This window comes from Triticum urartu, chromosome 4A, assembly GCF_056163025.1.
Source record: "Triticum urartu cultivar PI428250 chromosome 4A, HENAU_Tu73, whole genome shotgun sequence".
Lineage (NCBI taxonomy): Eukaryota > Viridiplantae > Streptophyta > Magnoliopsida > Poales > Poaceae > Triticum > Triticum urartu.
In genome coordinates this window covers 604,469,489-604,530,998 of record NC_141876.1, presented here as the reverse complement: position 1 = coordinate 604,530,998, position 61,510 = coordinate 604,469,489, and the positions used below count along the sequence as shown (strand labels likewise).

Sequence of the window (61,510 nt, the reverse complement as noted above, 5' to 3'; positions counted from 1 at the left end):
TTGAAAATAATTTATTTTTTCACTCCCATCAAGCTGCACCAAAACTGGGAATCTCCATGTTTTTTCTCTATGCCAGATAGACATTTATTTTTGACATATTTGTTAAGCAAAATGTTTACCTAGGTCCCAATTTCAGTTTCCATTTTCCACAGCCATTTTGCTAGTAGAGCTTTATTCATAATGTCTAGATTAAGAATTCCCAGGCCCCCTTGTTCTTTTGGTTGGCAACAGGTTTTCCAATTAACTAGATGGTATTTCTTCTTGTCCTCATTTTCTTGCTATACTAGTCTAGCTCTAAAGAAATCAGCCTTCTTCCTTATCCCAAGAGGCAGTGGGTAAAAGGACATTATGAAGAGGGGAATGTTAGCCAGACAGGCCTCTACAAGGGTCACCCTCCTTGCCATGTTTAAGAGTCTGCCTTGCCAACATGCACACCTTCTCTCAGTTTTCTCAGTGACCACTTTCCAAAACTTATTTCCCAATCTTATATCAGATACTGGAAGTCCTAGATATTTAAGAGGGATTTTTCCAACCTCACAGGTAAAGATTTCCTAATAAATATTAGTTTTGTTAATAGCACCCCCAAACAAGAAAATCTCACTCTTATGAAAATTCATAGTCAACCCAGACATTTGCTCAAATGCAGTTTGAATGAATTTTAATTTTTTGGCACTTTCTTCATCATCCTGTAAAAGGAAGATAGTATCATCAACATATTGGAGCATGTTGACCTCACAATTGTTAAACTCAGATAACACCCCTTTAACAAATCCCTCTTGTTTAGCTTTGTCCAATATAATAGCCAGGGCATCGGGAGCTATGTCAAATAGCAAGGGAGACAGAGAATCTCCTTGTGTGAGGCCTTTGAAGGTTTTAAAGTAGGGGCCAATGATGTCATTGACCTTGACTCCCACATTTTTTCGAAAAGGGACGCTTTATTACTTAAAAGATTTAACCATTACACCCGACCTCTGCATAACTAAGATGCACACAGCCAAATAAGATCCTCTCACACAAAATAAAAATAAAAAGGCGAATTACTACGAAACATGTAGAGTCCGTATAACGCCTAAAGCGGAGGGGGGCCAATCCTTAGATCATGCTGCCACCCATGTTGGGTAAAAGTATCCCTCGCCGTAGCCTCCAATCGTGTACACACCTCCGTAAACAGGCCCCGATTCTCCACCCGTTGTAGAGAGGACCATAAACGAAGAGTCCCGGTACATCTATAGATAACCTGCAACAGAGAAGTACTTTTATCGTTAAAAACCTTAACATTTCTACATAGCCAAAGCGACCAAATGATGGCAAGCGCTCCCACCCACCTTGACCCCCACATGGCCCCCAGCCATAGTATGCATCACTAAATCACACAATTGGTCAGGAAAATTCTTTAATTTCATCGTTTTATACACAAAAGACCACTTGATCTTGTCATATGCTTTTTCAAAATCTACTTTGAACAATAAAGCACTCTGTATCTTATTATGTAATGTGCTTTTTCAAAATCAGCACATATGACACCATACAACAGCAAGTACGACCGGTCGAGTGGAAATCTGAGTACACATTGATCGAGGACTTGTGAAAGACCGACGCACGTACGCTCGGCCTTTTATTTTGGTCAGGAATTAAGTTTCGCTCGTCGTGTCACGTAACAACGCGCGTACGATGGATGAGGCTAGGCGGCGGTGACGGCGATCTTCATGCCGGACTGGCAGTGGCTGGGGATGCTGCATATGAAGTAGTTTGTGCCGCGTGCGAGGGTGACGCGGTCGGCGCCGGACTTGTAGACCTTGGCGCCCTTGGCCGGCTTGGTGCAGGCCTTGTACCCCGCCGCGCTCACCGCCACCACGTCGTGCGCCGTCGCGTCGTACTTGAACACTGCAACCAGCCAGATTCACATGCATCAAAACTTCTTATCCGTTTGCATGCAGAACACTATCGATCCATCATCCATGCATGCACATGCACGTATATAGGGTACGTACCTAGGACGTCGCCGGCCTTGAAGCGCTTGCCGGTGGGCCAGGAGTTGGTGTTGAAGGACCAACCGCCGCGGTCGCCGACGTTGAACACCGCCGCCTCTGCCACCGCCGCGCTCAGGAGCACGCAGACGAGTAGCACGCCCACGACCACGGCTGCACTGTCTCTTCCCTGGGCCGCCATTGCTAGCTCGCTTAGGAGCACCAATCAAACAATCACTCGAGAGCTAGCAGGTAGGAGGAGAAGCAGAGGAGATATGTGGGAGTGAGGTGCGGTGGTGGTTGGCAATGGACTAGCCGCCCGGTGCGGTTATATATAGGCCCGCCGGAGTGGAGGCGTGAGGGCAAGTAGGCCCCGTCGCATGGCCGAAAGGAGTGTGGAAATACTGGTAGTTTTCTCCGGAGTTCTCTGTTGCCGTATTCTTCTTCCGAGAAGGCGTGGAGTAGAGTGGAATGGGGTTGGCCAACGACCCACAACAATGGAGACGCCTTTAAATTGCTTAACTTCGGACCCGTCGACCAATGTTCATGCATCGCTTTGATGCAGAGATCGGGATGATCCTTTTTTTTCTTTTAGTTGTGCTCGACGGGAACAAGTCCTACATGAGTTGAATTACAAGTGAACGTTTGACAAAAGGATGTGAGACGTGACCACGCCAACCCGGCCACTACTTAGCGTGGAAACATGTGAAGTAGGCAAAGGTGTGGAAAACAACACACCACGCGCGCAAAGGTGGCGTCCAAGTACAATTGGACCGCGCACCACACGTATAATCAAAGATCAAATCTCCCAAGTCCCTCTCAACACCTTCAGATTAATCTTAACAACAACTTTGCATTGGAGAACTGTGTGTATACATATTCAGTTGGCGTGTGAAACTCGACGTGTATATGATACTCGATCCGTACGCAGTAGTGACTAGCGCTCTAATTAGGCTGGTCGTCATGGTAGTATCATAGCTAGTACCATGCATGCCAACTAGGCAATTTTGATGATGTGTCATAACATTAAATGAAAAAAAAAGGGTGTAGTATCATATCATAATACCGTATCATATTAAATGCTATACTACTTTGTGTCATGCATTGCAATAAATAGAGTACTACATTATACTAATATATGATATTATGCATTAGGGAGGTAATATCATACACTAGTATCATATGCATGATACTAGTATATGATACTCCTCATTACAACCAGCCTTAATGACCCTGTCTGGCCGCTGGCGTGGCATCAAAGCTGGGTAGCGACTAGCGAGTGGGGCTTGCCGATGGATGGACCGGAAGAGGAAGGCGACCGGCGGAAGGTCGGATCGCAGGTGAGGTCGTCGTCGACTAGAAACACATGCAAGTACATAGGTTTCTGGTGCATCTGCACTTCCGTCCAACGTGTTGTACGGGAGCCGGTAGCTGTGGGGTCACCACTCGCCAACCAACAGCAAGCACCATAAACCTAAAGTGGCGAGGAAGTCGCGAGGAAGGGGCCCTTAATACATCTAAAAACTTGAAATTAAAGTGAAGAAAGCGAATTTTCACCACTTCCTCGCCGGCCCTTTCCACTTCCGATCGACGGCGTAGCTGTAGGCGTCGGTGGGTGGTGGAGGATCGTTCGAGTCGTCGAACGAGGCGCCATGGTCGTCGCCGCCGTCGTCGGAGGAGGAGTCGATGATGAGCCATTTGAGACGTTGGATGACTCTGTCCTGCTACCGCTTGAACTTCGCCAGCCGAGCCGCATTCGCCGCGTCACGCTCAGATTGTTCAATGGCAAGCCGGAGCACCTTGGCGTTCTTCCGACGGAGCCGCTGAACGTTCGTCCCCGCCGATGTAAGCGACCGACGGTAGACCCAAGCGAGGAGCCGCTCGTCCTCGTCGGGCTCCGTTGGGAACCCGCGGTGGTGGCGCACAAATTTCTCCACTGCGTCCCTCTCCCTTGCCCATTGCATCTCGCGCGGGCGGCATGCGCCTCCGATTCCGGCATGCGCTCCGGGCCGACGGGGCGGGCACAAGCACCCACTGCTGCCCACGTGGGGGGTAGCAGCTAGTGGGGGCAAGGGACGGCGTGAGGAAGGCGTGGACTGCGCAGCCCTCGCGGAGCTACGTGCTGGCCGGGAGGGGCCAGCACCGGCGGAGGGAAAGGCGAGATGGCTGATCCGGAACTGCCGCCCATGTCCACCTTGGACCTCTCGAGGGTAATGCCGAGGGCCAGCTCCTCGTCGGCATCCAGGTCGGAGTCAGAGCAGCTGTGGGAGCTCGACATGGTTGCTAGAGAAATATAGGAAGAAGAGACGGAGCGAGAGCGGAGTTAACTGAGTAGGGTTTCTGCATTTGGGATTATTTGTGGAGGCGAAGTGGGGTCGGGGTGGGCCGGGCTGACGTGGCAGACGCGCCCATGGCTTGAATCCCCGCCACACTCCATTTTCTCTATGCGCGGTTTTTTTTAACCTTACGCGTGTGTGAATGGGCCGGCCCGATTAGCGTAATCCCTTAAGCGAGTGATCCTTCCCATCTTTGCTTAAAGTGAGAAATAGTCGCTGCAGTGTGTACGGTCATCGCTCGTTTCTTTAGTGGGCTTGGCCGAGGAAAAATGGTCGCATGCGTCATCAGTATGGGCCCCAAAATGTTAATGCCAGGCTAGTCCTATACTGGGCCTCCACGGGGACATGGGCCAATGTAAGCGCTAGTGTACGTGCACTTGTCGAAAATATAATGGTATTCCCTCTGATGTATGTTAATAATAGCTGATTTAGTACAACTGTTTTGAGAAACACCCGTATTAGTGTCATCTAAAAATATATGGCATGGCAAAGACACCTTGTATCAATGTTTTTTTTTGCGGGAATCAATGTTTTCAAAGCATTTAAAATCTTTTAGTTTTGGGCTTTGCCAAGAGAAACTCTGATATGACTAACATGCAAAAAGCGAACCACTATACCCACTGAAACAATGCTAATAGTGTCGACCAGCTCGTTGTAGCCGCTATACCTCATATGAAGTGAAGTAACACGGCCGAGTGATCCGCTGCCTCCTCTTTATGACGTGTGTCCTTTGCGTGTCTTTTTCCAAAAAAAATTCTGTAACAGCACGTGCGTTGCAAAAATTGCTTTTCGTGACAACACTCATGTTGCAATAAAAAGAAGAGAAAAACTGCAAATATTTTTTTGCAACATCATCTATGTTGCGAATTTTCTTTCACAACAAAACCCATGTTGCAAAAAATATTTAATATTTCCTTTTGCAACTTCACCTATCTTGTAAAAGGTTTCTGCAACATAAGCTTTGTTGCAAAGGATTCTACAACACTATTCTTTGTAATGACGAGGACTGCGTTGGACGATAAATAGCTCTAAATCTAACGGTTGCCAAGGCGACAGAGATCTGCCGTCCGAGTTCCGACGCGTAGCTTGGCACAAAAAGAAAAGAGACCAGGGCAAAGGAAATGACGGCCAACATACTCCAACAACACACTTGTCGACGCGGGTGGATGACCGCTGCTTTACTCTCAAGCGAACGACCTCCCCATAGCTCCTCCCGAAATAAAATGACATCAATACCCTTCGAGCTATCCAGAAATGAATGCAGTGGCTAGCACTCGTTCAGATTTGACACTACCTGTTCAGACTTCAGATTACCGGCGAGCGGTGGCCGGAGCTCTCGACAAAAAAGATGCCGCCTTTCCCTCTCCCCCTCCTCGCCGTCCTCCTCCTCCTCTGCCACGGGGCCCCGCGCGCCGCCGCCTCCGCCGGCAACCCGCCGGAAGCGCCCCCGACCCCGACCCCGACCCCGTGGCCGCACCAGTTCCACGCGAAGCTGCTGATGGACTACAAGGGCAACCTGTCGCTGGCGGACCTGTGGTACGACTGGCCGGGGGGCCGCAACCTGCACGTCATCCGCTACCAGCTGGCCGCCGACGCGCCCTACTACGACGCCGAGTGGAACAACGGCACCTCCTTCTTCTACACGCCGGCGCGCCGCGCCTGCCGCTCCGCCGCCGTCGGTGTCGGCATCCTGCGCCCCGACTGGCTCGCCCCCGGCGCCGCATACCTCGGCCGCGCCCCCGCCGACGGCTTCGACTGCCACGTCTGGGCCAAGGCCGACTTCATCACCTACTACGAGGATGTGCAGACCAGGCGCCCCGTCAAATGGATCTTCTACACAGGTAATTAGTTAAATCGATTGATTAACCCTCCCCTAGCCCCCTTTGAAGGCCATGAATGGCAATATGAGTTAGTGATTGTGATTTCGCTGATGATATAGGGCATCCTGCAATATTGGGGGTACACATGGTCTTTTGTTAATCCCCTGTGGCTGTGTGGTTAGGGTCTTTAAAAATTCAGTAATTCACCCATTGCCCATTGAACATGGTGATGTTACAGAGACACCACACTGGATACAAGCCAAACAGAAAGGATTACAATAATATAGTACTAAGAAAGGAGAATTAATTTGGGTGGAACCACACAACAATCTGACAGACTGTGGTGAAGGGGAGAACTAAAATGCAGTCAAATCTCACTCTCACCAAAGCACACAGATACACCATTGCCCTGCTGCAACTTGTCTTGTCCAGAATCCGACTTGTGCGGGTTAAATTTATCTTTCAAAAGCAGGCAAGGGGAGGTTCGGAATTTGCTAAACTGACTCATCTTGCACAGAGCAGTCTGATGTTGTAAATCTAGCATTGGGTTTTCTGTTTCAGAACCATGGGGGTTATTTTTCTTACACTAACCACTCGATTTGCTCCAAAGCTACTCCCAATTAAGAAATATTATGTTTGCAAATAACGCTTACACAAATTCTCCACTAAATCCCCCTCCTGACCCATTGTATGTCTGTTTACTGTCAGCCCGTGAAGACAGACACTAAGATCGAACCATGACTTGTTCCTCCATTTATATCAGTTAACGGCTGATGGAATGAACCCTGGCACTCCGGCACTAGGTCGGGGAAGAAGATGGGTGGTGAGGTCGGGGAAGAAAGCCCCACATCTGGGGGCGCAAGGTTGCCTTGCTCTCCTCTGTTTATATCACCCCGCTCTCCTTTATCTAACCGTAGGTGTCCGAGCGCTTTTTTTCAATGCTTACCCCAGAAACGAAGCAGTAGGCCTCTGCTCAGCACTTAAGCGCGCCTAGGCACATGCTCAATTTTTCACTGCTCTTATGGCACAATTGATGCCATCTGTTGTGTCCAGAATCATGCATTTCCTTTCCTGACTGGTGACTAGTGAAGAGGAGACAAAACTATAGCGAAGTCTCACTCTCTACTGAGACAAATAATGTACAAATAATTTTCTACAGCAACCAGATTTATTTTCTCCAGTGACACTGCCCATCCATTAAATGTCAGTTTGGTGCCAGCCCGTAAAGACAACCACTAAAATCAGACTGCATTCATCCGTGTGAGTCCTGCCAGTAGGCAACCTGTTTCCTCTATCATAGTTTCAGCGTTGGGATACATGATTGTGGGTGTGAGAATGCGACAGCCTCTCTGTAGCACACCCATCTGCCATAACTTTAGCCGTCAGTCTTTAATCTGCAGCTATGAGCCTATTAACACAAACGGGCAAAGCCAAGTGTCTAGCTGGAAGATGTTTCCGTTGCAGCCAAACATGCAACTGGCGGCTATATCTAATGGTCTATTAGGCTTTCTGTTTTGCTATATTCAACCTATGGGCTTTATTGCCTAGCTTGTATTGAAACCTTCCAAGTTTATTGTACCGAGCCCTCCATCATTTTTATACTTCTGTATACATCCTTGCATGAAAGTATGGAAACAGGGCATTGTCATACATCTACATTTGTCGCACCTGTCAACGATAAAGAAATTCCGTAGGGCTCATTGGATATAGACGGAGAACTATCAGTATGGGATGCACCTCCCTTTGTTAGAGCATTGGATATATATATGTATGTGTCAGATCCCTAGTGACCATTTATGAACCTGTAGGTTTAAGCCTATGAACAGATTGAGACAAGGCCAAATATGTGAGTCATGTGACTACAAAATGTTTCAGTTTGCAGCCAAATATGTGATTCATGCGACTACAAAATGTTCCACTTTGCAGCCAAATATGTGGCTCTTACCTATTGCCTGCTCAAGATCTATTATAGGCAGTGTGCTGGATTTATGGATGTTAGCTACCGATATTGTCTAGGTGTCTTTTTATGTATTGCTTAAAGCCGCCATATGCAACATAATTGGTACAAGTCAAACATAGCCAGCTTGTGCAATTCACGATGAGGCTAAGGCTTGCTGCAGTGCTGGTGCCCTCTAGTGCCATCTGTTCTGTCCAGAACCATACATTTCCTTTCCAGACTGGCGACCAGTGAAGGGGAGACAAAAACTGTAGTGAATTCCTACTCTCTACTTCAGCAGCAGGAAAAGGAAGATTTCAAATCAAAACATACACTAGTTTAGCATCCATGCTTTAGGGAGCTGGGGATTAATTTTCTACAGCCACCAGTTTTATTTGCTCCAGTGATACCGTCCATCGATTAAATGCCAGTTTGGTGCCAACCCGTAAAGACAAACGCTAAGATCATATACCCAATTCATCCAAACAAGTCCTGCCAATATGCAACCTGTTCCCCCTATCATAGTTTCAGCGTTGGGATACAGCATTGTAGGTGTGAGACTGCGACAGCCTATCTTTAGCACACCCATCTGCCATAATTTTAGCGATCAGTCTTGAATCTGCAGCTATGAGCGTATTAACAGAAACAGGCAAAGTCAAATGTTTGGCTGGAAGATGTTCCTATTGCCTGCTAAAAGATGGCTCCCACTTGTTTTATCAAGATTTAATTTAGGTGCCGGGCTGGATGAGTGGGTGTTAGTTTCCGGTTCCCTTGAACTAGAGTAACGTGTATCTATCTAGAAAGAGAAATGCCTTCAATCTGCAGAAGAAGTGCATCTGCTCTGCTCGGTGTATCAGCGGATGCAATGTAGTGTGATGACCAGAGTAATACACAGTAGTGTTAGTTTTCAAGACTGGTCGTTTGTTTGACGATCGATCATAGGCAAACAACCAGATATCGACCGTTGCAGGTCAGATTAGCAACCACAGATTTCTTGGTTGTTCAGCCATAGTAGCACTGATGATGCATACCAGGTACAACCTGAACTTTGAGTACGCTGACGTTTCCTGATGCGCATGCAGGGCGGACGGCTCACGTGATGAGCTTCGAGCCGGGGGCTGTGCTGGAGGATGTTGCGGAATGGCAGGCGCCTGACTACTGCTTCACCGCTGAGAACGACCTCGCCTCCGAACCTGCTGATCGGCGCGACGACGACGGCTTCATCCCCAGAATCAGAATGCCGTTGGAAGGCTAGTCTATCTCGCGGAACCGTTCGACCGTCGCTCGCGATTGATCGCTGTGTACTACTGTATGTAACAAGGCCGTGCTCTGCTGTTGCCTGCTGATCGAGTGCGTGTGCGCCGGCAGCAGCGTTTCGCCCGGACATTGATTCGCTTAATCACATTTTGCTGGCAAACCGACCGGGCAGTTCGCTGCGCAAGACGTTTGCTGCAAATAAATCTGTCTGTCCGTAGCTCTATACTGTATGTGGTGATGGATGGTGGTTGCACAACCGGTGGAGCTGCTGCAGCTGCACGAGGGAAACGGGGAGCGACCCAACCGTCGCGGTCTCGCGGCTGCTGGCTCATACCTCGCTCGTCAGACACCAAGCAATACACCACCTCAACCGTCAACTCTCCAGCAGTTTACTTAACACTCTGTCGAGTCGTCTCCATCGGATGCCAAGTTCCTCTCTCTCTCTCTCGTGCCATTACCGTTCACTGTTAACTTCGCAAGTTGCTGGGCAGTGTCCATCAAAGATACATCCATTTTTGTGACAAGTAATTCTAAACGGAGGGAGTAGCTGCTTGACCTGACGAATTAAAACACGTGCCCATGAATTTACTCCGTACCAATAGAGCTCTGAAGCTGCAACATGGAGCTGTAACTACTATTGCAGCAATTCTTTTACCGCCAATCTTTCTTTGAGGTTGCAGACGGGGGGTCCTAACTAAGAGCCCGTTCGGTTCCTCTCGCTCCCTCGATTGCGCTCCCGGAGCGGATCACGCTGCTGCAGCCAATTTTCACGGAGCGACTAAAACTGAGCTCCACAACTCCGCGGAGTCTTATATTGGAGTGAAGTGGAGAGATTCCGAACAGGGTCTAAGCCTTTGGGGGTGGGCTCTGAAGATACACATGGGACGGACGGACACATGCGTCCACTTCAGTTCCTGCCGGCAGACCGCGACGGAGCACCTCAGTCACTCACACTCACACGACATCACAGTCACAGCGTTAATAATAACTTGCACCGGCAGCCCAGCGTACCCCACACCCTTCTCCAGTTATAAAAACCAACACCCCTGGCCGCTCCCTTCCCAACTGACACAGAGCAGATCGAGCGCCACCGTTGCAGCACAGTTGGTACCAGTGAAACATAGACGTGTTTTCCAGAACTTATTATCCCTTTCTTGTAGTGAAATGATGTGCAGATATTTTGTTTGTTTTGGCAAATTTTGATATTATTAGTTAATGAGAATCAATTTGTACCGGTTCATAAATATATCCAGCAGTTTGTGGTAAAGGCGAGAAATGAAGGTGGTCAATTTGTCTCACTCTCTCTTATGGCACACAATTGGTGCCATCTGTTGTGTCCAGAATCATACATTTCCTTTCCTGACTGGTGACTAGTGAAGGGGACACAATGTTGTAGCGAAGTCTCACTCTCTACTAAGACAAATAATGTACAAATAAATCTCTACAGCGATCTGTCTTATTTGCTCCAGTGATACTGCCCACCCATTAAATGTCAGTTTGGTGCCGACCCGTAAAGAGTAGACAACCACTAAAATCGTACCGCATTCATCCGAACTGGTGCTGCCAATATGCAGCATGTGTCCCCTATCATAGTTTCAGCGTTGGGATAGAGGATTGTAGGTGTGAGAGTGCGACAGCCTCTATTTAGCACACCCATCTGCCATAACTTTAGCCTCCAGTCCTGAATCTGCAGCTACAAGCTTATTAGTAGCAACAGGCAAAGCCAAATGTCTGCTGGAAGATGTTGGAGTTGAAGCCAAACATGCCTGCTAAAAATAGCTCCCACTAATATAGGTGCCGGGCTGGATGAGTGGGTGTTAGTTTCCAGTTCCCTTGAACTAGAAAATGTGTGTCTATCTAGAAAGAGAAATGCCTGAACTGTGATGTCTAGTAGAAAATGCCTGAAATGTCTACTAGAAAATGTGTGTCTATCAGCGGGTGCACTGAACTGTGATGACCAAAGTAATAGTAATAGTTTCCGAGATTGTTGTTTGTTTGGTGCTCACAGGTAAGGTAAGCAACCAGATACTGACTGTTGCATGTCAAATCAGCAACGGACTTTCCTCGTTGTTCAGCCATACCACATTACCACTGATACTACATGATAAGTAGGAGCTGCAGCCTCAAGTTTGAGTATGCTGACGTCTTCTGATGCTCATGCATGCAGGGCGGACGGCGCACGTGATGAGCTTTGAGCCAGGGGCGGTGCTGGAGGACGCCACGGAATGGCAGGCGCCCGACTACTGCTTCGCCGCCGGGAACGACCTCGCCTCCGAACTTGATGATGGGCGCGACGATGCGGGCTTCGTCGCCAGGATCAGAATGCCGTTCGAAGTCTAGTCTATCTCATCGTGGAACGGTGCGAGCGTCGCTGGTGCGCGCCTGAGCGCTCTCCATGGTTTAGTTTGTAACATGGCCGTGCTCTGCTGATCAAGTGCTTGTGTGCAACATTGGTTTGCTTAATCACATTTTCTGGCAAACTGAAACTGGCAATACTTGTGCAAAGAGAGAGGGAGAGAGATACAGTAGTCGTCGGTGCTGAAAGGGAATCTGTCTGTATGTTTGTCTGCACAACCGATTGATGGAGCTGCACGAGGGAAACGGGGAGCGATCCGTCGCCATCTCGCGGCTGTTGGCTCATAACTCTGCTCGTCAGACACCAAGCAGCAGTTTATTCGACACTCATGTCGACTCGTGTCGAACGCGAGGACCAACAACGGAGAACGGATGCCAAGTTTCTTCATCCCGAGCGCGATGAGGCCCAACGACATGTGCTCGCGTATGGTCTCTCTCACTCTCTCTTGTTCTCTGCGTAAGTTCCTAACTAGTAGGATGGCAGGCACGTACTGTTTTGGGTGTGTGCCTCAAGTCTGCCATTACCGTTGGTTCACTGTCAACTTCGCAAGTTGCTGGGCAGTCTTGATCAAAGGCACGTAGTACGTAGTAAGCTGAAAGTGTCACTGCTCCAAGTAATAAGATTAAGAAAAGGAAGCGACTTTTCCAGCTACAAGTGTCAATGCTAGCAACTAGCTGCTTGACCTCACCAAGGAGTAGTTACTAACGCAGCTGGCGAGAGATCGATGTTGCGTACGTAAGAATTTAGCTTTGAGACTGCAACATGAAGCCGTAACTACTACTGCAACAACAATCCTTTTACTGCCAATATAGTACTATCTTTTACTAGTAGCTTTCAGACATGGGACGGACTCTGCCGAAGAAGATACACATGGGACGGACGGACACATGTGTCCACTTCAGTTCCTGCCGGCAGACGGCGACGGAGCACCTCACTCGCTCACACTCACATGTCATCACAGTGATAGCCTTCATACTAACATGCACCGGCAGCCCAGCTCACCCCCCCCACACTTCTCCAGCTATAAGAACCAACACCCCCGGCCTCTCCCTTCCCAACTGACACAGAGCAGATCGAGCGCCACCGTTGCAACAGGAATGGATCATTTCGTTACCGACGATGAGCACCAACGCGGCCATGGCGACAGTGACGGCGACGCGGCGGAGTGGAAGAAGGTGGCGGAGCTGAGGGCCGTGGTCGAGGCCCAGGACCCCGCAGCCAAGGTACCCTCCCTACCGCATCCATCGTCTCCTTGATTCCTCGTCAACTCGTCGCGTGAGTGACTAGATACTAGATCACTCCACTCCCTAGCCCTCGAAATACATACGCCCATGAATGACCACTTCAATCGCACAACCTTGGATGCATGGTTAGTTAATTTCCTTCGGCTAGGTGAACCAGATCCATCGAATTCATTAATTAATCTGGACGGGTCAATTAGGTTGGTGTGCTTAATTAGCAGAGAGTGGTTGGTTAATTTCCTTGTCGGACACGTACTATCTTCTCATCTGCGAGGAGACAACGTACGGGTGGTTCATCAGTCCTTTGTGTCAGTCCCCGTGACAAAGAGCAATCATCCTTATAGAATCTGCCGTCCAATCATGTGCATACACGTGGATGATGATCCAGTTGTTGATCTACTGCCATCCTACACTTGCTTGCTTGCAGGAGGAGGACGACTTTGCACTGCGGCGGTTCCTGCGTGCCCGGGACCACAACATCGGCAAGGCGTCGACGATGCTCCTCCAGTACCTCGCCTGGAAGCGTGTTGCCAAGCCTCGCGGCTCCATCTCAGACGACGAGGTGCGCGGCGAGATCGCAAAGGACAGGGTCCGCATGCAGGGCTTCGACCGCCTCAACCGCCCCATGGCATATCTCTATGGCGCGCGCCATTTCCCTGCCCATCGTGACCTTGGCGAGTTCAAGCGCTACGTCGCCTATGTCCTCGACAAAATCTGCACTAGGTATATATCCACATGGACCCATCAAGTTAATGCACAACATTTCTGCTAACTAGCTAGTCACGGTTGATCGATCGAGTAACTAATTGTTGGGGTCTGTCCTGATCTTTTATAGGTTGCCAGTGAGGCAGGAGAAGTTTGCGGCGGTGATAGACATGAAGGGGTGGGGGTATGCGAATTGTGACATCCGGGGTTACGTGGCGGCATTGGAAATCATGCAGGGCTATTACCCGGAGCGCCTTGGCCGGGTGTTCCTGATCCACGTGCCCTACATGTTCATGACGGCATGGAAGATGGTGTATCCATTCATTGACGACCGGACCCGGAAGAAGTTTGTGTTTGTCGCCGATAAGGACCTCAAATCCACGCTCCAGGGCGCCATTGATGAGTCCCAGCTCCCCGAGGAGTACGGTGGCAAGTTGAAGCTTTAGGGCTACAACAATTCACTGTAGTCCAAATCCATCCGATGATTGGACAATGGTGATCACTACCTGACATACTCAATTAAGGGTGCATCAAAACTTCCACCACAGTCAACCTAATAGAAGTGACAATCCTTTTAAAGCGGGGGATCGACTCCCCACGCTTACTAGACATAAGGGACATGTAGAGCTATGCCAAAAAGGCTCACTGGTTTAAAGATAAAGCAACGACCATGATACAAACGAAATCGAACAACGCACTAACATAACACACACACACACACACACAGTGATAGATACATAGGTATTGAAGATCAGCAACACCATCCCATACAACTTCAAGCAAGCAATAGATGTACAATACGCATCACATGAAGTTGACGAAACTCCCAACCGTGAGCGAGCCACGATGGAGGGACGAAGCTGAACGCCGATGAACCATGAGATCCAAGGCTGCGTCGTCAGGATGGGTAGGACACCGGACTACCGGAGCGCATCCACCGCACGATCCTAAGGATAATGATTTTCATCCAGAGAGCAACTGCAAGGAAGCCTTTAAGGAATTGATGATGCCCACGGACACCGCCACTGTCGGCCTAGCGGAAGCCAAACAAGAACTTTACCTCGGCAATCAGCTTTGCCTCCGAGTAGGGTGTAGTCAGTCGCGAGATACCTACCGCACCATCTCCACGGAACATTGAATTCTAGCCACCAGGCCGCCCACGCGGCCATGGTGGTCATGAACACCCCAGCTACGAGCTCCGCGCACGAACACCACAACTTTCACCACTCAGGCCGCCACCCCAGCAACCATGGCCCCGACTCCAAACCCCCTCCCTACTAGCTTGTTTTTTTGCGAAAAAAACTTTCAATCTATTCATCTTCAATCATGGTAGTACAGGAAACACTAGAAATAATAAAAATTACATCCAGATCCATAGACCACCTAGCGACGACTACAAGCACTGAAGCGAGCCGAAGGCGTGCCGCTGTCATCGCTCATCCCTCGCTGGAGCAGGGCAAACGTTGTTGTAGTACACAGTCGGGAAGTCGTCGTGCTAAGGCCTCATGGAACCAACGCACCAGAACAGCAACCACCGCAGATGAAGAGTGTAGATCAAAATAATCCAACCTAAAGTTACACGAACGAAGACGAACGACGAACAGATCCGAGCAAATCCACCAAAGACAGATCCGCCAGAGACACACCCGCACACGCCCACCGATGATGCTAGACGCATCACCAGAATGGGGGCTAGGCGGGGAGACCTTTATTTCATCTTCAGGGAGCCGGCGCCGTCTCGCCTTCCTGAGCAGGACACAAACCATAACAAAGCTCAAAAACAGATCTAAAAATGAACCCTCCCACCGGCAAGGGCCGAGATCCACTCCGCCTCCATGGCCCTAAGGCCACCGGAGACGGGACGGACCGGCGCCGGCGCTGGTGGGAGGCAAAGAACCCTAGTACCGGGGAGGCGGCGGGTGGGTACGGTGTTTGACCCTCTCACTAGCTTGTTGCTTATGTATTTTCAATAACAAAAAAAAATCCCCCCTTATATATGTTTGGATTAGTGAATCATAAGAGCATCTCCAGCCGCTGGCCCCCCAGGAGGCGCTAAAAATCGCCCCCTGGGGGCGCACCGGCGCAAAACGCGCGCTGGGGGCGTGATGCCACCCAGTCGCGGCGTCCACGGGATTTTTTTGAACGGCACAAACACGGCGAGTTCATGCATATTTCGGCGACTTCAAACCAAATTCGACCAAACACGGCACAAACACGCCCGCTCATACATATTTAAAGTATTTTACAAAAAGAGAAAAACACACTACTAGGCCCGCCCGCCGTCTCGCTCGCCTCGCCGCTCCTCGCTGGCCGCCGCCCTTGCAGTTCTACATGCCGAGGAGGCTGTAGAACCGCGTGTAGTCGCCGTCGTCGTTGCCGCCTCCGTCGTGGCCGCCGTCCCTGCTGCAACCCTCCCCCGGTTGGCACGGCGGGTTGGACGGTCCGGCGGCGTCCTCATCGTCGTCGATGTCGAGGATCATGACGTCGTGCTCGTCCTCGCGCCCACGCTTGCGTGCGGCGATCTTCTCCAGGGCCCGGGTCTGCCGGGTCATCTCAGTCCGGAGGTAGTCGTCGCGCGCCCACCGCAGGGCGTCCGCGTCGGAGAAGCCGCACTGGGCTATCTCCTTGTACTCCGGGGGGAGACTGGGCTCTGGTTTGGGCGCGACGAGGACGAGGCGCCCGGAAGCGGGGGTGGAATCGGCGATGCGGATACCAGAGCTGCGGGTGCGCTGGCTGACAGGCGTGTCCTGGGGCTCCGGCTTGACGGGGCGGAGGCAGGGAGAGCCGGTCGACCGACCGGACGAGGAGGAGGACGCCCCGGGGTCCATGCGCCTCGGCGTCCACGAGCTCCCACGACGGCGAGAGAAGGACGACGGGGAGGGGTACTCCAGCCTCGGCGTGTTGCCGCCCTCGATGTACTCGAGGACGGCCTCCAGCGTGCGGCCGGGCACGCCCCACCATCGGCGCCGCCCCTCGGAGTTGAGCCTGCCAGAGGGCACGACACCGTTGGTGGCCTCGAGCTGCTCGGCGTGACGGCGGCGGAAGTACGGCTCCCAGAGCGGGCTGTCGGGGACGTAGTGCAGCCCCTCCCTCGCCGCCCGCGGCAGAGAGGCGCGGATACGCGCGATCTACGCACAACGTGCCGCCCCGGTGGGCGGTGGTGGCACCGGGACCCCGCCGGCGCTGATTCTCCACGCCCCGGGCACCCGCATGTCCGGCGGGACCGGGTACTCGGCCTCGAAGAGGAGCCGAGCTTCGTCCTCGTGAAGGTGGTGGCGGCCGAAGCTGTTCGCCGTCGCCTGAGAATCGTTCGGCTATTTCTTTGAACTGGGACGGCGAGGGGAGAGGGAGGAAGGGGAGAGAGGGCGCGTCGGCGGTGGAGACTCTGTGCGTGCCACCGGCGCGCTGGGAACGGCTTATATAGGCGGAGGCGGCGCGAGCACGCGTGGCATGTGCGGGGACGCGCGTCGTCACGCCTTCACTACACCGCCTGTGAGGCATCAATGGCAGAGGCTGACCGGCGCGGCAGCTTTGGCATTGATTCGCCACGGGAAACGAGGTGATGAGGACGACGAAGCGACGAGAAGCGAGACGAGTCGCTGGCAAGGAGGGCCCGCGGCTCTTTCGCGCAAAAAATGATTCGCCCGACGCCCCCGAGCGCCCCCAGCGCGCCGGGTTCGGGTTGGGTCCGCCGGCGCCAATTTCGGCCTGAGCCGGCGAAAATTGGGCCCTTGGGGGCGCAACTGGGCCGATTTTTTAGCGCCGGCGGCCGAAAAGTCGCCTGTGGGGCCTTGTTCAGGGCGCGGCTGGAGATGCTCTAAGTGTTTAAATTTACTTCGTATAAAAAATCATTAGTGTAAGACACATGTAAAGAAGAGAATTGTTAATTGAGTAATTAGATATATTTTATTTTATAAATAACCACATATATGAATTATGAAGAGAAGTCAATGGCATATACTCATTTCAATAATAATGCATTACTGATTATAGTATAATACTAAAATAATACAAGAAGATGATAACATTTGTGGTACATGTACCAATTGATAAAGATTGTACCACATTATTCCTGATTTCTCAAAAATATATAGAGAAGATAATTGGTAATTTAACTAACACTCGTATTATACTGGAGTTTCGCTCATGCCTAATGTTACTAACAATAAACAAGCATAAATATGTAGAGAATAAAAAAAATCAGCTTTACTAATTCTCTGTTCTAAAAATTTGAAAACAAAATCAAATTATATATGAAATATTCTTATAACATTGCACATTGTTTTAAAATTTTACATTATTAATAATGTTTTTGAAACATGCCGAAGGCACGTATAATCGAAATATTTTCCTCTATTCATGTTTTCTTTTATTAGCAATATAAGTTTCAATCAATAAATCAACCATAATTTTAAACAATTTGTCCTGTATAAGATGTTTAATTTTTAAACATTAATTTATTGGTGTTTTGAACTAAATAATAGTTTCTGCATTTAATTTTAACCAATTCATATTCTCGAGATTAAAATGGATCGGTTGAATTGATTATTTATACTAAAATTTTATATTCAGGTATATAAATATTAGTCATACAGTAATTAATACATTTTGTAATTTATTTCTGACAAATCATTAAATGAAAATCATGTTAAGTATTTATACCGGTGTTATTTATGATACAATTGTAATGCCTAACTTTGAGAAATGTGCATGCACCTATTAGGTTTAAATCAGGCCTTGTAATGAGAATTACATTAGTCGTTAATTTATGATGTGTTGCGCTTTAAAAAGATATTCAAACCAAATCCCAATATATGTGGGGAAACACAAAATATCAAGTTTCATAGATAAATTGTGACTCGCTTGAGCATATAGATGTATGCAGCTGTGTATGTCTTATTACATATGTTGGATTATATCCCAAAGGCGCGTGGTCTCAGAAATATCTGGATAGCAGTTTCTAGTTTATAATTAGGTATGCACAAGTAACAAATTTAGAACATATATAAAATATCGATTTTCTAAAGAAGGTCAATTTTTTTTACTTGGAGCAAAAACCTAAACTTCAATTCATTGACTAGAATCTACAGTCCAACCATGTTTCGGACATGTGGACACTAATCATCTTGCTGATCTATTGCCATCTTATGTGTCTAGGAAGAGGATGCCTTTTTTTACGGAAAGGTTGAAGGCCATATACTAAATAAATCAACCTTTACAATAACTATCTTACAAGAATGATAAATTACAAGGAAGTCTTTGAAAATATTAGCATCGTCACCCTTTTGCATCGACCGGTGGTTTAGCATGAGCCGTCGCCGCCTCTGCCCCCGTAGTGGAGTAACCTTGTTGAAACCTAGGAGCTTCTAGAAGAAGTGGTCGCGGAATCATAGAAGCGAATCAGAATACACTGATGGCTGCAAGCTGGATAGATAGCCATCTTGGTGATGCCAATATCGAAGAAGCACAGAAGATAATCCTAAGTCCTACCAGGTAGGTAAGGGGGCGCAACCTTCAGAAGTTACTTGCCGAAGCCGTATCTAGCTGAGTTTCACTAGACAGGGATGAAACTAGGGAATAAAAACACACTGCAATGCCATCCCTCATGTAGGATGCCAATAACCCACAAGTGTAGGGGATAAATTGTATATTTTTCGGTAAGTAGAGTGCTAAATCCAACGAGGAGTAGGAGGAACTGGTGCGTGCAAATTAGCTATGATCACTGGAAGTGCTGGAAAGATTGGTTGTTGTTTGTTTAATTGATTGAGCGTTACAATAATTGAAACTACAACAAAAGTAAAAAGAGCGGGGTAAGTGGATCAATTCTTAATTGTGCTAAGGACAAACCGTTTTTGTTTTTATATATACTAAATCATTCTCGGCGGGAAGATCACGTAGTTGTTGTTACCCACAATCCCTTACAATAACTTTTGTAGCTTGATAATGATTGTGTGGATAAAACCTAAGTTTATGTTTCGCTAATCCATGCACTCATACATACTTCTGATTATACCCTAAGCCATATCAAGCATCCACAATCAGTTCAAACAATTAAGATAGAACATCTAACTATAGCATTAGAATCTAAGGTCTGTATCCATTTCCTTATGCCATAACTTATAAACTTATGGTGCTGTTATCTCTCACTCTAGCATCCTTTCCTAAAGTTATCATAACATAATTTAGAAAAAAAAATTAAAAAAATATGTTACTCGGCATTGTCAACTACTCACATAATTCACATATTGATTTGGTATTGTGAATATTTGGTGTATATATATATTGTCAACTACTCACATCATTCATGTAATATTGTGAATATATATATATATATATATATATATATATATTCACAATATTATTCATCACCCAGAGTGATACTATTCATCACCCAGAGTGCATAATAAGTTATTCTTCACCCGAGTTAATCTTACAATCATTTCATAATTAAATTACATTTGGAATTCAAATAAATACATTCCTATTAATTCACTACGTAAAATTTGGCATATGAAAATAAAAATATAGGTCATAAGGCAAGAAATTTTGCAGTTTATGTGTATTTTACACTATGTTTTTACGTTTGTAATTTTACATAACGTAAAATATTTTTTACGACAATTATATATTTTTCTTACGGTCGCTTTTTGCGTCGGAAATAAGACAAAAACTTACGGAACGTAAAATTACGGTGCATTGATGGTAAAATAGAGGGGGTGGAATAACTATTCCTCACCCAGAGTGACGAATAGCGAATATGAGAGGTAATATAGAGGAAGTTTGAGTTAAGATCGATGTAATATGAGACGTAAAAAAGAAACGACTAATTCACCGAAGAAGGCAAAGGAACGACACACATAAGAAAAGCGAGGAAATCTGTATGTCTCATGGATGGTGTGGTTACAGAACGAGCGAGCTGCACGAGGGGAAACATGAGCGATCCATAAAACCATCGCGATCTTGCCGTTGTTGTCCAATAACTTGCTCATCACACGCCTGGACCATCAACTCGCCAGCAGTTTACTTAACACTGTGTCGAGTCGTGTCGTGTGGAACGTGAGGACCAACGGATGCCAAGTTTCTTTCTCTCAACCACAGCGTGAGGCGGCTCAAGTCCAACTGTATGTGCGCATGGTCTCTCGCCTGCCATTGCCGTTCACTATCAAGTTGGCAATTCCAGGGCAGTCTCACAGTTATAATAAGGAACGCATTCTCCGGAAATTCAATTCGACTCCCGGGAGCACGTGCTCTTGGTCCCAAAAATAATTTTTGAAATATAAAAAAAAATCAATACATAATTTTTATGTGCTGTTAGTCACATCCAAATGCTACTTGCAATTTTTGAGGCAAAAAAGTTAAGGCATGTGAAAAAAAATTGAACACCAAATGTTACCCCAGATTTGTTTTTTTTTTCACCGATGAAATGCCGTTGCTTCGTTTCTCATGAAAATTGTCAAGCATGTTTGCGACACCAAAAACGATCATCTACAAAAAGTTTCAGAATATTTTGTAAAGATTTACTAATTTTTTTTCGGGTTACTGTCATCCGGTGCTCCCGGGAGCCAAAACACCCCTCCCCCTTCGTTCTCCTACTACTATCTAGTGTGAATGCTAGCTACTTGTCCTTACGAATAAACGGAATTTTCCATGTTACCAAGCTTACTAGCGTGAGATTGATGTTACTCCAACATGGCACGTAGGATCAGTGATCAGTGGCGGAGGCAGAACTTTTCTGAAGCCTGGGCAAGTTTCAGCCTTAGGTGAAAGAAAATTGGGTGTTTGGAAGTACAACATATAAAATGACACCAAATTTCTGAACCAGAAATTCTATTAATATTTTATGTGTTGGATATTAGGAGAATACTAACAATTTTTTGTCTTTCTTGGAACATGCTCAATCTCATTTGGATTGAACTAATCGGCAACGTTAGGTGGTGGCTGTGGATCTACTTCTGTTTCCGATTACACTCTATTCACATTTGGAGTGATTGGTCTATTAACCCAAAACCTCCTCATCTCCGAATTATATAATTTAAAATTTGAAGTTAACATCAACTATTTAGAACAAATCTTTAGACAAAAGACTACAATCACGAAGGATCGTCACCAGTGACCAATTACCCACACCCTGACCTCAAAATAAGCCCTTACAAGTCTTGCTTTCTTAAAATCAGTTAGCAATCTCATCTAATTATGAAGAAAGGGATAAGCCGGCTATGATGCAAGTCATTCCTCGGAGTATCGGACGGATCCGCTACGGCTCCACCAGCTGCTAGGCACGCACCCATGCTAGCCTCCACTCGCGGCTGATCCATCTCCATTTCTCAAATCAACCAAGGATTGTGCCATCTTGAACGGGAATAGCCAAACAGGCAGGGTCGCGGAGGGGTGGAGCGATTGGCCGATTGTGTCTCATCTCAAGTAAACGAGTTTTGCTACACCTACATGTAATTACGAAGTGGAGGGAGTTAGGGAGCGATTTGACAGCGTTTAATTGGACACTAATGAGGCGGTCGGCCCACCCTGAAATTTAGAGGAGGCGTTTGGTTAGTGTGGAAGTAAGTTTCGTCCGTTCCAAATAAATTTGAGCAAAAACCACGACATTTATTTTGGATCAGAAGGAGTAAAAAGCTTACGTTCTTTTAGAGAGAGTAAAAAGCTTTTTGTTTTTTTGTTTTGTTCATTCCAAAATAAGTGTCATGCTTTTAGTTTAAATTTGGGTTGAAAGTACGACAGTTGTTTTGGAATGGAGGGAGTAAAAAGCTTACTTTTTTGAGAGAGTAAAAAGCTCTGGTAGGTCTAGCATTTTTCGGTAAAGAAAGCAACAGCCGATGAGCCAAACCACATGTCTTACGTAGCCCATTACAGAAGGAAACGCGCAAGTAAACCATAATTAACCCATTAATCTATTGTATTAGTCCAGCTACTACTACACTAGTAGGCCTTCTCGTTTCATGAACTGAGCAAACGGAAGCTCATTCGGCCACTTCTGCCCAGGTAAACCACGGTGGGATGACAACTTTTCCCGTTGTGACATGGCCATCGCTAGCTTGCATGTAGCTAGTGAGCCCGGGCAAGTGCCCAGGCTAGCCGGGCGTTGGCTCCGCCACTGTCAGTGATGAAGTCTAACTGGATGGGCTCTGAAGAAGATAGGAGACACATACCGGCATACGGGTATGCGGTCCGTTTCAGTGGTTCCTTCCTGCCGAGGATATTAGAGCAGCCCAGATCAACACACACACACGCGAGGGTGGATTCAGTCTCAACTCTGAAGAACACGAATGAACAGGGAAAACAAAGAGGATTCAGAGTTTTACGACGCGCAACTGACTGCGTCTTTTCTGCTCTTTCCTTTATTCAGTTCGTAACAAACTGATCACCCGCGATCCGTTACACCCGTGCCATCCCCACGCACACATCGTGGTGAATCTTACACGATTACAGAAGTAAACAAACACTACTGCCTATTCAGCCACAACGTGAACATAGCACGTTTCTGGCTTGAACCAACTTGCGTACATGACGCTTATGATCTAGCTAAAGTGCAGTAAAACAAACTTGTGTGTATGTAGCTCGAAAATACAAAGGTGAACATGGTTTCATGTGCACCCGCATGAATAGTAAATTCAAAAAAAATAGTAGACAAATTTAAAAATTCTACAATTTTGGGATATCAAACTTGGTCGACCATTCTTTTCACATGGGAAGTTTGATGTAGAAATAAAATCCGTGGTATTCTTAGCGAAAAAAATACAATCGGGGCCTTCCTATTCATTAAACAATGTTTTTAATATAGCTTCGATTTTGTCATTTTTGCCTACAATACCATGAATGCCATTTTTTTTTGTGAAATTTCATAGGCGGGTATACCAGTCAACTATGTATGTTACAATTTTTTTCAGGTTTTTATTTTTTTATAATATTTGTTTCGAATTTATTATTCACAAGGGATGCGCGTGGAACCATGCCCATCAAATCCGTGTCCGCCTGTAGCTGGGTTAATAACAGAGGATGGAGACGGAACAGTACACTCACTCACATCAGTGCTCACAGCATCTGCTCCTCTCTCTCTCTCTCTCTCTCGGAGTAGTAGTAATGAAAGGAGTGGACAGTTATGTGTAGTTTTGTTTTATTTTGGGCGTACTGTCTCCGTCCGCCATTACCCTTCACTGTTAAGTTCCCAAGTGGCCAAGTTCCTTATTATAATTACGAAGAAAGCAAGTGTTGTACGTTCTACTTACGCGACTGGCGAGAGAAGTTACTATGATGATGTTAGTGTCATGGGCGGTAAATAAGTTGATGCGTACGCGCTTCTGCTTTCTGAAACATGGAGTCAGCTAGTGCTAATCTTGATTTGCCGACCGGCCGGTGTCCTTTGAAGCTAGGAGATTACTCCTAGCAGGTTCAAGTCCATTTCAGCGTCAACCAATCCATCAATATGCACCATCAAGAAGTAGATGGGAGTGGGACACCTCACTCACTCACTCACAGTCCAACTGATCACCCTTCTCTCTGCCTCTTACACCCCAAAGGCCAAGCCTTCTCCGGCTATAAGAACCGATCCATCCTCCCGCCACTCTCACACCGACACAGCAGATCGAGCGCCACCATCGCAGCAGGAATCAATATGGACTGCGGTACTGATGAGCGCCAACACGGCCATGGCGGCGACGGCGACGCGGCGGAGTGGAAGAAGGTGGCGGAGCTCAGGGAGGTCGTCGAGGCACAGGACCCCTCTGCCAAGGTACCGCAACATATATATCAATCGTCTCCTTATTCCTCCTCAATTTGTCGAACGACTACGTTCAATCACACACCACCCTAGATGCATAGTTAATTTATTTCCCGGAGAGGACGTACGGCTGGTTCATCAGTCTTTTGTTATTCCATCTAGCACTTCTATCTTTTTTTTACGGGAGAAACTTTCGATCTATACATCATCGGTCAAGGCAGTACAAAAAAACTCCACAAGTAAAGATTACATCCAGGTTCATAAACCACCTAGCGATCTTGATAGATGCATCTCTCTGTCAATCATCCTCATATAACCTGCTTTCCAATCACGTATGTACACCTGGATGATGATCCATTTGTTCATCTATCACTATCGTTCGCGTGCAGGAGGAGGATGACTTTGCGCTGCGGCGGTTCCTACGTGCCCGGGACCAAAACATCAACAAGGCATCGGCGATGCTTCTCCGGTATCTTGCCTGGAAGCGTGTCACCAAGCCCCATGGCTTCATCTCCGAAGACGAGGTGCGCGGCGAGATCGCAAAGGGAAGGGACCGCCACCAAGGTTTTGACCGTCTTGGTCGCCCCATGTCGTATCTCTATGGTGGGCGCCACTTCCCTGTCCGGCGTGATCACGAAGATCTCAAGCGCTATGTGGTCTATGTTTTCGACAAAATCTGCACCAGGTATATGCCCCACATAGATCAGCCATTTTTGCATGCATTCAGTGTGCTAACTAGCTATTCCCTCTTATATTTCTTTACCGAGGGAGTATCTAACAGTTGATCGATCGAGTGGTTAACTGATGGCTTTTTCTGAATCGTTATAGGCTGCCGGCAGGGCAGGAGAAGTTTGCGGCAGTGATAGACCTGAAGGGATGGGGGTATGCGAACTGCGACATCCGGGGGTACCTGGCAGGGCTGGACATCATGCAGAGCTATTACCCAGAGCGGCTGGGCCGCGTGTTCCTGATCCACGTGCCCTACATATTCATGGCTGCGTGGAAGATTGTGTACCCCTTAATCGATGACAAGACCAAGAAGAAGTTTGTGTTTGTCGCTGATAGGGACCTTGATGCCACACTTCGAGACGCCATCGACGAGTCCCAGCTCCCTGAGGAGTACGGTGGCAAGCTCAAGCTCTAGGCCTACAACAGTTCACCATTGTCCAAGTCCATCTGATGATCAATCGATAGCGATGACCATATGACATATGCAAATAAGGTTGCGGCGTCCGGCGAGACAGCCCAAGAGAGGTGACGATCCTTGCAAGTGTGGGAGATCGGCTCACCGCTCAGCTACTTGTTGTGATTTTTTTACGAAAAAAATGGCGACTCATACGTGCGATGTTATATATGTTTTTTTCATGTAAGACTGTTATATATGTTTCAAAAACCAAGCGCCGATATTTCTCGGTGAAACACATCAAAGACACAAATGAAATCATGTTTTATGTTTGACACTCGCAAATTAATCACGATGGCATTCTTGAAACCACCCTCCCAACTTAAGGAAAATCACACGCGTGCTACCCTCTTTCCATCCTCCTCCCCCACCGACACCTAGATCCGGCATCTTAGGTCGGCCCATGACGCGCAGATGAGTAGACTGTCCGGTATCTTCTCCCTCCTAAATCCCCGACGGCTGGCGCCCTCCTGAAGTTAGGCGGCTGCCCCTATTTGCCTGATTGATTCTGCTAGTATGCGGCATCCGGCATAATGTTGGCTAGAACCTGTCATTGCCAAGTGGAGCACCACTTATCCTGGCCTACATGGTTGATACCAAATAAAAAAATTAGAATCGTGGGTTATCAAAAGATTGTATTTATGGATGCTTGATTTCCTAATACTGAACAGAAAAAAAAATCACATTTCAACCTTAAACTAACTGCATGGTTTAATTTAAAACTCTCAACTCCAAAACCAGTAGATATACACCTTCACCTGACCTTGAGGTCTAAAAAACAACCCTACTCAGTTTGGACCAAGGCAAACGGTTTTGACCACAACCAATGCTGACTAGGCAATGCCACCTTAGCAACCACTGTTGACTAAGACTACGGCTTGGGGACTAGAAAAAATGGATTTCCTTGCTCTCTGTCTCACCCTGACCCTGATGCCTTTCTCCTCCCACGACTGTAGTCGCCACCGCAACCTTGATAGGTTCTTTTCTTCTGGCAGTTGCTTGTTGTTGTTTTTGTTTTGACAGTTACTTGCTACTGATTAATTCATTCCAGATACTTTAGCTGAGAACCTAGGCTTGCTTTGGTTTGAACGAATTTCATAGGAAATTTTCCTTTAGAGCCCTTTGGTTCATAGGAATGGTTTCCAATTTCTACATAGGTTTGGTTTTTATCCTTTATATTTCAAAGGAAAAGAAACGTTAGCCTGGACTCAATGGAAAAATTTCTACAATGTAAACCAAATGACATCTCTTTTTCTATTCCTACTCATAAAAATTAAGATACATGTAATTTTATTTCTTAGAAGTTTCCTATATCTATGATAATCCTATCCTATGAACCAATGGAGGCCCTAGAAGGCTAGTAAGCTGCAAGCTCTCGCTCTGACATCTATAACCTGACCAAGCAATCTTCGCAAAAAGAAAAGGACAAACCTAGCTGAGCAAAGGCAGACTCCGGTGTTCGTCATGTGGGAGTTAGTGGTGTTCGCCTATGAAAAGGGGACCGATCAGTATATATGCACGATGAAAGGGCATCAGGAAATGGGAGCGGAGCCAGATCGATTGACGGAGATCTCCCTGCTACATTACTCGTGATGGATCAAGTCCATCACCTAGGGTTTGTGTCATGTTGCATGGCAACCGTTAATTAATGAGTAACCTCTTCAATTAATCCCTGTCGTACATCATCATCGGGTCTGGAGCCACCATGTCCTTCTGGCACAACCACTGGTGGCAAGGTGCGTTGCTCAAAAATCAGTTCCCCCACCTACACTCTCACAGCAGAGGTCAAAAGCTATTGCTCGTGAGGACACTAGCTGACCCAAGTGGATCACATGCATCAAGGATAACCCGACTACCCAGGTGCTCGCTGGATATGTGCATGTTTGGAATATCACTTCCCAAGTCAACCTCTCGCCAACGCAACCTAATGATATCATGTGGAAGTGGACGACTGATGGGCAATACTCGGCTCGAACTGCTTATCGGATGATTTTCCAGGGAAGGATCAAGACCAACCACAAAATACTCATCTGGTCTTATCGGACCCCTCCTAAATGCCAAATGCACACATGGATTGCCATCCAAGGGCGATGCAATACAACTGGCCAACTTGTGAAGAAGAACTAGCCTCATACACCGACCTGCAATATGTGCCATCAGCAACCGGAGACTGCCGTACACTTGTTTGCTCAATGCCAATACTCCAGATTGCTGTGGCAGATGATCCTTCAAAGGTTCAATGCCCAAATCACCCCGTCAAGTGCTGATGAGCCCTCCCTTGAAGACTGGTGGATCGACTCCGTCCGGGCTCTCTCCATATAGGAAAGAAAGAAGGTCAACTGCCTCGTCATTTGTGCTTGGTGGCACATATGGAAGGAGAGGAATGCCCGGATATTTAAGCACCGGGTGACCACGGTCACTGAGGTTTGCTCCTTGATCAGTGAGGAACGGCGATTGTGGTGCACTGGTGGTGCCTTGTGGGGGCGATGTGGATGCCTCTGGACTAGGGGCAGCACATCCACGATTTAAACCTAGCCCTAGGCCTTTCTAATTCTTTTACTTGCCTAGCTGTACATATTTAGCCTCTAACGATTGTAACCCGGCGTCTCGGCCTCCTCTTAATGAAATGAAATCAGCACTAGCTGTTTTTTGTCAAAAAGAAAAATCCCTGCTGTACATGCCGGTGTAGTAGGGCGCTACACTACTCAGTCGATTCTTCTCACAAGAGGAGCGGCACTAGCCGGTCAGACTACGATGGCTTATATTGTGTATGCCGTTTTCTTGTTCTTTCAATTCCTGAAACTGGGAAGTCAGTAGGGAATATTGGGCTAGCTCTGCCTACCTGTTGCAATTCATTGGCTCTCATCCAAGATTCTATACTGACAAGATTTGGTGGGCCCTGTCACGGCCCTCTTACTCGATTCAAGTCTCCATGGCGGATTACAGCGAATTCGGCTAGGGTTTGAGGGAGGAGAAAAGGGATTCGGGAGGAAGGAGGAAGATACAGGGAGGGGAACGAGGAGAAGGTTCGACTAGTTACAAAATCCCCCCTCATTGCCTGGACCTGAGTCCTCTTAACCTTTCGCTACAGCACCCACGTCGATGGGTCGTAGAGCCTGCTGGGCTGCTTGCTTCTCTTGGGCCGCCCGGTGGTGCTGGTGGACTCTGGAGGGGCCGCTGATGTAGTAGGGCCCGTGACATCCCCCCTTTCTTCAGACGCGGCTTGACCCCAAGCCGCAACGCCAGGGAAACGGCTTCGAAGTTCGAAGAAATCTTCCCATGACGCCAGTGCTTCCGGCTGTGACGACCACTTGATCAACACCTGGGGAATTTTCGAGTTGCCCTTGGTGACCAGGCGCCTGCCCAGCACCTTCTCCGGGAAGTCTGGAGGAGAATGAGGTAGCGCCGGCTCCGGTAAGGTAGACACCGTCTCGGTGCCTGGAGGTAGCGCACCCCTGAGCAGAGACACGTGAAACACCGGATAGACGCGGCTCCCCTTTGGCAGTTGCAGGCGATAAGCCACCCTCCCAATCCGAGCTGTCACCTGAAACGGGCCAAAAAACTTGAAGGATAACTTGTGGTTAGCCCGCGCTGCGACAGAGACCTGAATGTATGGCTGCAACTTCACGTACACCCAATCGCCCACTGAAAAGGATCTCTCTGATCTCTTCTTGTCGGCTTGGTCCTTCATCCGTTGTCGGGATCTTTCCAGATGTTGGCGTAGTAAGGCCGTCATAACTTCCCTCTCTTGTTGCCAACTAGTCAGATCAGCGGGAGCCAGCATAGAGGCATTTACAATTCCAAAGTGGCCCGGAGGATGACCGTAGAGCACTTCAAAGGGGGAAGCTTGTAATGCGGAATGCGGAGCAGTGTTGTACCAGAACTCCGCCAAATGCAACCACTGGTACCAACGGTGGGGGCAAGAGTGGACAAAGCATCGAAGAAACGTCTCCATGCACTAGTTTACCCTCTCAGTGGTGCCGTCCGTCTGGGGGTGGTAAGCTGAGAACATGCACAACTCTGTTCCGCTTGTCTGAACAATTCCTTCCATAGATTGCTGGTGAAAACTCGGTCTCTGTCTGAGACCATTGCGTAGGGCAGGCCGTGCAGCTGGTACACCTGATTCATGAAAGCCGTGGCCACTTGAATGGCTGAGAAAGGATGCGCCAGAGGAATGAAGTGAGCGTACCGTGTCAGCTTATCCACCACTACCATGATGCAGGAGTATCCTCGGGATGTAGGCAGCCCTTCCACGAAGTCAAGGGTGACGGTGTGCCAAGCATGTGGGGGAACTGGCAGTGGCTCCAGCAACCCCAGGGTACGCACCCTCTCCGTCTTGGCTTGTTTACATGTACTGCAGTTGGACACAAACATGACCACATACTGCCGCATCCCCGGACAGGCGAACAATCTTCTCAGTCGTTCGTACGTAGCGTGAATTCCAAAGTGACCTCCTACAGCACTCGAGTGTATGGCTTGCAGAATCTTTTGATGCATGTCAGTGTTCTCTCCCACCCACACTCGTCCTTTGTACATGATGACTCCATCTTTGACTAGGTGGTCTGATAAGGGATCGCCCCCCACGCTCTGTTGCTGCAGAATTGCTTTGGCCTTGTCGTCGTTTTGGTATCCTTGCACTACCTCCTCTAACCACACCGGGGTGGCAACTGTGATAGCTGTGATCTCAGCCTCCCGACGCGAGAGGGCATCAGCCGCCTTGTTCTCCACGCCTTTGCGGTACACCACCTTGTACTGCAGCCCCATTAGCTTCGTATAAGCCCGTCTTTGCCACGGAGTTACCAGCCTTTGATCATTGATATGGGCCAACGCACTCTGATCAGTTCGGATTATGAACTCTGAACTTTGTAGATATGAGCGCCACTTTTCCACTGCCATGAGGATCGCCATGAATTCCTTCTGATAAGTAGACAGCCCCCGGTTTCTTGGACCTAGCGCCTTGCTGAGAAACGCCAGGGGGTGCCCCTCTTGCATGAGCACTGCTCCTACACCATAGTCCGAGGCATCTGTTTCGATCTCGAACGGCTTATCGAAACGGGGCAGTGCTAGAACTGGGGCCGTGATCAGTGCCTTCTTCAAATGCTGAAAGGCCTCCTCGGCTTCCTGAGACCAAACGAACACTGCTCCCTTCTTTAACAGGTTAGTCAGAGGACGACTGATGAGCCCAAAGTGTCGGACAAATCGTCTGTAGTAGCCTGCCAATCCAAGAAACCCCTTGACCTGTCGTACTCCAGTGGGAGTGGGCCATTCCCTCACAGCTGTGATGTTTTTCTCGTCTGTTGCGACCCCTTGGGCGCTGATCACATGACCCAAGTAGGTTAGACTTGGCTGGGCAAAATGGCACTTGGATAGCTTCACTTTCAACTGATGTTCTTCCAGTCGCTCGAACACTTGCTGGAGAAGACTGACGTGCTCTGCTAATGTGGCGGTGTGCACAAGTATATCATCAATGAATACGAGCACCCCATGGCATATCAATCCAGCCAAGACGAAATTTACGACTCCTTGAAAAGTTCCCGGAGCCTCCGACAGTCCATATGGCATGACCTTGAATTCATAGTGGCCCAAGTGTGTTTTGAAAGCAGTTTTGAACACATCTCCAGTGGCCATTCTTATTTGATGGTATCCGGCCTTCAAATCCAGACTGGTGAACCATTTTGATCCTGCTAATTCGTCCAAGAGTTCCTCCACGACCGGTATCGGAAACCTGTTTCTGACTGTAATAGCGTTGAGCTGGCGATAGTCGACACAAAATCTCCACGTTAGATCCTTCTTCTGTACCAGCAAAACCGGTGAAGCAAACGGGCTGTAACTGGGTTGGATAATGCCTTGTTGCAACATTTCTTTTATCTGCCTCTCTATTTCATCTTTCTGGGCAAGGTTGTAGCGGTAGGACTTGATGTTAACCGGTTGAGCCCCTGGTATCAAGGGGATCTGGTGGTCAAACGGCCTAGACGGTGGCAGTCCCTTTGGTGCCTCAAACAGGTGCTGGAATTTGTCGACCAATTCAGCAATCGGTGGGGCAATTTCTTGAGTTTCTGTCTTCTGTTTTTCGTCCATTGTTTGCAGCTGAACCATTTGGTGTATGCCATTACATGCCACTAGGAAGTGGAGCTGATCAAGAGAAACAGGGTGACACTCCTTGGTGCGGGGTTGAATTCCTTTCAGGGTGATCTTCTTCCCATGGTGCTCGAATGACATTCGCTTGTTACCCCAATGGACCTCCATCGGGCTGTGTTGCTCGAGCCAATCCATACCGACGATCATATCATAACAGCCCAGAGGTAAAACCTTCAGATCGGTGCGGAATTTGTGTCCTTGAACTGTCCACTTGCATTGCTGTATTGCCTTATCGCACAACAAGTGCCCCCCATCTGCAATCTTGACCTTCAGGGCACTGGTGGTGTTGCAAACCCCTTGTAACTTGGCAGCCAAATCAGTACTAATGAAGCTATGAGAGCTGCCGGAATCGACCAACATTAACACCTGCTGTTGCTGAATCTTCCCCTGTAGCCTGATAGTTTGCGGGGCGACTGTTCCTTGCATCGCAACTCTCGAGATGGTGTGGCATTCGCTGTCAGATTCTGAAAGCTCCTCGCTGTTGGATGGCCCGGGCAATCCCAACACATCGAACATCTCCTGTACCACGTGGAGCTGCACCGCGGTAGCGCACTTGTGCTCCCTGCTCCACTTTTCTCCACAGAGAAAACATAGCCCCTTGGCTCGACGATACGCCTTGAGTGTGGAGAGGCGATCTTCGACTGCGTGGCCGTTGCGGGTCCCTTCTGGCACAGTCCCGCGACGATCATCTGATGCCGTAGTCGGAGGGGTGGAGGACGCCCTGGAGGAGCCGGAAGAGGCATGGCTCCCTTGAGATGGGAGCGGCTGCCCTGCCCGCCCCCAGTCCCACCTTTAGAGCGCCGTGGCTCGCGTCGCCTGGAAATCTCCAGCGCCTCCTCCTGTAAGAAAGCAAGAGAAACAGCAGTATCCAGATCCTTGGGATTATGCACTAAGACAACTACACGAATTTCGTCCCTAAGGCCGTCCACGTAACGCGAAGGGAACAGAGCATGATCCCAGGTGGTACTGTGTGCTAGCAGGGAGTGCATGATTTCAGTGAATTTGGCGGTGTAGTCGGCAACTGAATCCGTTTGCCTCAAATGAAATAACTGACGAAGGAGAACACTGAACTCGTTTCGCTCGAATTGCTCACAAACGACCGAGCAAAACTTCTCCCACTCCATATTGTGTAAGTCAAAACTGTTGTTCTCTAGCCATACCATGGCAGCCCCTGTGAAATACATGGCTGCAGTGTCGACCCAGAACTCCGGGTCCAAATGAAACACCCTAAAGTATGATTCGCAGTTGCGCTTCCAACTGCATGGTCTTTCCCCTCCGAACAGAGGAAAATCCACCTTAGGCCTGGGCAGGTTAGGTGTGCGCCTCTGGAAAGGGTTGCCTGAACGGGACGAACCCCGCATCGGGGAGCGCCCTAAAGGCCTCGGGCGGTGATCTGCCTGGTGTGAATTCTCCACAAGACGAGGGAAGGAGCCTGGAAACGTACCCGTGACCGGAGGCGGGACTAGGGTGGTCACTACCCCAGAGCCAACCCCCCGGTGAAGTAGATCGACGCGGTGGCCTTCGGGCCCTTGGTTGCTGCTGCCGTGGTTGGGGAACGGCGCGCTGCTCGGCCTCGGAAGGATTGGAGGGAGATCCGAGGGCTTGAGGGTGAGGACGGGGTTGCGGGCGACGGTGTCGACCTCCTTGCGCACCTGCCCCATCTCCTGATGCAGATCGGCGAAGGACCGCTCCATCTCGGGCCTCCACGCCGCCAGATCCGCCACAACCGGCTGGATCTCGGCGAAGATGGTGTTGGACGCCGCCACGGCCTTCAAGATCGACTCGTTCTGCTCCTGTATCGCCTTGAGCGCCGCCGCCAAATCCTCCACCTTCTGCTCCATCTCTACTGCCTGCCTCTGCTGCCGGGTGGTATAGGTGGGTTTCTGTAGGTAATCCGGTGGCTCTGATACCATATGTCACGGCCCTCTTACTCGATTCAAGTCTCCATGGCGGATTACAGCGAATTCGGCTAGGGTTTGAGGGAGGAGAAAAGGGATTCGGGAGGAAGGAGGAAGATACAGGGAGGGGAACGAGGAGAAGGTTCGACTAGTTACAAAATCCCCCCTCATTGCCTGGACCTGAGTCCTCTTAACCTTTCGCTATAGCACCCACGTCGATGGGTCGTAGAGCCTGCTGGGCTGCTTGCTTCTCTTGGGCCGCCCGGTGGTGCTGGTGGACTCTGGAGGGGCCGCTGATGTAGTAGGGCCCGTGACAGGCCCATGCTGAGCCGAAGCGCAGACTTTTCTCTCGACTAGTTCTCAACAACAGGATCCTCACAACCGACCACCTGGCGGTGAGAGGTTGGCCGCATGACCTGGTTTGTTAGCTCTACCTTATGGCCCTGGAGACTGCCACCCACTTTGTTTTGGAGTGCCCATTCACTTCCATGGTCCGCTTGTTGGTGATCTCCTAGATGGACGGCCATTTATCTTCAAAAATAGTGTCCAACTCACCCTTGGTGGATGCATGGTGGGAGGGATATTTACAGCATTTGGATGCTGACCAAAGGAGCGCTTCAGCCTCTATCTAATACACATCATATGGAATGCCTGAAATGAGAGTAACCGCCGCATCTTCAATGACACGCATATATATGACATACATCGAGGTGGCTCATCCCACCTTTGAAGACATTAGGCAGAGGGACCAGAACGAGGAGTACTTCGCATGCACTGTTAGGGTGTGCTTTGTTCGGTTTTTGGCATGTACCCATTTCAAAATATGCCAATTTGTACGTATTTCTCTATTCTTAACTAGAACATAAAGGCGCGCGTTGTCGCGCCTGCCTATCTTAAAGGTTATATTGTTGAGTCATGATAAATTGCTTTGGGAGTAAATGAGAAAGAATCTAGGGTACGAAATACACATTGTGGAATATTCAAAAAGAACAATACACATTGTGGTGCATGCATCTTGAAGCTTGAAAGCTTGAAAGATAGTGCACATCGAGTCATGAATTGAGGCCCTGAAATGCATGGAATTACAAGTTATCTCTTTGTCACACACATAGGTTTGCACATACAGTCATGAATTGAGGCCCTGAAATACAGTCATGAATTGATAGTGCACATCTTCCTAACAAGAGCAGTGGGGGAAATATGGAAGAAAGGGGCTGCCTGTGCCGATGATCCCATTAGCATGACATAAACGGAAGGAATAATCAACAGACGAACTGGAAGGAGTAAAAGGGACAATCCAAACGATAATAATGCTGTCTAAGAGGCACAACAGCCGGTAGATGAGGAGATCAATTTTTTTTGTGGCAAGATGAAGAGATCCAACTTTTGGGGCATAAGAACATACCTGAGCGAGGATGCGGACGAGAGGAACCGAAGCGGAAGGTACGCGACAGCGCACTAGCGCTGAGCCTAATTGCGAAATCTGCGTATCGTGGGGGACTGGGGAGATCGGCTTAGGTTTTTCTCTTTCGAGGGCATGGAGTACGCACGCAACAGGTGGAAGAATCTCGTGCGGCCGTGCCTAGGCTACATGGGCTTTTGGTTGCTGATCGGCCCGTTGAACGAGGTGACCCCTGGCTCGGTTCGTGGAGCAGCGGCCGACTGTGTGTGCTGAAGCGTCGCGCGACGCGGTGAAAATGACCTGCAGCGCTCGGTGGGACGACGGATCGATCTGTTCAGTAATGAAAAGAATGCGCTCCTGCCCCCCCCCCCCCCCCCCCCCAACCCCACCCACACACCCACACATGATCCATTGACGTTGTTTTTTTCCCAAGAGTTTTGTGGTCTCTTTTTTTTGCGGAAAAACTTCCAATCTATTTATCTTCAATCATGGCAGTACAACGAACACCAAAAATAAAAATTACATCCAGATCCGTAGACCACCTAGCGACGACTACAAGCACCGAAGCGAGCCGAAGGCGCGCCGCCGTCATCGCCCCTCCATCGCCGGAGCCAGGCACAACTAGTTGTAGTAGATAGTCGGGAAGTCGTCGTGCTAAGGCCCTATAGGACCAGCACCCCAGAACAGCAACCGCCGCCGATGAAAAATAACGTAGATCGGAAGGATCCAAACCGAAGACACAGGAATATAGACGAACAACGAAGAGATCCGAGCAAATCCACCAATGATAGATCTGCCGTAGACACACCTCCACATGCCCACCAACGATGCTAGACGCACCGCCGGAACGGGAGCTAGGCGGGGAGACCTATATTTCATCTTCAGGGAGTCACCGTCGTCTCGCCTTCCTGATTAGGACACAAACTCTAGCAAGATTGAAAAAAATGACTAAAAACGGAGCCGTCCCGCCGGCCCTTGTCAGGATCCACCGCGCCTCCATGGCCCTAGGGCCACCGGAGACGAGGCGGACCTGCGCCGGCGCCAACAAGAGGCACGAACCCTAACTTTCTTTCTTGGAGAAGGAGGAGGAAGCGGAGCCCGTGGTCTCTGTGCTAAGGGGTGCTCCAATGACAGTAATTGTGTAGTTTGGGTGTGAACATCTATCACTAATAGTATGTATATCATAGGCAGGGGTAGGCACGATAATGCGCTCTAGAGTCCGGGCTCTAGGTAGCCCTTTTTTTCTTCTTCTGGAGACTTCATTTTTTTTACTTCACAAAAAATTCTGAAAAAAACTGTGCTTACACATATAGATGTATAGTTTGTACTTCATGAAAACACAAAAAAGATAAAATCGTGTATAAAATTGGACCTTTCTATTGTTGTTGTTCGGCCAGGATTTTGTTCTTTTGCATAGGCTACAAATCAACTTATTATCAATGGAACTTTACGGACATGTGAAGAAAACCTATATGTATCTGTGCAAAAAAATATTTTTTTCTGAAACTTACAAATCCCATTTTCGATGTTTTGGAAATATTGGTCTCCCTGGAGCCTGGTCTACAAAATGCCGCACTGGGCCAGGCAGATCTATCTAGCTAGTGGTGTGCTAGTCCGGCTGTGAGCGGTAGCCTACGGAAGACGAGATTGGTGTCCAACCATTCCTCAAAAAGAAAAAGATTGGTGTCCAACCAGAAGTGTCAATGCTACACTCTAATTGTCCTCTCAAACAAAAGAAGTGGTCTGTCCCAGTTGCCGTTGCAATTGGTAAGATATGTTTATGGTGTTCGTGTGATAGACACTTCTCCAGTAGCTAGCATACACATGTAGAAGTACCTAAGAGCATCTCCAACATATTTTGATCAATTTTATGGTACTTGAAAAACTAAGGGACAGCATGGCATGTTTAAATAGCGCAGTGATGCGGGGTGCCTGTGAAAGGGTTAACGAGATTGCCATCGTGTTTTGTATCCCATGTGTTTTGAACACTCCATAAAATGTGATGTACTTCCACTAAAAAAAGATGAATCCCTTGTGAAAAGAACGACCGTCCTTGATAGAAGCTGTCATGAAACCATGTATAGTACTCATAGATCTATTGACATCGATCATATGCTTACGGGAGGAAGATGATGCTCACTAATAGTACTAGTTTATTGAAATTCCAAAACTAATTGAAAATACATATCACCTTTATAAGAGCACCACACGTTGGTTAATAATATTATAAATGTGTAACAAAATCTTGACACATCAAGATGTAAGTTGCAATCCAAATGTCTACCTCTCAGCATGTTTGTTTTCTTAAACTGTGGAAGTTGCAATCTATAGAATTTTACCTTATCCAAAACCAAATTTCTAAATTGGCACAAACAATTCTCTTGCGAACATGTACTAATTTCTAACCGTATAAAAAGTGCCACTTGAGTGAGATACATTTTATCCCAGCCATCCAAATACCATTAGTCTATTTCCTAAATACTCCCTCCGTCCCATAATGTAAGACGTTTTTTGACACTAAAGTGGCGTCAAAAAACATGTTAGACTATGGGACGGAGGAAGTACCAATTAATGTATAATCATCTAATCACACCCCGGACCACCTGATATCCCCTCACCAATCGTAGTCAACATGCCTACCCCACATCTTCTTGGAAGCGCCGCGTGCACCGACCTTGTGCAACGAAGTGTACGCGGTTCTCCGGCCTCTCCATGCATTAACGTAGTCCACCGTTCCCCACCATTCACGCTCACCAGCGACAAGTGTCCCACCTCACTCCCCTCAACGACTGGCATAAAACAACGACTTCCGGTCCGAGCGCCTGACCTAGGTTGTTGTTGCCGCTCCCCAATGGCCCCGCCCCACCACTCAGATGCTCATGGTCATGGTTGAAATCTTCTTCCAACGTTGCCAGTAAGCCTCCTCCATAAAATAAAGCTTCAACCCATTATTGCTCTGAGTGATCAATTATTCTTCAGAAATCTCCATGTTGGCAGCTTATTGATGGTTTTGAGTTAGTGTCAATTTATATTCATTCTCATTTTCTATCATAATCCTCAAAGCGAATGTAAGTTTTAGCCACCACCTTCATTAGCTCGCATCTGAGACTTGACATTGCAAATGCCTAATCATGTGTTGTAAAAAGATCAACATTTTAACTTTAGTGTCATTTTTTCAATGAGAAAGCATGTATGTTCCAAATAGTGTTCTATGAATGAGATCGTCGTCTTTTTGCAGCATGTATGTTCACACGGTTCATGTTCCAAACAGTGTTTTATGAATGACATTGATTCATCTATGATCATTTGGTCTGAGAATTTTATTTAGGAACTTCTATTTTTAATAATTCATTGTCTGACTATCATGGTTATTTGACATGGTGCATGCTTCTACCCATATGTTTGGATAAGCACATGTCTCGTTGGAGCTTAAATATGACATATGTATTTGAAAAGAAAAGGGAAATAGAACACATCAATGATATCTGAAGTGCAACTACTAACTTGAAATTCAACACATCAATTCACTTATGTATGCTTTTTTATTCTCAAACAAGAAAATTTTGGTATGCATGAAAGTTACTTTGCTAGATTTTTGATACAATATTAAGCGACCAAGTATTACCAACAAAAATGCCTTCTAGAATCCGTGAGTATGTAGGACATGTTTTAATACTCCATGTAAAAAAGTCACTTCTATCAACAAAAAGGAGCATGTTCTTACATTTCATTGTTCAGCATGTACACACATATTGCTCTAGATAAGGGTTTCATAAGTAACCCGCAAAAAAAACTATAATTGGAAGGTAGAGCACCATAAAAACTTTGTTCGTTTCATTTAGATTCTCTATATAGGCCTTCTAATTAATGACCCGAGGGCTTTGAAGTTAGTATACGTAAATATAGATATATACTATTTCCAGATATATGAATACATATCCTCACTAGTCTCAGGACAGGTTGCATGTGAAATATCATGAAATGTTATATAAAGCTTCTCCTGCTTCATGTTTAAATATATTTTGTAATGCCTCAGTGTGATGGATGTTTGAGAAATGGCATAAAGCTATCAAATTTTAATTAGATCCTATCATGCTGAGTTACCTATTGGACTGAAATTTTGAACTTTTGTGTGTTAGCTTTACCATTTCTCAATTATGGAACCTGCATAATTTTTGTTATAATTTCCCTCATTTTCAACTGATTTGTTCTTCCAAAATTGTTATTTTACACATATGAGTTTGATTTAATAAGTTGTTATTTTAATAAGTTTCTTGACACATAACGGTCTGCAATGTATATATGCAGAATTGGTTAACTGACTGACTTTTTTATTTTTAATTTTCCCTTACATGCATCTTGTTCAAGAATTCATCCGATTAACCAGTTAACTTGCCGATTAATCCCTACTCATAGGGTCCCCGAGTAGCTGATTACCCGATAAATCGTCCGATGAATTGATTAAATGGCCAATTAACTTGCCGATTAGCCTATTAATCCTCTACTCACCAGCCGACCGAGCAGCTACCAGTTAACGATTTCCTCAACAATGCATGCATTCACTTGATGAACTTCAATATATGCATCTTTGCTTCGTCGGAGTGCATCTATCAGATTTTTAGTTTGCCAAACAATAAACTCTAGAGAACACCAATTCATAAAAGATACACACAATGATTAACCAACTTCATATTATAGTATCAACGATGAATTATAATTGTATTATATCATATTTTATTTTTACATCAATTCCGTATTAACTTATGCACAATAAGATTGATAGTACCTCCGTCCGGGATTTTTAGTCCGGCGAGCAGCGTAGGGGCGTCCGGTTTTAAGAGGCCGCATGCAAAGCGTTCATCCTTTCCTATTTGCTCATCCACAAGGTAGTTAATGCCATTGAAAAGCTAGCCGGTACAAAGCTACATGCAGCCAATGCAAGTGTTGTGTTTATCGAGCTGTCTAGCTTTATTAACGAGAGGAGGAAGAGGTAGTACTGCTCTGCATGCACGCGTGCTAGGCAAAATCGAAGCATTCGCATGCATGCAGTAACTGCACGCGAAGCTCGTTTGCCGCTGCCCTTCTGAAAAATCTGGCGCAGTTACCCAACCCACCCCAACATTTTCTGTCTTGGTCCATGCGCCTTGGTCGGGGGGACTTGAAAACCCGGATGGAGGTAGTAGAAAACTACTTTCACATGTGTGATCACTAGTGTATTGAAGAGTCAAATTAAAATAAATATTTATATTAAACTTTTATATTTATATATAACTCATTTTTATACATAATTCATAATTAATATAATTTTAATAATTTTACATGATAGTTAATCAAATAACAATGCTGCTAAATAGTAATACTAGTGTTATTTACGTTATAATTGTATCTCTATGGTTGAGAAATATGCATGCACACCATGTTGGATTTAAACCCTGTTTATAATAAGAGTTATATTGGTTTTTAGCATTTTATATGGTGTACCTATACAAATATATTTAAACTAAATCTCCATCAATGTGAGAAAATAATAAACCAACAACAGCACATGCCTCATTGGATTAATTTGTTATACGCTTATTCCTATATATGCATTCTTAAAAATTCTTGTAGATATCTCAAAGGTATATTTGTCATAAATATCTAATAGTTTCTTGTTCTAGAATATAAAAAATAATTACAAGGAGCTTGAGGTGTAAACTTACTTTGTTAAACTGAGTTTATTATTTTTAGATATTTACTAGGCCCTTGGATGCAATAACAATTGACTAATCATGTAGTGATTAATACTCCCTCCGTTCCTAAATATTTGTCTTTATGGATATTTCAACAAGTGACCACATACGGAGCAAAATGGGTGAATCTAGACTCTAAAATATGTCTACATACATCCGTATGTGTAGTCAATTTGAAATGCCTAGAAAGAGAAATATTTAGGAACGGAGGGAGTATAATTTTACATAATTAGTAAATGGACAAGGTCCTCCATCTCGTGGGCCTCAGATAGTCGTTTCTGTTAGCACGGTCCATCACTAATTTATATTGGTTATCAACTGACGGGCTTCAAACCTAGGGTTTTCATGCATGTCACTATGCATTAGCCAGCGGTGATATAAAGGGCATTAATGGGCACATCACCTGTTAGTGGCGATAGCGATACTGTTGGAACCCAAAAAAGCTCGGGTAACTATAGTGGTGGACATTGAAGAGCAAATGACGAGCCCTTCTATGGTCCATCAATGAGCGTGCTAGCCTTGCATAAAACAAAGGCGTAAGCGTCGTCCTAGGAGCAAATTATTACTCTTCTAAAAAAGGAGCAAATTATTACCAAACGGGCCATGTTTGGTGCCCTTTCTTAGCAAGATAAGTCATCAAAAATTTATTTACCACTCGAACAAATAGAAATTTATGTTCTAACAAAGAAAAAAAAGGAACATATGCAGCACAATTTCTATTTCTACCATGAACTATTTGCATCATGAGGTACCTACTTAGACTCCGAAACAATAATATACTTGAGTCAATAATTTGAAATTTTTCTATAAGCACAAGGGAAACAACCTTTGCAAAGCCATGTGCTACCGTAATGGCACACTATAATGTTTTTTTTTATAAACTCGCCACTTTATTAATCAAGAATGTTCATAGGTACACGCCGTGGATCATGGGGAGTGCCCAGCCACACATGTCTACCTAAACTCAGATTACAAGCAAATTTGGCAAGATTGTGAGCCTCGAAATTATGGTACCGTGGCTCATGAACAAAAGAGCAAAAAACAAAACTACTACTATGGTTCATTATTTCATGTACTACTGCCGCATGAGAACCTCCCGTTCCCTTGTTTATATCATTCACCACTCCCAGGAAGTCGGATGCCACCTTTAAACTCTGCAGTAGTAAATCATCCGCCAGTGCCAACGCTTCCCTGCATGCGTATGTTTCCAGCATGGTTGGGTCAGTTACCCCTCGGTACAACATAGCCGAGGATCCAAGTTACCCCTCGGCACACTATAATGTTGGACACCTAAATTTGGTTGGACCCGCTTGTCCCAATGGGCCCGTGATGGCTGGCTTTCCTGGCCCAATTTTCATATGAAGCAGACCCATCAGCCTGGAAATTTTGGGCGGGACCAGTGCTCCAATGCATAACGTTGACCCATTCTGATCATAGCAAGAGTGATTACCGATCATCATTGTGTGGGCCAGTCTTATTAGGTATTGTAAGGGAGATTTCTCCCCCAAAAAAGGTGTTTTAAGGGAGAGTATCCTATGATACCATGCTATGGGTGTTTCCGTGAAATAACTTGCGATAGCACAACTAAAAAGGTTTTAGCATTAAAAAGAACTAGTACATCGAAACGACACAGTCTCATAAAATTTCAAATATATCAAAACATAGTTAGATATAACAAGAACATATCGCGTCATGAATAGTACATGGAAGCACTAAGAGGTCTATAACACCCTCGCCCCCCCCCCCCCCCCCCCCCCCTCTCTCTCTTTCTAGCCGCACCCTTAAATTTTTTCCGTTGTTTGCAGGAGCTATGCTTTTTAATTAACTTACAGGAGGGGGATTCAACGTACTTTTTTTATTTGTTTATAATTTGATGAAAGGCAGTGGCGTTAATATGGAATTTTTTTAGCATCAGTACAGACACATGCGCTCATATACACGCGCATACACTCACCCCTATGAACACACGCACGCACACCCTATCCCTATGAGCACCTCCGAGAGACTGAGTCGGCATATCATCTTGAGATTTATGAAGTCACCGTAGGCGCCTCGTCGTCGACGGGAACGTCTCCTCCCACTAAAAACGCATCGCCGGAAATCCTGAAATAAATCCAGAAATAATGCGAGCACCAGGATTTGAACCCTGGTGGGTTGGGGATACCACTGTCCACCTAACCAACTCAACCCCAGGTTGATTCGCCGTTAATATGGGCCTTATCCATGGCCTTCGAAGTAAGGGCAAATTTACGATATGTACCGGGATGGTCATAGGGGGAAGTACCCTGCTCTCACCTGTTGCGTCACAGCGCCGTCATCTTTCCTGTCAGTGGCGCCCTCACTTCATGGGTGCCCAATCGCATTCACCATGGTAACTAGAAGATACCCCGTATGCTACAACGAAAAATCATTAGAAAGTATTTGAATTCATATTGATAATGGTGTATGGTCTATGTTGAGAACTATCCAAGAGATAAGAATCCTCTATATCTAAATAACTAGCCCCCACTAACTATTTCTCACAACATGCAAGCATGCCAAATCATCCCACAAGATGCATGAGAAAAGCGAACCAACCTGTGGTTGGATGGTTAAAGGGATTGTGGTATTCCCAGCCCACCAGGGTTCAAATCCTGGTGCTCGTATTTTTTTCCTGGATTTATTTCAGGATTTCCGGCGATGCGCATTCAGTGGGAGGAGACGTTCCCGTCGACGACGAGGTGTCTACGCTGACTTCGTAAATTTCAAGATGATATGCCGGCTCAGTCTTTCGGAGGTGCTCATAGGGGTAGGGTGTGCAGGTGTGCGTTCATAGGGCTGAGTGTATGCGCATGTATATGAGCGCTTGTGTCTGTACTGATGTTCAGAAAAAACATGCATGAGAAAAGGCCCATCCCTACTATCATATGTGTCTCAACATGCAAGCACGCCACTTCATCATTAAACATGCATGAAAAAAAGACTCATCTCAACATGCAAACATAGTACACAAGAATTTTCATTCTTCTACTCCCTCCTTCCATCTATATAGGGCCTAATGCGTTTTTTAAGACCGCCTTTGACTATTGACAAGATTAATAGTACATGACATGTACAATGTGAAAATTATATCATTGAAAGCTCCTTTCACATACTAATTTAACGGTGTGCTTTGTGTAAGTTGCATGTCATATATTATTGCTCTAATATTTGATCAAAGTTAGCCTCGAAAAATGCATTAGGCCCTATATAGATGAAAGGAGGGAGTATGTTATTTATATTTAATAATTTTTTTACAACAATATAATAATTGAACATAATAAATTATATGTATTTTCAGTTTTAGCTTTTTATATTATTACTTCAAATATTCATGGTTCAAACGACGAATCACATTAAAATATGTTGTAAAATATTTCCGCAACAATGTGCGGGGCATCATCTAGTTTTAAAGTTATTGGTGGATCATCCTTGTCAAAGAAAAGACATTATAAATGATTCTTGTGATACCTAATATGAAAGAGGTTAGAATGTTTTAATGATCCTATATTTGGTCCGATGATAGCAGAAGATACCAATATGACGTTAAACGAAAAGCTAGGTCAAGCGTGTGTTGAGTGTTGACTCAATCACCCAAATATAAGTGTGAAAGTGAACATGTCAATTTGCCGAAAGTTTAAATTCGTGGAACCTAATGACGACGCATAAGATGATGTATAAAAAGTTAAAAACTAGGCTGATCTGCCCTAGGTACTGCGTCAGCACGTGCTGCAATCTATCGGTTGGTGTTGGATTTGGAACTCCACAGCCTAATAGCGGACTTTGATGAGTTTGCAAACCACATGTCCAATGAATGGTAAGAGCAACTCCAATGGACCGATCCAAATGGACGGTGATTTCGTCCGCTTTTTCTTTGTTTGGGTCGGCCGCCCGTCCGGCGTCCGCCCTGTTTTTCATATGGGTCGGCAGCGCGCCCAACGCGCCGACCCATATGTGCAGGCGTGGCCGGCTGACCGTCCAATTTTGCATTGCATTCAGCATATTGTGAAATAAAAATTTAACAAACAAAATATTCCGCCCAAATAAATAGTATAGTTTACAGGCCAAATAAAAATAAAAATGTTTCACATAGTTTTACAAACGAATAAAAGAAGATATATCTATTGGTTGCCAACATGAGTCCATATATGCTCAACCAAATCACATATTGGGAATCGTCGGAGTCGCAAATGAAATTGTGGAAAAAGTACTCGTCGGCAGAGTCCATTTTCGTACCTTGACAAACTAATCGAACAGTTTGCGGGCATCGAAGAAGGAGACGGCCGGCGAGGGGAGACGCGCGCCCACAGACCAGCTAGCTGCCCTGCCGGCATGCGACGAGTGTGACGGCGTTCGACGAGCATGCCGGTCGTATGTAGCGGGGGCGGCGAGGCGTCTTCTTGGTCGCGGGCAGCTGTGCGGTTGGGGAAGCGGCGGCGGGAACTAGTTTGCTCCCCAGCGGCGGCGGGCGACTGGGGGCAGGGGCGGCGTTGCTGGGCGGATGTGGAGGCGGCGGCAGCTGGAAGAGTCGCTGCAAAAATGGACGGTGGCGTCAGTGACGAAGGAGGCGGGGGGTGAGGGTTGCTTGTTGGCCAGAGGAGGGAGGCCAATGTGCCACAGACCAGCGGGCCCGGGGACAGGAGTAGGCGAACACACGCACGTCCGTTGTGTGTCCACGCCGACGCAAATCAGGCTCAAAAATGGGCCGGGAATGGGTCCGCGCGTCCGTTTGGGTTGGCGCGTTGGGCCGCCTTTTCTGTCCGTGCCGACCCAAACGAACGGCTGCGGATGAAATGGTTCGCCCTATTAAAGTTGCTCTAACAGCCTAATTGCAAAGGAGGCAGAGGAATTATTCCGAATAAAAGAGGAGGCAGAGGAATTAAGCGACGGCACGCATGAATGAAATCTGTCTGTCTGCCTGTGTGTCAGCGGCGGATCCAATGAATGGTGATTGCGAAACGAACGAGCTTCACGAGGGAAACGATGGCGATCTCGCCGCCGTTGGGCGTTGGCCCATAACCCACTCACTCACTCTGCCAGACACCAAGCAAGGGAGGACGTGTGTCCACCTCAACCATTAACGTTCTCGGCAGTATAGCAGTTTACTTAACACTGTTGTGGTGTGGTGCTCGTGTCGTGTGTACCCGACCTTTAATTAATGGCAAATAAACGTGAGGACGATCGACCGGACGCAAAGTTTCTTCGGAAGTACTAAGCAGACGATACACAGCAGCCGAACACTGGACGATGCTTGATCTAGCCGCTGGATTCCACTTTGTCCAACGCATGCACAGTTGGATGAGTGCGATCGTGCACAAACCGGCTGAACAACGTCGTGTGTATAGCAGCACTCAAGTTTCTTTCTCTCAAGTCTCAAGCGTGAGGTCCCACCGACCACCGTCCCAGCGGTTTTGGGTGTACGTGTCTGTCTGCCATGAACTCGTTACCGTTCACTGTTGATAGCTAACCAATTCCCAAGTTCCAGCGAAGAAGAGAAGTGGATGTCCGTGTAACCAACGCAACCTGCGAGAGATGGATGTTACGTAACGTAGTACGTACGAATACGATGTTAGTGTGGCAGACGGACGTGCTCGTGAGTTGTGAAGCTGAAACACCAATCTTGTTCTTAGATGGAGTAGGCAGCTAGTAGTGCAGAAAGTACTGCCAATCTTTTAGATTGCGGAGGAGATTTGGGTCCTAATTACTGAGCTCTAAATACTATAGGAGAAACGTGTGGCTATGTGGGCGTCCAGTGCGTCTCGTCCATTTCCGTTCCTGCCGACGGACAGGGACGGAACACCTCACTCGCTCACGCTCACGCTCGAGCCTATGATTTAGAGGTCACATGCAGCTTTAATTCGCTCAGACACGCAGCAGCAACCCAGCTCATCCCAAGCCTTCTACGGCTATAAGAACCAGCCAGCCCTCTACCGGCCAACACAGAGCAGAGCAGAGCAGATCGAGCGCCTCCATTGCAGCAGGAATGGACTTCGGTACTGATGAGCGCCAACACGGCCATGGCGACGGCGGCGACGCGGCGGAGTGGAAGAAGGTGGCGGAGCTGAGGGCCGTCGCCGAGGCCCAGGACCCCGCTGCCAAGGTACCCTAACCCTACCGCATCCATCCATCCATCGTCTCCTTGATTCCTCGTCAGCTCGTCGCGTGAGTACTATGACATATAGTACAAGCCAGAATCTAACACGACACTAAACACCCGACATGACACAATGATACGGCTAAACCCATGACCCCTGTCACTGTCCTCGACTCCCTAAACCCATGACCACTTCATTTCCCAATCAGCACGGTTAAATTAGGTTGCTGTGTTGGCTGTGCTAGCTTAATTAGCTGATAGTGGTTGGCTGGCCACCCACTCTTCTCATTTGCGAGGAGAGGAGATACGTCCAATCAGCACTCCAATCTTGATGGTCAATCATCTTTATAGAATTGGCCATCCAACCATGCATCGCACATATCGGCTTTTTTACTTGGTCTATTCTACGAGATTTTTTTTTCATGACTACCCGACAGAAGCTTATGGCAAGGGAGGTTTTTGTTCAACCATGGATGGTGATGTAATCTTAAGATTGGGCCTCCATCTTAGGTTGTTGCTCTATTCTTACTTTTTTTGCAAGATAAATTATTTCATATTTCGACGTGTTGGCTGTCCATCTTGTTATGCAGAGGCCTGACATTTGCTCAATGTGGTTGTATCAACTCAATATAACGATTGAATGGAAATGTCTTTGTAAAGAAAACATGTATCGTATGTGTGGGCAACAACAATCCACCTGTTGATCTACGCTATCGTGCACGTGTAGGAGGAGGACGATTTCGTGCTGCGCCGGTTCCTGTGTGCTCGGGACTACAACATTGGCAAGGCGTCGACGATGCTCCTCCAGTACCTCGCCTGGAAGCGCGTCACCAAGCCCCATGGCTCCATCTCCGGCGAGGAGGTGCGCGACGAGATCGCAAAGAAGAGGGTCGACATGCAGGGCTTCGATCGTCTTGGTCGCCCCATGGCGTATATCTATGGCGCACGCCACTTTCCCGCCCGGCGAGACCTTGACGGATTCAAGCGCTATGTAGCCTATGTCCTCGACAAAATATGCACCAGGTACATCCATATATTGATTTTTCATACTAGCTAGCTACGTTTCATCAGCGAAACTGTTCTATGAACGACAAAACATGGACGATGTGTGGACGACAACAAATCCAACGGCCGTTGCACCGCTGTGGGCATGCATGTGTGCGGCCAGATTATCACTGCCGTTCATGAGTCGTCTGATTTTGCCGTCCGTATAGCAATCTCCTTTCATCAGTCGAGTTATTAATTGATGGGTTTGTCTTGGTCGTTATAGGTTGCCGGTGGGGCAGGAGAAGTTTGCGGCAGTGATAGACTTGAGAGGGTGGGGGTATGCAAACTGCGACATCCGAGGCTATGTGGCAGCGCTCGACATCATGCAGAGCTATTACCCTGAGCGATTGGGGCGTGTGTTCCTGATCCATGTGCCCTACATGTTCATGGCCGTATGGAAGATGGTTTACCCCTTCATCGATGACAAGACAAAAAAGAAGTTTGTGTTTGTCGTTGATAGGGACCTGGATGCCACTCTTCGGGACGCCATTGACGACTCCCAACTACCTGAGGAATACGGCGGCAAGCTCAAGCTATAGGGCCACAGTAGTTCAATGTCGTGCAAGTCCATCTGACTATCGAACAATTAACATATGCAATTAAGGGTGCCCCGAAATAGCCATCGATGGAGCCTAGATGAGAGAAGCGACAATCCGTTCAATGGTAGGAGATCGACTCACCGTAGTCTAGACATAAATGCCATATGAGGCTATGCAACCACCCCCACTGACGTGTGCCCCTTTATGTATGTTTAGCTATGAGTGAATCCTACATAAATAATTCAGATGAATTTGATATGGGAATTGACTAACTTGTGTAATAGTATGAGAGGGACTGGTGAGTCTAATTAAGTTAATATTGTACATACACATCAAACATTTTGCTTGGATAAACATGTATCCCCCCATTCTGAAATCTAAGGCCTACAGATTTAATATGAAAGCCGAGAATATTTATTTTAAAACAGTGGAAGAAAGGCAACCGCACACCTGAACTTTTCATCCAAGCTCAAAAGATGTTGTGCCTTATTGGGCCCCTCCATCCAAGTTCAGGTGTAGTATTCATGTATACTACCTCCGTTCGGGTTTATTGAGCCTCTTTGTATTTTGGGCTTGACTTTGATCATCTATAGACTACTAAACTATGAAGTATATGCTAACAAAATTATGCTGTTCGATTTGTATTTGAAAAAGCTTTCCAACAATATAATTTTTGTGACATATAGTTTACATTTCGTTAGTTAAAATTTTAAGTCAAAGTTTAGCCCAAAATAAGAGGGGCCTAATAAACCCGGACGGGGGTAGTATTTGTAAAGAGCACATGAAATTTATAGAAGAAAAGTAATAAGTAAGATGAACATGAATTTTGTGAGGTGAAAAGATGTCACAGACGACACAAATTGATCATTTTTTTCCTCGGGCAGTCACAGTCTCACATATAGCTGGTCAAATGGGCCGGTTTTTTCGGGCCGGCCCATGAGCACGCCGGCACGGCCCGCCTTGGGCCAGGCACGGCACGGGCTAAACGGGCCAGGCCCGGCACGCGGCACGCCCTGGGCCATGCCTGGGCCTGGAGGCTGGGCACGCGGGCCGGCACGGCACGGCCCGATTAAGTTTTTATATTTTTTTCTACATCTATATATGGCCCAATATGTAAAAATAGGCTAAAAAACGCTCAGTGCGTCAAATAAGAGGTTAAAAATATGCGGCCCACCGTGCTAAACGGGCCAACGTGCTGGCCCGTTTACTAACTGGGCCGTGCCTGGGCCTGGGGCGCAGCACGCGGGCGGCACGGCACGGCCCGTATAGTAATCGTGCCCTGGCGGGCGTGCCGGGCCAGGCACGATTATGATGGGCCGGGCCGGCCCGTTTGGCCAGGTATAGTCTCACAGATTAACCACATGTCTTCCCGAAACTGCACTCGGAAGTTGGCCCAAAATTGCACGCAGCCTGCCCCTCCCACACGCTCTCTGCCCTCGCTCCCCTTCCATCCTCGTCTTCCCCGCCGCCGCCCAGATCCGGCGTCCCCGGTCCCGGTGGCCCGCAGCTCACGGCAGGCCGTCCAGCCTGTCTCTCCTCCCAATCGAAGCTCGGCCCCGCCCCGCCGGGCAGCTCCTCCCCGACGCCCTCCTGCAGGTAGGCGCCCGCCCACATTCCACCTGATTGATTGTGCTAGCGATGCCACTTCCGGCGCATAGTGGCCACTGGAAACTGCCATTGCCAAGCGGAGTAGAACCTCTTACCTTAGCCTCCATGGTTGCTACCGGTAGAATCGCTAATCATGGGTCAGACATGAATACTGTATCGAAAGATTGTATTGATGTATGTGTGCTTAGTTAGTACTCTTACTAGTAAGTTTTGTAGTACTACTCAGTGTGGTAAATTGTACAGCCGACCTTTGTTGAAAGACACCATGCATTGCAGTGGTGTACACAGTTCTTAGCACACCGTTTATCTTTCTCTCAAACATGCATTGTTTCTGGATATCAGTTTGTAGCGCATCACTGTAGTCCAAATCGATTACCTGCCGCTGAAGCTTAATCCTCCCAGTTTTATGTGATTACCAACTAGCCGTGTAACCATTGATCGCTGAGAAACCAGAGCACGTAGGAGTCTATCAGAACTTACCCTGTAAAACTTCTGCCACTATGAAAAATGCATACAATCTACTAGTATTTAACTAGCTAGCCCGAAACAATTTCAGCGTCAAATGCTACTTTGTGACAGGGGATCTCTGTTGTCTCATCTAGCTGCGAAATTATAGCCCCCATGTAATCTAAAATCTTGTTTTTCTTCTTTCTTTTTTTCTATTTCCTCTCCCTCACCCCCTTTAACTCTGCTCCCTGTAATGGCTTCAGTTTGGGTAACATATGTTCAGGCCGAGGTATGTCCGCCGTTGACGCGTCAAAAAAAAATATCAGGAAACAATACCCTCCGAGGTCTGAACAGCTATCCACTCGTACAAACTAGCAGATTCTTTTGCCACCAGAAAGGAAAAGGGAGACACGGATCACCATGGCGTTGCGGCAGGCGCTGGGATGGTCAGACGGGGAGGTGATGCGGCCCGAGTCGAAGCCCTGCTCCCGCCTGATGCGGCACACCGCGGGCATCTTCTCTGTCGGTGGCGCCCTCGCTTCCTGGGTGCTCTGTCGCCTTCACTACGGTAGTGTTTTCTGCCACATACTTTACCTTGTCAACTCACTAATCTTCAAGCATACGCCTATTTGTTTGTTGATACTGTCGTCCAAGCTGTGGATCTTGCTCTTTTCATATATTTCTCTCTATATATATATGGTTCATCATATGAGTACAGTTTCGAGTGTCACTGGTCGTCGAAAGCAAGCAACTCAACCTTGAAAGTATTTGGATTAGCTAACCCTGCACTGTATTGTATTCATGTCATGGGTCATATATATATGCAGGTCCGAGGATAACGGTCCCGAGGAGCGTGAGGTGGGCGTCCTGTGGAGCGATCTGCACGAGCTTGGCGTCAGCCCCGCTGGTGCGGCTCTTGAGCCCGGAGTGCGAGCCGCAGAACATAGCGGCTTACGACAGGCCTGAACACAAGCCTGCATAGTGGTAGTACATGTATCTTGGAGGCCAGGTTCTTGATGATCTATCCCAGGAGATGGAGACATGTCCATCTGCACTTGTCGTGTGAGAGAGGTTCATTTACCCATATCCTAGCTGCCCTGGACCTGGTTGCTGCGCGAGTCTGATGGTGTGCGGTGAAAGGTCCAGGAGTTCAATGTGTCCTTTTTTTTTCCTGGCTGTTGCTGCTGGGTGTTTTCTTCTTCTGGAAGTAGTGTATTCGGTATTTCTTCTGTAACTTAACATGACAGTGTTAAACAAGTCTTCTATTAAGTTAGAGAGGGAGTACTTACCTCTGGTGTCAAGCAGAGTGCTCGTTCTTCCTCTGTTGGAAGTGAGCTCTCAACTCCAGTCTGACTGAAAGTAAAGCCTAGTTGAGCAAAGAGCAAAGGAAGACGGACGCCACCGTCTGCTGGCCGGCCGGCGTTCATTGCGACGGCACAACAGCGTTGGAGTTGGTGGCACTGATCGGTTGACGAGAAGAGGGTTCGAGCGGCACTCACGCGTGAAAGAGCACGAGGGAAACCGGGTTCTCCGCTGTTTGGTCATTACTACTCGTGATGGATCAACTCCAACCGCTGAGTAATAAGTAAGGTCTTCAATTAATCCATGCCGTACGTACCAATGTGTGTGTTACAGTGATAGGGCACTCCATCGATTCTTCTCGCGACTATTCGGTCCAACACCCACTTATCTCTTCTCAGGGGTGGGGCTGGTAATTGAGGAAGGGAATGGGAAGCAACAAAATAAAAGGCTATCATCGTTGCTCTCGCTCTGCAAACTACAGAAACCAGTAAAACACACGGAAAATCTTCGCTAATGCGTGAGAAACCGCATGAAAATAAGTCCCCCCGGTGCGGCATCATTATTTCCCCCACGAAATTACGAGCCCTAATGACAAGGCGACGGCAGGGGGCGAAGGGAGCCCAGGTAATCTCGTTCTTTTTTTGCTATTTCGATTTCTTATCTAAATTTCATCCAGATCGTGCCATCTACTAGGATTGGCTTAATTCTTTTGCACCCATTAATTTCAATTCATCGGATTGTGCCAAAAAACATGATTCTTATAACTTTTCATTACACATCAAATCAGATGTATTCCCTTTATAATTTCGTTTTTGTATCGGTTCATGTCCTGTTTGCTTATGACATATAATACTCGGTCTTTTACTTTATTTTCTACAGATCTGAAGCAAATAAGAAGCAGTATGGTTGATCGAATTCCTTTCTATCCTCAGAAATATGTTTACATTTATCTCTCCCCCTCTCTCTTTGTTCTATTTAGTATCTGAATTTTACTAGAAATATGCTATTGTGCATGAATAAACATCTGATTTCATAACAAATGAATTCCTATTCCAAGACCCCTGAACCAAAAAGATGAGATTAATTTTTTACCAAATTACCACGAATAGTTTCCATTCCACTCCTAATATGAGATTAGGACTAATAGTTAATTCCGCATGACTAATCCCTTGGCCAACTCCCCCTTAATAATTCTTATTTTCTTTCCCTCAAACTAACAAACATACTGTAACTGAAAATTATAATATGCAGAATTTTACATAAGTCAACAATCGAGTTTAAACTCTTATTTTTCTGTATAAATCAACATTTTCTTATGTCTTAATTTATTTCTGTTTTAATAAAAATAACTGTACTGAAACATGTTAGTAATATATTTAAGAGGCAAAACAAAGTAAATATTTGTACTAAAGTTTTATATTTATATATAACTCATTTTATACATCACAGGCATATTAAAGATATTTTTAATATTTTTTATGATAACTAATCAAATGTCAATGTTAATAAATATTAATAATAGTGTTACTTATGTTATAATCGTAATGTGTATGATTGAGCAATATGCATGCATAATGTTAAAGTTAAACTTTGTTTATAATAAGAGTTATTATTGGTTTTAAGTTTTGGGATAATTGTATTCATGCCACTAGTTGTGTCCCACTCGACTGATTTGCCCCTAGTTTTCAAAAACCCGCGGTTTTGCCCAAGTCCGTTTGCTCTTCTTATGTTTTTGCCCTTCCGTCACATTTCCGTCCAGTTAGTGCCGTTTGACCATGTGTTGACCGTCTTTGGAATTTTCTCTGGACCATTTTGCCCCTACTTTCTCACTCTCTCTCACACCCCTTTCGTCTGTACTCACTGTCATAGACAATATACTAATTAAAACCTTAAACTAATTCTAAAACTAACCCTAATTAACTCCCTTAACTAAGTGGGCTGGCCTCATTGGCAGCGACATAGCCGGCTCTAGCTGCGGCTGTGCACGCCGCGCCATGGGAGGCCACATCCAGGGGCAGCAGCAAGGGCAGCTAGCAGGAGCGACTAGCAGCAGCAGCGCAGCCGCGGCAATAGCAGCAACAATACGGGAGCGGCAGCAGTATGAGCGACAGCAGAAGGAGCGGCGAGCGCCGGCTTTGCGGGCGGCGGCAAAGCAGCAACAGGCGCGGGCGGGTGCGCGACCGCGTCCGAGGGGTGTCTCGGGGCAGCGGCAACAGCAAGGCAGAGCAGCAAGCAGCAGAGATGCAGCGGCAGCACGAAGCAGGGGGGGCGAAGGCGCACGCGGTCGGGCGAGGCACGGGCGCACCGGAACAGGGCCGGCGCGCAGGCGTGCGCAACCGGACGCGGTCAGACGCGGCTAGGGGTCGCAAGCGGGCGACCAGGGGCGTGGGGAGCACGGGCAGAGCCGCGGCGACCGCGAACTCGCGGTTGGCTTGGGCGCGCGGGGAGATGGTCCAAACCGCACAGATTCCAGAGGTTGGAGAGCAGGATCGACCGAGAGCTCACCGCGCAGCGAGCTCAGGGAGGCATGCGGTGGACCGGGGAGGCTTCAATCGACAAAGGAGGCCGGCGCCCGTAGGCGAAGACGATGATGCGGGCGATGGCAGTGGAGCTCCCTCTCTTCGATCCGAGGGTGCAGGCGATGTAGATGAACAAAACGGGGCTGCTGGACAAGGCGGTGCGACGTAGGGGAGGATGGAGGTCTGGCCATGGCGGTGGCATGGCGGCTACGCCGTCAGGCGAGCAAATCTGAGAGGGGGAGGAGCGAGCAGACGGGGGAGCGGGGCTAGGGTTTGGCAGCGACATGGGTCCCACTTGGAAGTGTCTGGTGAGAGAGTGAGAAAGCAGGGGCAAAATGGTCTAAAGAAAAGTCCAAGGACGGTCAATACATGGTCAAACGGCACTAACTGAACGGAAACGTGACGGAAGGGCAAAAACATAAGAGGAGCAAACGGACTTGGACAAAACCGCGGGTTTTCAAGAACTAGGGGCAAATCAGTCGAGTGGGACACAACTAGTGGCATGAATACAATTATCCCTTAAGTTTTCCATATGCTAAGCCTAAAAAGATATTTAAACCCAATCGCCACGAATATGAAAAAAATAATAAACCAACAATATCACATATCCTCATGGATATTGTGGAGATCGGTGTATTATGTCACAAATATCTAGCTCTTTCTAATTATAGAGTACAGAAAATCATTAGGATGTGCTTGTGGTGTAAACTTACTTTGGCAAACTCAGCTTATTGTTTTTTTACGTATTTAGTAGGGCCTTGGATGTAATAACTATTTACTAATCATGTAGTGGTTTTTTTAGCACAATTCTAGATCACATGCTTCTTTTAGATCAAAGATGCATTGCAGGCGCCTGTATCGGCTATATATGCAGCAAACCTAGCAGTACATGCATCTTTGATCTAAAAAAAACAGTACATGTATCTTAGAGGCGAGGTTCTTGATGATGTAGGAGAAGATGGAGAGACTTAACTGCCTTTGTCGTGAAAGAGGTTCATTTACTCGAAGAAGGGGCGCGAGGGAAACGAGTGCTCGTGATGGATCAACTCCACCACCTAGCTCGTTGTCGGCGTCAATGCATGACAACCGTTCATTAATGAGTAACCTCTTCAATCAATCCCTGCCATACGTGCTCGTGTAGTAGGCACTACTCAAGGACGTGGAGTTTCTCAGCCCAATTTTTTTTGAATTTCTTTTATTTTATTATTCATCCGAGCTCATTTGAACTCGGGCTGGGAAGGTTACTCTCCACTACTCAACCAATTCTTGTTGCGACTCATCGGTCACTGCCCTGCCCTGCACTCTAGTCCAGCTGACCGACACTGCAGCTCAGGCCAGTCAGATTACTGTACCTTACACTGTGTATGCCATGTTTCTTCTTCAGTGTGAGGACCGATCGATGTTGTTGCTTCTTTTTTCAAGAAGCCTCTCTGTACTCTACTACTCAATCCAATGACAGGTAACGGTCTCATTCGGGTGTGTCTCAATCTGTCATTAACGTTCTGTATCTCATAGTTCCATGACGAGGCAAGTCTAGCTAGGAGTATTCTGCTGGTCCGTCCGTGAACCGTAGCATAAGGAAAAGGAGATCCATGTCCAACCAATAGTGCCAACGCTACGATCTCCTACCTGTCCTTGCAAAGAAACAACAAGCAAGAGTCGATGCTATCTTTAGAAGCTTCCAAAGCATCTTTTATGGTTTTCTATTTCGGTTTTTTCCTTTTTCTTTTTTTGATTTGCCTTTGCTTTTCACATATTATTATTATTATTATTTATTAACTTATTAAATTAGCATCTTTTTAAATTCATATACATTTTTTGAATCCTTAGAATTTTTTAAACCAGACAAATATTTTTCGAATTTGTGAATGTTTTTTAAATTCATGATTTTTTTAAAAAATGAACATTTTAAATTTTTACGAACTGTCCTCAAATTTGTGAAATTCTCAATTTTGTTAACTTTTCTCAAATTTGTGAGCTTTTTCAAATTTACGAGTTTTCTAAAAATTGAGCTCTCGCACTGGGTAGAGCTCTCGCACACTAGTGGCCCTACATTGGTTGCGAGGCCGACACATATGGGCCCTCGGTATTAGTGCACGTCTGACCGACAATGATGGATCAATGTCGATGAACGAAACACCACCATCTCCCTCATTCAGGGGCATTGTCAATGTGCATCCTATTTCACCTTGTGGGACACTCTTGATAAACCCCCGGTTAAGGTTCCTTATGGACGTCAATTCTTCAAGACCCCCTAACTAGGATGGAAATCCAATAAAATAAGCGAAAGGGAAGGGTCACTAGAGCCCAAGCGAACACAAACACCACACTCGATCATCCCTCCCTATTTGTGTTTTCGTGTGTTTTTCTCCAACGTCGGCTCTGCGCGATTCATTAACCTAACCCATGAACAATATAGGGTAGGCTTAGTTTTCCTCCGAGGTGTTGCATTGATGATGGGATCAACACGGCGTTGCAATAAGATGGCTCTGCTTCTTCCTCGCCCCGGTCATTTTTAATCAACAACAGCAGGAAGCAGGTAGCTCATGTATCTCGTCGGACTTTGGTTCTAGCAATGTTAGGTTGTGGTGGCTGGTGCTTGGCATCTTCTCGGGTGACAACAGTTGCTAGTGCAGAGAGGTGGCTTTGAGTGTTGTGTGCGCATGGTCGCTTGCGGCAGCGCTCTTCTTCTCCGGTCACGTTGGATGAAGACGACGACATCGGGATTAGGAGAACTTGGGAATAATCCCCGGCCAATGTGCCACAAAGATTCGGTTCCGTCCCCTTCGACAGGCCGTTTAATCGGTTCACAAAGCTTCATTGCCCACAATGGATCTCTGCTAGATCTGGATGTGGAGGCTGCTCGCGTCTTTCTCCGACGATGCCATTGTTGGCGGCGGTGATCAGCGATGAGCGATGATTAGGTTGGGCACATGGATCTCCAAGGATAAAGTTGTAATATATATATATATATATATATATATAGGGTCGCGCTATTCGTCATCCTGGTTGAGGAATAGTTATTCTTCACCCGCCTCTATTTTACCATCAATGCACCGTAATTTTACATTCCGTAAGTTTTGTCTTATTTTCGGCGTAAAAAGAGACCGTAAGAAAATATATAATCGCCGTAAAAAATATTTTATGTTATGTAAAATTACAAACGTAAAAACATAGTCTAAAATACACATAAACTACAAATTTTCTTGTCTTATGACCTATATTATTATTTTCTTATGTCAAATTTTACGTAGTGAATCAATAGAAATGTAACTATTTAAATTCTAAACGTAATTTAATTATGAAATGATCGTAAGATTACCTCGGGTGAAGAATAATTTATTATGTACCCTGGATGATGAATAGTAACACTTGTGTGTATATATATGTTAGAGTCTTGTGTGTAAATGTCCAAGCTGGCCCTCTATTTGTCTCTTGGAGTGATTATATAGTACTTTTTGTAGTAATTTGTTTGTGTGGACATGTTGTAATTCGTGTCTCTCGAAAAAGTAGGCGTATACGGTCCCGTGGGCCCTGAAAATCCCCTCGAACCACCCGCAGAAAAATAATCCGCTCGAACGCTCGGCCACCGGTCTAGGGTTTCGTGCGAGATCTTCGACTCGGCGTGCGGCGCTTGTCATTCACTGTCGGCCACCATGGTGCACAGGCGGCAGCAGCAGCAACAGCCGCCGCCGGTGTTGAGCAGAGTCCCGTCGACTCTTATCGGCCAGGGCACCGCAGGCCGTGCATGTGCAGCCTCCTCGGAAGAGCCCACAAGGTGAGCTTCTCTCCAGCCGTGTCCATGTTCCATTGCATTAGAACTTTTACAACTAGACTGCTCTGTGAAATATGGAACGAACTGTGCAACCGATTAGTACGTACATCGGTCCATGAGTTATTTATCCAAAACCATCACACGTAAGGCTAGGGTAACCACTTGGTATCACATTAAAGACAGGGCATAAAAAATCACCGAAAATGTGTCTGATGTGTAACGCGGAGCATTGATAGTCGGATAACCTCGCGAAAACAGTCAAACTGACTGGTTGGGCCCACCTGTATGGCTGACGTGGAATGCCTATGTGGAAATTTTGCTGAGTTGGACCTAGGTCCCACCTGTCAATAACTAAAGTGTTTATTTTTTTTCACCTTTTCTTTTTTATTTCTCTCTTTTTCTCTGTGGGCATTTGACCGAACAGGTTATGGGCAAGCACTGGACATGGACATCATCGACGCCGCCACCACAGAGGACATGTGCAACGGTAATGCCTGGCCATCACCACTCCTGGCTGCTGCTGGTGAGCTCCTCCGGGAGACCAGCTCGCGTCTGCGGCCCGCGTCGTGGAAGTGGCTGCTCGTCCTCCGGTGGATGCGGACATGGCCGGGGCGGGATCTCGCCAAATCTCACCGTACGGCCCCGCTCGGAATGGACAGCAAGATGGAGGCGCCGAATTTTCTTACTTCGCCCTCAATGGCTGTGCGGCAAGGAACGAAGGAAGGCGGCAGGGACGCATTCGTGCGCTCCCCTGTCGCGCGACCCCGGCTCCTTGCTCCCACTCAGGAGCGCCGCCGCCGTGGAGCTCCACGCCGCCAACTCCGACCGCCGATGTCGTTCAGCAACCGGGTCGCCGCAGCCATGCACCTGCCCTCCATTTTTTCTCTTCCGGCCGGGCGATGCGGACGAGCACCACTCCACCACCGGAGCGTGGTGGCCTCCTTTTTCTCTTACGGAAGCATGGTGGCCTGCACCGCTCCTGGCCGCCGCCGGCGAGCTCGTCTGCAACTTGCAACTTACCTGCTACTCCTGTCTGCGTGACCTGTCAAAGAGATGAGGAAGAAGGCAGTGGGTGGATGTCAGGTGGGACCTAGGTCCATCTTAGCAAAACTTCCACATAGGCATGCCACGTCAGCCTTACAGGTGGGCCCAACTGGTCAGTTTGGCTGTTTTCGTGAGGTTATTTGACTATCAGTGCTCCGTGTTATTCGTTAGGCACAAAAACGATAGTTTCTTGTGCCCTGCCCCAGATGTGGTATCAAGTTGTTACCCTAACCCCAACTGTGATGGTTTTCAGTAAATAACTCTTCATCCATCGTCTCTGTCTGTGCTCCGTTTTGTGTAGCGAGAAAAGAGAAGAGTTCGTGCAGAAAAACTGTCGAAAATGACCACCGTCGTGTGCTGGGACTTGGCCCCTGACCTTGACTACAGTCAAGTGTAAGAGTCTTGCAGCTTAATTTACTCCCTCGCACGCGTGGAGTCGAGTCTTGAATTTCGACTGATAACATCTCCTGTCCGTTTGATTTATAGGAAGCAACTTATCCACGCGATTCAGGGTGTCGTTGACATCTCTTTCAGCAATACGAGATGACGTGCCGCTGTTGATATTGCGACAGCCAAGGATGCTCATATGGTAAATAGTACTAGTACATTCTTCGTCGATTCTTTGAGCCCCGGCTGATTTATGTTACAAATGTGATTCACGCTGGTGTTGTAGTTATATCATGTAAGTAAAACATTAAAAAAAATGTGGCGTAGGCAGTTTGCCAGCTTACCAGGCGGTGCCTGATGGGGCGGCCCCACAAATTTGCATGGTTTGCTCACAACAGCTGTGATATCGACAGGTAAACCCAATTCCCCTCTTATCCCAGTGTTATTTTTTTTTTAGAAAAGAAGGACGACCCCGGCCTCTACATCTGGGCGATGCATACGGCCATTTTATTAATTATTGACATAAGACCGTATAGAGTCATACAACAATAAATCTAAAGCCATCAAAACAAGTAACAATTGTCGCTATCCCTATCCAGTTGATGTAGGGGCGCTGAAAGTCTGGGCCTAATACCAAACAGACCACGCAGCCAAACCTAAACATCTAAAGACTTGAGGTCCCACCCAGGACGCCTGCCTGGTATGGGCACCCACCAGTCCGGCGTGCTTCTCAACCAGGACCCCTGCCGGGTATGAGGCCGCCGCAGCCCCCTGCCACCAATCCATCTTCAGAGCTGTACTGTTGCACCGACCTTGCCAGGCCTATCTGCCATCAACGCCACCATGACGCCAGACAGCTTCCACCTCCTGCACGAGTCCATCTCCGCGCATCAGACGCCGAGTCTCCACAGCGCCACGCCGCCGAGATCCGCCACCATCAATATGTAAGATGAAGCACCGCTCCACCAAAGTCGCCGTCCTCTAGTCCCTCGAGCCCGTGTGCACCTCCAAGAATGACGCCTCCAGGGGAGAAACGACACCAGAGAGCCGCCGTCATCCGATCTAGTGATCTAGGGTTTCCCCCGGAGGTAGCAGAGAGTGGCCTTGAACTTCTCCACGACGATGCCTTCAGGAAGGGAACGACGCAGACAACGTCGCCATCGCCGGCCTTGGCAATAGCCAATAGCAGGTTTTCACCCGGATTTGATCGAAGCCCTCCATCCCTCATGCACGGGTCGCCGCCATCCTTGCCGGGATCTGGATGATCCCGCTGCCTCAGCAAGGAGAAGCCCCCCACCGAGACCCGCCGGCCGAGCAGGGGAAGCCGAGACCACACGCCCGCAGGATCAGATCCGCGATGGATCCATGCCCACGCCGCCGCCCCGGAAGCAGCCCTGCGCGCAGCCGCCACCGCCTGCCGAGGCTCGCTGCCCCGCGCCCCGCCACCGCTCGCCGAGGCCTGCCACCTCGCGCCAAACCGCGAGCGCCGCAGGACACCGCCGCCTGCCGTCTAGATCCGCCGCCCGCGGAGGAAGGGGAGTCGGGAGAGGGAGTCCCCCCGTCGCCGCCGTCTGCCACGCGGGTTTCACCCGGCGGCGTCACTCGGCGGCGGCGCGAGGAGGGGAGAAGGAGAGGACGGCGGCGGCCCTAGGGTTGGAGAGCCCCCGAGTCGCCCAGGGCGGGGGCGACGTGAGGGACGCGAGGTAGTCGGTCTTTGAAAAATGTGCAGTTGAGAGGTGTGTGATAGGAAATCCCAGTGTTATTTGTTCATGCAGTTCATTTTATTAGGTTATATCTTTTGAACCGCTCAGTGATAGACTTCCTCAGATGGAGTTACTTCCGGACCGACTGACTCGCATGGCATGTATCGAGGGAGGATCGCTCAGGTAAACCAAACACGCGTCTCCTAGCTAAAATGTGGCCTACAATGGGAGCACAAAGGTACCGTCTTACAGCATTCCTATTATGTACCCTATACAATGGGAGCACACGTCAAAGTGTGGTCTACGCGACACCCGTTTCAGGGT

At 47.3% G+C, this 61,510-nt stretch overlaps 7 protein-coding genes and 1 pseudogene across 8 annotated transcripts; 5 read left to right on the top strand and 3 right to left on the bottom strand.

Annotated features, from left to right (window-relative positions):
- Nucleotides 1–1,372: 1,372 nt before the first annotated feature.
- On the bottom strand, nucleotides 1,373–2,271 carry LOC125530088 (chemocyanin). The gene is made up of 2 exons (XM_048694477.2): nucleotides 1,992–2,271; nucleotides 1,373–1,884 (listed from the first exon to the last, which is right to left on the bottom strand). Exons 1-2 carry the CDS (start codon nucleotides 2,167–2,169, stop codon nucleotides 1,682–1,684), a joined length of 381 nt encoding a protein of 126 aa, XP_048550434.2. The 5' UTR covers nucleotides 2,170–2,271; the 3' UTR covers nucleotides 1,373–1,681.
- Nucleotides 2,272–5,579: 3,308 nt separating this feature from the next.
- On the top strand, nucleotides 5,580–9,533 carry LOC125530089 (uncharacterized protein At4g14100). Its single transcript, XM_048694478.2, has 2 exons — nucleotides 5,580–6,144; nucleotides 9,142–9,533. The coding sequence occupies exons 1-2, from the start codon at nucleotides 5,652–5,654 to the stop codon at nucleotides 9,312–9,314; spliced, it is 666 nt and encodes a 221-aa protein (XP_048550435.2). The 5' UTR covers nucleotides 5,580–5,651; the 3' UTR covers nucleotides 9,315–9,533.
- Nucleotides 9,534–12,684: 3,151 nt separating this feature from the next.
- Nucleotides 12,685–14,158, top strand: LOC125530090 (CRAL-TRIO domain-containing protein YKL091C). Its single transcript, XM_048694479.2, has 3 exons — nucleotides 12,685–12,895; nucleotides 13,341–13,636; nucleotides 13,749–14,158. Exons 1-3 carry the CDS (start codon nucleotides 12,770–12,772, stop codon nucleotides 14,062–14,064), a joined length of 738 nt encoding a protein of 245 aa, XP_048550436.2. The 5' UTR covers nucleotides 12,685–12,769; the 3' UTR covers nucleotides 14,065–14,158.
- Nucleotides 14,159–24,165: 10,007 nt separating this feature from the next.
- Nucleotides 24,166–25,808, top strand: LOC125553172 (uncharacterized). Its single transcript, XM_048716956.2, has 3 exons — nucleotides 24,166–24,362; nucleotides 24,740–25,035; nucleotides 25,179–25,808. Exons 1-3 carry the CDS (start codon nucleotides 24,246–24,248, stop codon nucleotides 25,492–25,494), a joined length of 729 nt encoding a protein of 242 aa, XP_048572913.1. The 5' UTR covers nucleotides 24,166–24,245; the 3' UTR covers nucleotides 25,495–25,808.
- Nucleotides 25,809–31,046: 5,238 nt separating this feature from the next.
- On the bottom strand, nucleotides 31,047–33,512 carry LOC147977203 (uncharacterized; annotated as a pseudogene).
- A 1,931-nt stretch (nucleotides 33,513–35,443) lies between these two features.
- LOC147977202 (uncharacterized) lies at nucleotides 35,444–36,491 on the bottom strand. Its single transcript, XM_087521097.1, is given in 2 exon segments — nucleotides 35,444–36,001; nucleotides 36,483–36,491. Coding segments are annotated over 2 exon segments (567 nt in total).
- A 10,150-nt stretch (nucleotides 36,492–46,641) lies between these two features.
- On the top strand, nucleotides 46,642–48,659 carry LOC125554395 (uncharacterized). Its single transcript, XM_048717962.2, has 3 exons — nucleotides 46,642–46,821; nucleotides 47,543–47,838; nucleotides 48,086–48,659. Exons 1-3 carry the CDS (start codon nucleotides 46,705–46,707, stop codon nucleotides 48,399–48,401), a joined length of 729 nt encoding a protein of 242 aa, XP_048573919.2. The 5' UTR covers nucleotides 46,642–46,704; the 3' UTR covers nucleotides 48,402–48,659.
- Nucleotides 48,660–49,772: 1,113 nt separating this feature from the next.
- Nucleotides 49,773–51,729, top strand: LOC125553173 (uncharacterized). Of its 2 annotated transcripts, XM_048716957.2 has the most exons (4): nucleotides 49,773–49,997; nucleotides 50,720–50,745; nucleotides 50,835–51,024; nucleotides 51,284–51,729. In XM_048716957.2, exons 3-4 carry the CDS (start codon nucleotides 50,877–50,879, stop codon nucleotides 51,436–51,438), a joined length of 303 nt encoding a protein of 100 aa, XP_048572914.2. In that variant the 5' UTR covers nucleotides 49,773–49,997; nucleotides 50,720–50,745; nucleotides 50,835–50,876; the 3' UTR covers nucleotides 51,439–51,729. The 2 variants fall into 2 exon arrangements, with proteins under 2 accessions (XP_048572914.2, XP_048572917.1); XM_048716960.2 differs by lacking the exon at nucleotides 50,720–50,745 and having other exon boundaries at nucleotides 49,865–49,997.
- The last annotated feature ends 9,781 nt before the right edge of the window (nucleotides 51,730–61,510 follow it).

Coding starts and splice junctions, on each gene's coding strand:
- LOC125530088 (XM_048694477.2), bottom strand. CDS start 2,169: ATGGCGGCCCAGGGAAGAGACAGTGCAGCCGTGGTCGTGGGCGTGCTA. Junction 1,885..1,991: donor CAAGGCCGGCGACGTCCTAG/GTACGTACCCTA, acceptor GGCTGGTTGCAG/TGTTCAAGTACGACGCGACG.
- LOC125530089 (XM_048694478.2), top strand. CDS start 5,652: ATGCCGCCTTTCCCTCTCCCCCTCCTCGCCGTCCTCCTCCTCCTCTGC. Junction 6,145..9,141: donor CAAATGGATCTTCTACACAG/GTAATTAGTTAA, acceptor ATGCGCATGCAG/GGCGGACGGCTCACGTGATG.
- LOC125530090 (XM_048694479.2), top strand. CDS start 12,770: ATGGATCATTTCGTTACCGACGATGAGCACCAACGCGGCCATGGCGAC. Junction 12,896..13,340: donor CCCAGGACCCCGCAGCCAAG/GTACCCTCCCTA, acceptor GCTTGCTTGCAG/GAGGAGGACGACTTTGCACT. Junction 13,637..13,748: donor CTCGACAAAATCTGCACTAG/GTATATATCCAC, acceptor GATCTTTTATAG/GTTGCCAGTGAGGCAGGAGA.
- LOC125553172 (XM_048716956.2), top strand. CDS start 24,246: ATGGACTGCGGTACTGATGAGCGCCAACACGGCCATGGCGGCGACGGC. Junction 24,363..24,739: donor CACAGGACCCCTCTGCCAAG/GTACCGCAACAT, acceptor GTTCGCGTGCAG/GAGGAGGATGACTTTGCGCT. Junction 25,036..25,178: donor TTCGACAAAATCTGCACCAG/GTATATGCCCCA, acceptor GAATCGTTATAG/GCTGCCGGCAGGGCAGGAGA.
- LOC125554395 (XM_048717962.2), top strand. CDS start 46,705: ATGGACTTCGGTACTGATGAGCGCCAACACGGCCATGGCGACGGCGGC. Junction 46,822..47,542: donor CCCAGGACCCCGCTGCCAAG/GTACCCTAACCC, acceptor GTGCACGTGTAG/GAGGAGGACGATTTCGTGCT. Junction 47,839..48,085: donor CTCGACAAAATATGCACCAG/GTACATCCATAT, acceptor TGGTCGTTATAG/GTTGCCGGTGGGGCAGGAGA.
- LOC125553173 (XM_048716957.2), top strand. CDS start 50,877: ATGGCGTTGCGGCAGGCGCTGGGATGGTCAGACGGGGAGGTGATGCGG. Junction 51,025..51,283: donor GCTCTGTCGCCTTCACTACG/GTAGTGTTTTCT, acceptor ATATATATGCAG/GTCCGAGGATAACGGTCCCG.